Raw genomic sequence first — 71,478 nt, forward strand, 5'->3', positions numbered from 1 at the left:
ATCTCTACTCCTGATATGAGTACCAGAAAATATTATAGGACTAATGACTGTAGATTATATCAGTATGTGTGTGTTAGATAAAGACTATAAGCATTATGTCCATGATATAACGTAAACTGCAAAACTTAGATGAGCTGTAGATCTTAGATAGACTTAAGATACTGATATAAGATACTGAACTAGGACTTAAAAGCCCAGCCTTCTGGGGCCCAGCAGCACTAACAGGCCCTGGATAGAAAGTTCCAGCGACCTGGACTTAAGACACATCACAGGTGAGTGTCTAGGACCCTTGGGTGTAGATTCAGGACATAGAATTAGGATGTGTGTCTGAAGTATAATGAGCACCAATAAAATAGATTTGGTTGAATCTAACTGTGCCTCAGACTGAGTCTGTAGAGACCGATTGTGACAATTCCCAAGCTTTCGAACTCCTGCATTCGATCTTCAACAACATTTGAATAAGTTCAAGACACGCCCACAGTTAGCCATGACAAAGTGGCCTGGAAAGTGGCCTGGAGGCCATTTCTTCAGACGTTGTCCCAACTGCAACTTTTAAAAAAAAAATATTTATTTTTAGTTGTAGTGGAACACAATAACTTTATTTCACTTATGTATTTTTATGTGGTGCTGAGGATCGAACCCAGTGCCTCCCGCATGCCAGGCGAGCACTCTACTACTTGACCCACATACCCAGCCCCATTTATTTTATTTTATTTTTATTTTTTTAAGTCCACACTTCTTCCTTCTCCTTTCCAAACCACTAGGAATCCCCTTTTCAAACAAATCTCTTCCTAGACACGGTGAATGGTCCAGAGGTGAACACTTGACCCAGTCTAGGTCAAGTGAAGTTCTTTCCTAATTTGTTTATTTTTAAATCTGTGTATTCTTCTGTTATATAGCTATGCTGCTAAATTCTTTCACTAATACGTTTTTTGGAGTGTTTCCAGTTTGGGGGTTCTTATGAATAAAGCTGCTGTGAACTTTGTGTTTGTTTTCAGTGCTGGGGATGAAGCCTGAGCCCCTGTTCTGGATATTCTAGTACTAGTCTCCTGGGAACCATTTGTTTTCCATCTCTCTTGGGCAAATGCCCAGAAATGTGATTCCTGAGCCATAGAGTATATGTATGTTTAACTTTATAAGAAACTGCTCAACAGTTCTCCAAAGCACTCATTCCACTTTACATTCCAACCCAGGAAGGTATGAGAGTTCTTGCCACACCTTCTCACCAACATAGAGCTACTATTTGATCTTCTTTTTTTTTTTTTTAGAAATATTACGTTTTTGTTATTTTATTTTGCATTTGACTGATATCTAATGATGTTTAAAATTATTTTTTCTTGGGTTTGTTGACTATTTGTTTAATCTTCTTCTCTGAAATGCTGATCAAATATTTGACATTGGGAGCTGGGCACAAGAGTAAAACCTGCAAAACAAGCTATTCAAGAAGCTGAAGCAAGAAGATGGCTTGAGCCCAGGAGAATAAGGTTAGGGTGGGCAACATTAATATAGGAAAAACACATTAATATAGGAAGCCCAGTAACAGATAGTGTTTTCTGCAGGGGGTATGGCATCTTACCTTTATTTTAGTACATTAAAATTAAGACAAGGGGCTGGGAGTATAGCTCAGTTGGTAGAGTTCTTGCCTCTTTTGCACAAGGCCCTGGGTTCAATCTCCAGCAACACACACACACACACAAATAATAATAATAATAATAATAATAATAATAATAATAATAAATTAAGACAAGAAACATGCTCAGAAGTATAAACTTGGTGTTGAAATTTTCTGGGACTGAATGGAATTTTCTAGTGTAGTCTGGTAGAAAGAGTCCCCTTCCACCCTCCCTCTGGCCATTGGCACTGAAGTGCACTTGCCACGTATTCTCTGGCAGCCCCTTCATTCCACAGGCTCCTAAGCTACTCCCCAGCAACAATTCTTGGGCTATGGTCACAATTTCCTGGTACTGTCCCTCTCCAGTCCCACCAGGCAGGCTGCAGAGTCCCAGCAATAGCCCTTGCTTGTCTTGCTCTATTTCCCTCAAGACTGAAGTGAGACTTTGCCTCCTACTTCCTGTCCTATAAATCAACACTTAATTATCTTTCCTGGGCCCTTGGATAAGTAAACTAACAAATGCATAAATCAACAAGAAGCTAAACCATCCAGACCTGAGTGCAACCCAGCATGATAATAACCAGCATGTTTATGAAGCACTGTAGTTTATAATATGTTTTCACACATATAATTTATTTTTATCTTTGATACAAAGTCATGGGGTATTATTATTATCTCCATTTTACAGGTGAGGAAAATTAAAGCTCAGAAAGGTTACATGAGTTGACCATGGTCGTCATCCTCAGAAAGGAGGGCCATGGCTAGGATGCACAAATGGCAACATGGCAGCTGCCACCCAGTCTCTACCACCATAGGTCAGTGCCTGGGGATGGAGAGGGAGGAAGACCAAGAGAGCTGGAGGTGCTGGACTCTTTAACCATCAAAGGTGTTGACCTAGACAGATTCAGGCCACAGGGTAGCTCTTTCTGTGAGTGATTTGAGGAGATCCTCATGGAATCCCCACCAAAATCCACTTCCTTGCACACACATGGTCCCTTAGTTTCCACCATCACTCATCTCCAAATGAGGGCAGAGCCTCTCAGACTTCTCCATTGCAGCTTTCCAGTGGTAGAGGCACAGAAGGGCCACTCTGGGAAGTTGGGAGCAGAGTCCCCAAGAGAGAGCTGGAAGACAGCTTTTATTTGCATGTGATGCTGTATCTCAAATATCCAGGCAGACTTCACATTCTTCTTCATGATAAGGGTATGAATTTTTAAAGCATCTGAGTTTTATCATAAAAATAATGCCCTTTTGTAGAGATGTGTGCCATTTTTATCCTCTGACTTCTGTGTCCTCTGGCAGATTGACTCATTTCTCACTTGGAGAAAAATGAGACTTCAGGCATTGTACCCCCTGGTTAACATTGTAGATTGAACCTGAAAATGACATTAATTTAACTCTGTGTCATCCATCAATACAACTGTGTCATCGGATTAACCTCAGAGAGGGCAGGAGGTTAAGAAGCTGAGAGGAAGCAAAAGGAAAAAGAGAAAATTCTGTGGAATTGACAGAGGCTGTTGACTAGAGGCTTGGACCTGAACATCACAGTAATAGACATGAGGCCCAGTGATGATTACCCCAGCTGTGACCCCAAATTAGGAGCAACACCAACCAGAACCTGACCTGAGAGTCTCCTGGCAGTTATGACCAAAAAACCCTAATTATCCGGGCTGGGGTGATAGCTCAGCGGTAGAGTGCTTTCCTAGCACATGTGAGGCCCTTGGGTTTGATCCTCAGCACCACATAAAAATGAATAAATAGAATAAAGGTATTAAAAAAATTCCTTCCTTTAAAAAAACCCCTAATTGTCCATTCAATGTACTTCTCAGTCACTTCCATTGGTTTGGAAATTTTTGAGGCTACTCTTGATCGTGCATAATAAAGAACTTTCTTTGGCAATGTTCTTATCTACCTAGGTAGCATGACAGGGATATCCACTGAGACCAACAATCAGGCAACACTTCCTCCTATTCTGTCCTTGTCAAGATGAACATGGTTGAGGACAGAGGTCTTCAATTCAAATTCTGGGCCTACCTATGATAAAGGACATCTATTATTTGCCAGCTACAAGAGAGAGAAGAAAATTTACTTGGAAAGACACCCTAAGATGCAACGTGACTTATTTGGCACTTATGACTTCAGTGAGAACTGAAATGCAGTCCAAGATCCTATAAAAAATGGCAAAAACCATAACATAGACTGAACCTGTATTTAAGCCTCTCTACTCAGTCTCCCATTTGGACTTCTGTCTTCTGGATGCAAGATAATCTACTGATCTCCCTTCAATTTTCATGACCTGCCCCCCCACACACCTTTCTTTTTCTTTTTCTTCTCTAGCTTCAACATACAAGAGAAAACACATGCCCCTTGACCTTCTGATTTTGGCTTATTTCCCTTAACATAATGTTCTCAAGTTCTATCCATTTTCCTGCAAATGATATAATTTCATTTTTCTTTATGGCTGAGTTAAACTCCATTATGTATATATACTACATTTTCTTTATCCATTCATCCATTGATGAACACCTATGCTGCTTTCATAGCTGATTTCCATAGACCTCTAAGGTCAGGAACCACAAATGTATCAGGAATCATAAGAAGCTACCAGAGAATTGCTGTGCTGAAGAGTCTTGGAAGGGACAGAAGACTAGGGTTATTTTTGTATAGTTAGTTGGAATTTTGTTTGTATAGTAAGGATATTTTTTTTGCATGCAATTGTGTTTTCATTTTGGGAAGCCTGGGGATCTATGGAGATTATGGCAGGTGCCACAAGCCTCTTCTGGAAATGTCAATACGACTCACATACACAGTCATGCTCAGAATCCCTGGAAAGAGATGGGGACTCAGTGAATTTCTTTTAAATGTCAAGAATGTTCTAAGATCCTCATATATAAAATAGAACTCACACTTAACCATCCACTGGGTTGTAGACTTTCAATTGGAGAAAAGACAACCTCTTTAACAAACAGTGCTGAGAAAACTGGATATCCATTTGTAGAAAAATGAGACTAGATCCATATCTCTCATCCTGCACAAAAATCAACCCTAAAGCCAGGCATGGTGGTACATACCTGTAATCCCAGTGGCTCAGGAGGCTTGCAGGTTCAAAGCCAGCCTCAACAACTTAGCAAGTCTGTAAGCAACCTAGTGAGGGAGGCCCTGTCTCAAAATAAAAAATAAAGGGCTGGGGATGTGGCTCAGTGGTTAAGTGCCCTTGGGTTAAATCCTGGTACCAAAAATAAATAAATAAATAAACTGAAGTGGATCAAAGACATAGGAATAAGACAAGAAGCTATGCAAGACCTGGAAGGAAACATAGGGTTGACACTCCAGCATATAGGCACAAGCAATAACCTTCTTAATAGGACCCCTATTGAGAAATGCTGGAGAGGATGTGAGGGAAAAGGAACACTTTTACACTGTTAATGGGATTGTAAAATAGTCTAACTACCATGAAAATCAGTATGGAGGTTCCTTAAATGACTAGGTATGGAAACACCAAATGACCCAGCTATACCACTCCTTGGTATTTATACCGAAAAATCCAAGTGATCATGCTACAGTGATCCATTGCATAACCATGTTTATGGCAGCACAATTCAAAGAAGCCCAACTATGGAATCAGCTTAGGTGTCCATCAATGGGTGAATGGATAAAGAAAATGTGGTAAACATACACAATGGAGTTTAACTCAGCCATAAAAAAAAATGAAATCATGTTGTTTGTGGGAAAATGGACATAACTTGAGAACATTATGTTAAGGGAAATAAGCCAAAGTCAGAAGGTCAAGGGTCAGGGTCATGTGTTTTCTCCCGTACGTTGAAGCTAGAGAGGAAAAAGAAAAGAAAGGTGTGTGTGCCGGGGGCAGGTCATGAAAATTGAAGGGACATCAGTAGAGTGGAGGAAAAGGCCAGTGGTAGAAGGAGGGAGGGGGAAGTGCTTGGAAGTAATATTGACCAAATTATATTGTTATATTGTGTGCATGGAGGAATATGTAACAACAACCATTATGTGCAACTATAATACACCAATAAGAAAGAAAAAAGAAAATGCTATAGAATCAAAACATACTAATAAAGGAATTACAAATTTTAAAATGAAAAAAAAGGGACTTTCAGAGTGCAACAAACCTAACCATGTCCCTTACTAGTATTGCCCACTGTACAAGTTCAATGCATATTAACCACATTATTATTATTGGTGGAGAAAATATAAGTCAAGAAAAAGGCACAGTGGATTTAGTTAACTGATATTTATTTTAGAAGTTGCAACAGAACCTTCAAATACTTGAAAGACAGTGGTGTAATTATCTGTAGCAGGTGTTATTTTTCAGACCACAGGTGGTGTTTCTTGAGCAGGTTGATGTGACCTGTTGCAATAATTGCTTTGCAAGGTCATTGGTCTGTAGTGCTGGTTCCTCATGATGGAATCTTATAGATGTGGGTTCAAATTCTGGCTCTACCATATACTAATTGTGCCATCTTTGAAAAGATGCTTAACTTACTGAATCTCAACTCTGAAATAACAATACCTACCTCACAGGGATATTGAACGATTGAATAATGTAATGTGCACAGAATTCTGGTATTTGAGGGGTTTCAAATAAATATTCACTTGTTTTCTTATAGTTTGGAAAACAGTTGATTAAGTTGCAGAGGATCTGGCTATTAAGACCCTCATTTCTAGAAGTACCCAGTCTAAAAGCATGAAAAAAAGAAAAAGTAAGCTTAACATTCAATAGTACTTTAAATTTTGTTTTTGTTTTGAGATGGGATCTTGCTATGTTGCCCAGGCTGATATGGAACTTCTGATTCTTCCGTCTCAACTTCCTGAGTACTGGGACTAGTTGTGAGCCATCGTCCGGCTTTAAATGTTTTATTAATCCTTATTCTTCTGGAGCACCTGGGGACAACTTCAGCCTCCACCTGTTTTTACCTAACTTTCAATTCTGTGTCTATTCCTTCTTCCTCCTTTCTTGAAATATCTCATTGCACTTAGCCTAGAAGCCTCAGATAAGGATCCAGCTCACCCTGCACTGGAGCAGGCCACGATATCAATGTGACATGTGATGTGCCACTGTCACCAGTAATAATCTATGTGTTTCTAAGGGCTGCCTCCAGGAAACCAGATGCATGCAAAACCCCTTACCAAAGAGCAAGCCCTGAATCCAGGGTTGACAGTGGCAGTAGAGTAGGCCCCCTTCACGTCATTTTCCTGAGAGGATCAATCACTGGCTCAGAATACCTTTGTCCCCTTCCCTGAATGCTAAGCTCAAGGCTGCTTGAAGGAGCTGTTCCCTAAGCAGGAAGGTGTGCAGAAATAAATATCGTGAGATAGTGCCAAAGTCAGTCTCAAAATGGTGTCATCTACTAGAAGTTGATTCATGACCAGGGAGGTGGAAAATCGTTTGACTCAGGGCTGTTGTCTTCCCATCTTCTGGTGGGTGGATGGAAGGATTATATGCAGCTAGAAACTTTTCACTCTTTCAGAAGGATCCAGTCCAAACTACTTCCCCCCCTCTGGGAAATGGGCTTTGCCTGCCTTAAGAATGCCCCTTCCATTTCCTGTTCCTGGGGCTGCCTGATGAGCTTCATCTCTTCTTTGGGGCATAAGCATGAAGAAAGATATCCTATTCTTGGATTAGGGGTACAGCTCAGTGGTAGAATGTTTGCCTAGCCTGTGTGAGGCCTGGGTTTCATCCCCAGTACTGAAAACAAAAAGAAAGATACTCTATTCTTGAAAATATTTTCATCTCTGGCCAAATCTTTTTGTCCCACTTCCTTAGAAAGTTTAGGCAACAATCACCACACTGCTATTCAGTGGCTTGGTATTGCTTGCTCTTCCAGAGCAGGTGACCTTCTCATACCTGTTGGATAGAGGTGGACTTGGTGCCAGGACCTAAGTTCACCTATCACAATCATGTGACATGGTGGGATGATATCATGATATTGGAATGGGGAACTCAACCAACCACCAATAAAGCAATGAGAGTGGCTGGTATTTCCTGTTTATTTATCTTTTTTTAGGCTAAGTATTTGCTTCTTAGTCTCAAATTCAAAAGCCGTTTATCTAGCACAATTTTAGATATCCAGAAACAATCCACCAAATAGATGCCTCCACTACAGTCTAGGGCTTCATTAGATTAATTAATTAATAGTGGTTAATAAGTACTTTGAAGTTCTTTTATTAAAGGGGGCCACCTAAACCCAAAGTACTATTATGATCAGGCTTAATTAGGCCAATGGTTTAAAGAGAGGGTCTTAAACCACATATAAAGCTTCTCTACCAACCCTTGGTACAGAGAAGGTAAGAAGAGGCAGGTGAGTCTTCATGCTGTGTGTAAAAGCTTCCTTCCCAGTGGAGCCACACTGAGGTCTGCTCAGCTGAAGCCAGAGGCACAGTGAACTACTGACTAATGGATTCTCCAATTGTTAAACCTGTGTTATAGGACAAAGAGCATTGCTCCACAAAATCTTGACCTACTTGTTGCTGCTACCAAAGACCTTCTCAAAGAGAGGGAGGTTTTCTCTTGGAGGTTGCAAACCAGGTAAAGCTGGCTTTCTCTTATCTTGTAAAACTTGCCTTTTGAATGAAATCAAGAAAAGGGACTATTTGTGAAAAATCAGCACAACAACTTTCTTTTAAGTGTGTGAGGGGTGACGTAGAAGATGTGCATAGGCTTGAATCCATATGAAACTGGATTCAAATGAACTAGGAAAGAGTATAAACCAATGAACCATCTACTGAGGCTGTCAGAATGCTATCTTGGAAATGGAAAATGGATACTGAATTAGAAATGACTCCAGGCTCTTTTTTTTTTTAAATCAGAGCAACTTCTTTTAAGACATCTTTACATTTTAAAACTAATCAGTTTCTATTTCAAATCAGAACAGGTCCTGGAGGATAAGAGTCACCACCATGCTACCCTCTGTTGTGTTTTTGGGACTTACAGTCCTCATTGGTAAGTCATGGATTGACATTTATCTTGGTTTTCATGGTGTCCATGAAAACCTCAAATATAGTCATAAACCAGAAAGAGCAATGCTTACATGTAATAGTAGAGTGAGCTCACCTGGCCTCCTTGGCCATCAATCAGAAGCTTGTTTCCATAATTAGGAGTGTATTTTTCTTGTCAAGCAGGTGAAGAAAGTATCAGTAGGAATTTAAAATTTAAGTATTGATCAATCTACTTACTTCCTGCCTGATGGTGCACCTACTAGGCTTGAAATCTTATTAGCTGTAAACAGTGCCTTTGAAGGCAAGATATATGAAGGGAAAATTATCAATGCCAGGCAATGGAGAGAGAGAGAGAGAGAGAGAGAGAGAGAGAGAGAGAGAGAGAGAGAGAGAGAGAGAGAGAGGAGAGAGAGAGAGAGAGAGAGAGAGAGAGAGAGAGAGAGAGAGAGAGAGAGAGATATCCACCATCTGAGAGGAAACTGAGAGGAAGGTCCTTCACCCAACTAGGAAGTTCAGATCTGAAAGGCAAGTTCCAGAGAGGGCATGGCAGTTGAAGCAGGCTTGGTGGTTTAATGTTAAAGGAAGAGCCTTCTGGATGGGAGTTCAGTAAAGGGCAGAGGAAGAAATGCATAAAAACTGTTAGGCATACAGTAAGCGGTCAGTGTGATCAAAACAGGGGATGTTTCTTGGGGGAAAGCTAGAAGGTAGGCTGATGAGATGGTAAGCGTCCTTGAATGAGAAAAGATCAAAACTTTAGCCTCAGAAAAATAAAGATCCATTGTAAGCAATGAACAAGTTAACTTTATTTAAAGACTAATGATTAAGAAGAAAGCATTTCTAAAATGTTTAACTATAAATTTGGAAAGGCAGGACTACCCCAACACAATAATTTCCAGTTACTGATGATCAAAAATGGGCAGCATAGTTTTACATTTTTATTCATTTCTAATTGCCAGGTGGGAGCAAAGTTAAAAAGCCAATGGATTAATTATGAACTACCATATTATCTGGACACAACTGAAAAGTGATTCTAATTTTAAAAGGGCCTTTTTAAAATGTCAGTACAAATAGTATAGCATTCATGGTCATATTCCAATTCTCTTAATGCAGTGGTTCTCAAGCTTTATACATAAAAGGTAAATGGGAATCTGGTTAAATTATAGATTCTTTGGCCTCAAACTTAAAGATTCTGGCTCAGTTAATCTGGTACAAGGAGCCCATTTTGTTATAGTGTCAGAAAGCTGACTAATACATTCCCAATATCCTCACAGTCTCATAGAAAGAACTTGTCAAACTTTTGGTTTCTTGACAATCAAAGAGCTTAAAATGCCACCTTAGTTATGTTTTAATATGGCTCTCTCTTTGTTTGAGTGTGATTGAGGAACTTTTTTAAAAATACTTTTTGTCAGTGGACTTTATGTATTCATATGTGATGCTGAGATTCAAACCCAGTGTCTCACACATGCTAGGCATGTGCTCTACCACTGAGCTACAACCCCAGCCTGATTAAGCATCTTTCTATGTTTAAGGACTGTTTTCAATTTTTGTCTATGAAATTTCTATATCTGCTGCTGATAATGTGATATTTAAACAGAGATCTAAAGATAGGCAGCAAATCATGTTGATACCTGGAGGAACAGCATTCTAGGCCAAAGGAAACTCCAGTGCAAGGGCTCCAGGCAGAAACCTGCCTCGTGTGTTGAAGGATAAGCACAGAGAAGAATGTGAGTGAGGAAAGGGAAGGAGAAGTTAGAAAAGGAGTAGAGGGTCAGATTAGGTGGAGCATGGAGGACACAATGAAAACTTGGCCATTCCTCTGAGGGACAACTGAGAGATCCCATACATGTCCCCAGGATCACCTGGCTCCTGGGTGGAGAACTGTTAGCCAGAGTAGAGCAGAGAGGTAGGTCAGGATGCTGTTGGAAAAATCCTGATGGGCAATGATGCTGGTTTGGACCATGGTGGTAGCAGAGGGGGAAAGAGGAGTCAATTTCTGGATAGATGTTTTCCATCTACAGTCTCATTTCCCACCTGCACACCTAAATTTTACATATGGTCTCTGTTTTGGGAATATGTCATTCATTAGCTCAAATATGTCCCTCTGTATCTGGGGGAGCTGGTTCTGGGACTCCTACGGAGTACCAAAATCTGAGGATGCTCAAGACCCTAATATAAAACAGTATAGTATTTGCATAGAACCTATAAACATTCTCCCTTGAACTTTAAACCATTTCTAAATGACTTATATCTAATGAAATGCAAATACTATGAAGTAGTTATATGGTATCAGAGGGTTTTTACATTTTTTGTTTTACTTATTTATTTGTTTGGGCAGTACTGGGGATTGAACTCAAGGCCTAAGTGCTCTACCACTGAGTTACTTTTCCAGTCCTATTTCTGTGTTATTTGGGCAATAATGACGATAAAATTTTAAATGTACAGTACAGGTGCAATTTTTTCCCACAGCTGGATGAATCCCCAGATGCAGGGCCTGGGGATGAAGCAGCAGCTGTGTCTCCAAATGTGCGCTGTGAGCACCAGGCACTGCACCGGAGGCCTTGGAGGGGCCGATCTGTGGATCACATGGAAATCCACACTTCTTAGAGAGTGTAGTGGCTTTGCTGTTCCTACCACTTTTATTATCTGGATAGACTTCCTCAGTATCCTAAGATTATTTGAGAATTTTGTCATCTAACTTTCTGGCCTATTCCCACTTCCTTGTTTGCCTGATGATGGATGGCAGTGAGCTGTACCTGTATTTTTATTTGTTTTGGTTGAGTTTTGCTTTTGCATGCTTTTAAAAAGTTCATCTTTATAGTTACTCTGTTTTCCTTATAAAATAAATATTATAACAGTTCTACTCATTAGATGCTTAATTCTAAAAAAGTGTACAATTTCTTTATACTGTTATGTTAATCAGAATTGTACCTGTGGTATGTGGGTCAAATCCATCTCTCTATTAAAAACACTGTTGATAATCCTAACAACTTGGGAGGCTGAGGCAGGAGGATTGAAAGTTCAAGGCCAGCATGGGCAATTTAGTGAGACCCTGTCTCAAAATAAAAATTAAAAAATGATTGAGGATGTAGCTCAGTGATAAAGTGCCCCTGGGTTCTATCCCCAGTACTATAAGCGAAACAATCCAACAACAACAAAAATTGTTTGTATCATTAAGTGATACAACATATATTTTTTTTCCCTGAAGTGCTGGAGATAAAATCCAGGACCTCACACATGCTAGGCAAGTGCTTTACCACTGAGCTACACTCCTAGCCCCAATATAGTGTCTTATATCAAATATTTTAATGAAGTAGATTCTTATAGCAGAGAATTATAATCTTAAATTACAAAGCAACAATTTTTGGAACTATGAGAACGAACTTTTCAATATTTCAGAAAATATCTCTTTTAGTAAATAGACCTGAATGAAACCATTCATGCCATAATAACAGAGTAAAAAAAATAAGAATTAGTTTATTTGGTAAGTTACATTTTTATTTCTAATTCTTTTAAATAGATTCAGAACCTCATCTTCATACCAGTAAGACACAAAATATGTTAACTTGTTATAGTATCTTTCTTTCTTATTTTTGTAAACAAAGGCAAATTGTTCATTGAAATGTTTACATCCTCATAAATACTGTCAAAAGTGTTTAAAAATATTCCCCAAAGTTCCTGCTTGAAACTCTCATAGTTGCCTGGGGGTGTAGCTCAGTGGTAAAGAGCATGCTTAGCACATGGGAAGCCTGTATTTGATCTTCAGCACAGGAAAATAAAATTGGTGGCTATTTTAATCTGGTCAAGCTGCAACAAATATATTTGAGACCCATACAATTTAATTTTCATAATACTTTGTGTGGTGTTTTAGAACTAAAGTACTGTAGTTAAAAACAGAGTCAAAAGGTTGGAGCAGAGTGGGAAGAGGGCACTTCTGTTTTGACTGATGGGTTGAAAATGATAAACAGGACTTGAGGACTAAGTCTATGGCCTTTGGTTTAGCAGGAATTTGTGTTTTAATAGCAGCTCAAGCAACACCTTCTCACAGGTTTTTCATGCATTATCATTTTCCCCCCAGGCACTTCCAGGGGTTCCTACCCGTTCACTCATTCCATGGACAGTCACTTGCATCCTCGCCTGTACCATGGCTGCTATGGGGACATTATGACCATGGAGGCTTCCGGGGCCCCATGTGACATAGACAATTTGATTAACTGTGGTAAGCGAATGACAAAGCAAGCGTTTGGCCTTCTCCCTTTCATCATTTCCAGATTCCTTCTGGAAGTTAACTTAATTTCTAAAAGGTGTCATCATCATTATAACAATCATATCAAAATATTTAAAGTTAAATAAGAATAGACTCTCGCCCAACCTAACAAACCTTTTCTACCCCACCATCCGACCTTTTCCAATCTTGTCCAGATGTGTGTATTTCTACATGTTGAGACTACTCCTTAAATTACACATTAGTTTTTCTGGCCTCATTTTCTTGTTAGGCTTACTTCACTTAAGCACATGAAGAATAAAAGTTTTTTAGTTTTGTTTGTTTGGTTTTTTTTGGGGGGGGGGGGGTTGCTTTTTTTAAAGGTCTTGCTGTATTGTCCAGGCTGGCCTTGAACTCCTGGGCTCAGGAGATTCTCCTGCCTGAACCTTGCAAGTAGCTGGGACTAGGGCCCATGACTGCACCCAGCTTAGAATGAGCATTTTGAAGCAATTCTCTTGCTCTTTGTACTTCCTTCCCTTTGTAATCCAGTTTCAAATCTCCCTTGTGATGTTATCCCAGTATTAGAGGTTCAGAGATGGAAGGAACTACAAGGTGGCATGGAATCCCTCATCTTTAATTTATAGATCTCAGTGCTGAGGTCAGTAAGGAGGAGGGACTTCCCCTAGCACACACTAGGTGGTGGGATAGCTGAACAAGATTCAGTCTAGACTGGCCAACTGCTAGACCAGGCATCTTCTCAAGGCACCCAAATGGCTGAAAGGAGAAAGAGAAACAGCAGAAGTGGCCCCTGTCAGGGGCTGTGGACATGTCAGGGTTTCTGCCGTCCGGTGTCAAAAGGACATCATAGAAATGGTTGTTCCCAGCTGTGGGCAGCACAGGGGCTGTGGCTAAATTAGTATGCATTGGGAACAGTCTGCTTCTGAAGCAAACACTTTCTTTTCTATTCGTTTAGGGATCCGTGGCTCTGAAATGTTTGCTGAGATGGACTTGAAGGCCATAAAGCCTTATCAGACGCTGATCAAGGAAGTGGGGCAGAGGTACTGCATTGACCCTGCTATCATCGCAGCCATCATCTCCCGAGAAAGCCATGGTGGCACTGTTCTTCAAAAAGGCTGGGACCACCGGGGACTTAAATTTGGCCTGATGCAGGTATTTAGCTAGAGACTTTCCACCAGCCACTTGGTCCTTCCTTGCAGAAGCTCAACCCAACTGAAATCCCTTTGCATGCTTCTGGGACCCCAGGCTCTACAGTGTTTCTCCACAAGTGCTTCAGCGTGGCTTGCTCTGACTTTCTGTAACACATCTTTGGTATTTCATCCAAGGGTTATTACCAGTTATTCAATATTTTCTTGAATAAGAAAATTAATTCAGTAGTATTTTATATGTGTCATAACTACAATTCCGTGGTAAATAATATACAATCAACTTCAATAGTGAAAGGGCACTCATTATTACAGGTGTCTTCTTGGAATTCTTAAATTTTTAAATTTCATCCATGAAAATAAAAACACTATATAATTACTTGAACCAACATTTTCCTCCAGGTAAATTGGAGGAAGGGGATTCAAATTATCAGCCTATTTGAGTTTAGGCTGTATTTTATTTATTTTTCCCTCATGATATTGGGGTTTGAAACCAGGGTCTCATGCATGCTAGTCAAGCTCTCTACAACTGAGCTATATCCTCAGTCCTTTGGCTCTTAATGAATGATTGAATTAACTACTGAATTAATTTTGCAGCCCTGGGAATTAATTTGTAGCCCCAGGGCTGCAAAATTAATTCAGTAGTTAATTAACCTCAAGGTGCTCTACCACTAAGCTACATTTCCAGTCCTTTTTATGTTTTTATTTTAAGACAGAATCTTGCTTAGGACCTCACTAAGTTGCTGAGCCTGGCCTCAAACTTGCAATTCTCCTGCCTCAGCCTCCCAAGTCACTGGAATCACAGGTGTATATCATGGGCCTGGCCTTTCAGGCTCTGTTTTAAATTGTTTGTAGAAACACAGATTTCTAGACTTCCCAGTTAGAAACAAATTTTTATTTGAATTAGATGGATTTTTTTTTAACTACAAATGTCTAGACTTTGGGTGACAATCTTTTTTTGTTGTTGTTGTTTTAACATCTTTTTGTCCCCTTTCTCCTCTCTTTGTTTATCAGAGTGCCTAGCTAACACTGTGCGTGTCTGCTTCTCCCAAATCTTTATTTTTCTGACTCTTTTCCTTATGAAAGACAGTACAGTAGAATTGACTTTGGGGGGAAAGATGTCACAGGAAAGATGTCAAGGCCAGCATCTATGAATTTTAACACACGGAAGAGAAATTAGGATCAGCAGAATATTGTATTTCCTTGACCAAATGCTGATATTCTTATCTGAATTTTCTAGCTCAATAAACAAATCCACCACCCTGTTGGTTCCTGGGACAGCAAAGAGCACCTTTTGCAAGGAGCTGGTATTCTAACAGATAGAATTAAAGCCATCCAGAGAAAATTCCCCAAGTGGAGTGCTGCTCAACACCTGCAAGGTAGGCAATATTTTTCATGCTTTGTTGAAATGAGCAGTGGATGAGACTATGAGATACCAAATGGGCCCTGAACCTCCCTAAGAGCATTCCCACTGAGTCAGCAGGGGGCTGGGAGGAGCTGTGGAAGAGATGCAGCACATTCTCTGAACCATGAGTGGTCCACCTTCACCAATTTCCTTTATCCTTCTTCAGGATATCCAGGTTCTTACTGCATCTCTTGTTTTATATTGAGCCACTGAGTGATGTCTTGAGAGTTAATGCAAAAGTTAACACAAAAGAATGCCTTTACCTTCTTTTCCTTGGCTTTCTCCTGATGCAAGAAGTTATTAATCATTTTCTAAATTGCTTGAATAAACTGACTCTGAGCATTCTGAGGCTTCAGGTACCCTGATAAGTCCACCCAGTCATCTCAGGCATGGCTCAACAAAGGCCCACCTTGAGTACAGCATCTCGCAGATGGACTTCACTACTCACCTATTTCTTCTGCATTTTCTGTGACTTTGGAGATACCATAATACAGTCAGACATCTCAGCTAGAAAGACAGATTGTTTTCTTAGCTCACTGGCTTCTTCTTTCTTCGCACCTGGTCCACCAATTCCTGTTTTCCTCCTGCAGATGCAGAGTTATATGTAAATCTTCTTTCTTTCTACACTTTGTCTGAATTCAGAACAATTTTCTATTTTCTCTTTCAAGGGCATTGAAAGAAGAAATCAGGATCAGGATTTTTTTCTCTTGACACCAGAGCACAGCACAATTATGTTAAGACATAAGTAACTGTTGAAGATAAAATTCTAGGGTAAAATAGCACATGCAAGTTCATGAACCTGTACAAGAAATGAATACAGGTAACTTTCACTCAGTGTGGCACATCAAGTGTACTCAAAAATATGTACTGAATGACTTGGGAGGCTGAGGCAGGAGGATCACAAGTTCAAGGACAGCCTCAGCAACTTATCAAGGTCCTAAGCAACTTATTGAGGCCCTGTCTCTAAATAAAAAATATAAAGGGCTGGGGATGTGGCTCAGTGATTAAGTGCCTGTGGGTTCAATCCCCAGTACCAAAACAAACAAACAAACAAACATGTGCTGAATGAATGAATGAGTAGGTGAACATATGAGTGAATTATTGAATAAATGAGAGATTGTTACAATCTCAGACAGAAGATTTGTAGGCATCTATTTCTGCCAGCTCAGGACTACATAAAACTCAAATATGACTCTCATAGGAAGAAAAACAACAATCATAAAGAGAGAGAGAGAGAGAGAGAGAGAGAAAAGATGGAATCTTCTTAGTGATTCTCAGGGTAGCATATCCTTTCAGGAAGAGAGGAGGGGAAGCAAGCATTGGGAATAGAGGCTTTGGAAGATTTGCCTGGAGGGCTGGGATGTCCTGGGAATGCTTGCATCTTATTTCTGTTACAGTTAATATGGAGTCTAAACCTCTCTCTTTCATTTCAGGTGGTCTCTCTGCCTTTAAGTCAGGAATCGAAACCATTGTCACCCCTGCAGACATAGACACTGACCTCGTCAATGATCTTCTTGTCCGAGCTAAATTCTATAGAAGACATGGCTTCTAGGCAAAGCCCTATAAATGAACCATGTTGCTTGGGTATCAAATGCTCCCTCTTTAAGTTTGATATGAATGTGTTGTACTTCACCCTGACACAACATGGTTGAAATTATGAAAGAAAATTTATTTCTGAATTTCTTAATGAAAGTAAGGATTAAAAGAAGAAGAATGAGAGGGGGAGATGTAGTTCAGTGATAGAGCCCTTGCCTAATATACATAAGGCTCTGGATTCAACCCCAGTGCCACATGCACACACACAAATAATAAGTAAAGACAAAAGAAAATTACCCAGTTCACAATATAGCTCCCATGAAATGTACATAGACATACATACAATTGCTTTGCAGCCAACGTGAATATTATGGCATTGACATCTACACATTCTAACAAGACTTCATTTTAGCCCATGACTTCAATACCCACCTGTACTCCATCTACCAGAATTACTAACAGGAAGTTAAGTGAGCCTGACCTGAGCCTTTGTCCTTTTCTTGACATCTTCCCAAATTGCAAGGGCTTTGCTCATGAGAAGCTCCTAGTTCATAAGCCAGGTAACCCATGTGACAATGGAGAAGCCGGGGAGAGAATTCTAGCTCCATAAGTGGTGGAGAGCTGATAGAGGTGATGCTAACCTTCAAGCGAAGTGTGTACACCCTTCAGGCCCACACCAACTCCTGTGTTTCCTTCTCTTGTTTGCTGAAGGTCCATGGACTGGCTTCTTCTATATTCAGTCATTGTCACAAACTCTTTCTAAGGGGTCTGTTGCCTACAAAAGAAGGCTGAAGATAAAAGCATTTGACACTGGCATTAATTTGGTCCCGTGGATGCAAACATAAAGCAATTTTTTATTGCTTAAAAAATTCTGAAAATTTTTAAGCAATAAAAGGAAATTACTAGAAGGCTATCTGATGATTCCCAGAACTAAAACAGAGAGAGGGGTGGTGGGAGGAACCAGGCAACTCTGGTCCTGGAGAGCAATTGGTTAAGCATACTTTATAGCATCCCACCAGGTGAAATCATCAGCACCCTCACTGCACAGATGTACTCCAAAGACCCCCCCCCCCGCACCATCCTTTCAGCTCTCTGCTCTGTATTCAAGGCCCCATGTGTGTGGTGTGGGGATGGGATGTGGATTCTTTCAGTTGAGCACCTGTCCTTTGGCTGCTTTGCTCTTTGGTCTTGCCCAGACTACCTATGATGGAAAGGAGACAATTCTCTAGAAGGAAATTGAATCACCTTGGTGATGTTTACTTGTGTGTCAGGAGAGGACACCATAATATATAGGAGTGTAAAGCTCACAGAGTCCATCCAGGTGGCCCCTGCTGGACTGGTAGCTCCATCTGGAGAAGTTCAATGGATAGTACTGCTTGTCCAATCTCTTTCTGAGAAGGAGTCCTACCTGAGAGCCACACAGAGAAAGCCAACTAAACCGTTCTCTGCCCAATGACCTCTTAACCTGCAGCATAATTGTCTTTGGTTAAGGATGGTTAGTTGAAGCCCAGACTACATCAGTTGTTAAATATTTTGATTCTAATTCCTGTATATGAACAATCCACAATGTTCTTCAGAAGTCTCTTTTGCTCAATAATGATTTCTTCTGGGCTTTACCCAGAAACATTCATTTCATCTAATCCCCAGCCCCTTCAATGTCACTACTACAAGTATAAAATACATTTAGACAAGATAATTTCCCAGTGATTTGAAAAACAAGAATTAGTACACTGTCGGGTATGATGGTGTATGCCTTTAATCCCAGTGGCTCACTAGGCTGAGGCAGGACGATTGTAAGTTCAAAGCCAGCCTCAGCAACTTAGCAAGATCCTAAGCAACTTATAGAAGACCTGTATCTAAATATAAAAAGGGCTGGGGATGTGGCTCAGTGATTAAGTGCTTCTGAGTTCAAACCCCAGTATCCACCCCCCAAAAAAAGAAATAATATACTGACTTATACCATGAACTTATTCCCCGCTTTTCTCTTTAGGACTGAGTTGCACAGACTCCATACTTGAGATGTCTTAGGTCTTAGTCAGGTTCCCCCAGAAGCAAACTGAACAAAGATTTCAGTGCAGTAGTTTATTTTGGAGGTGCAGGGATCACTGGTATGAAGAGGCTCAGTGATCCAGTGAAGGGAAGACCAGCAATAAAACAAGCATCGGAACCTGCAACCCACGGGCGGGTCAGGTCCAGCAACCTGCCGAGTGAGAGAACAGCTACGCGCGCCTGCAGGGAACCGGACAGGACACACAAGTAGGACAGGGCAGGAGGCTTGCTGAAGGGCAGGCCCGTCCCCTCCCCCAGTGCCTGCAAGCTAGGCGAACCTGCAACTCACGGGCGGGTCAGGTCCAGCAACCTGCCGAGTGAGAGATCAGCTACGCGCGCCTGCAGGGAACGCGGACAGGAACCACAAGTAGGACAGGGCAGGCGGCTTGCTGAAGGGCAGGCCCGTCCCCTCCCCCAGTGTCTGCAAGGTAGGTGGGACCCTGACCAGCGTCGGATAGCCCCAGGGGCCTGCTGAGGGGTGGAACCGGCCCCTCCCCCAGTGCCTGAAAGCTAGGCGAACCTGCAACCCACGGGTGGGTCAGGTCCAGCAACCTGCCGAGTGAGAGAACAGCTACATACGCCTGCAGGGAACGCGGTCAGGACCCACAAGTAGGACAGGGCCGGCGGCTTGCGGAAGGGCAGGCCCGTCCCCTCCCCCAGTGTCTGCAAGGTAGGTGGGACCCTGACCAGCGGCGGATAGCCCCAGGGGCCTGCTGAGGGGTGGAACCAGCCCCTCCACCAGTACCTGCAAGCTAAGCGAACCTTCGACCCATCGGGAGGTCAGGCCCAGCAACCTGCGGAGTGACAGAGGTGCCCCTCGTGCCTGCTGGGTAGGCGGACCTTTGACAGACCAGAAGAGCAGACCTAGGGCCTGCCAGCGTAACAGACGGATCACACAAATTGGAGGAGGATCGCAGCCACTACCTGCCCTGCAAGGTGATCTTTCAACCATACAAGAGCAATATAAATAAATAGAGGGAAAATTTCAAAAACACAACAGTTTCACCAAGCAGAAAGAAACGCCAGCAGTATGAAAAGACAAGGAAAGAAAGGACCACAGGCAATGTAGGTCAACTCAACTTTAGAAGAGGTAATAGGTGCAACAGATGGAATGTCAGATAGAGAGGTCAGGATATACATGCTTCAGATGATCTGGAGTCTCAAGGAAGACATGAGACAGCAAAATCAGATAATGAAAGACCACATTGACAAACAAATCCAGGAAGTAAAAGATCAATTTCACAGGGAGATAGAGGTAATAAAAAACAAACAAATAGAAATCCTAGAAATGCAGGAAACAATAAACCAACTTAAAAACTCAATTGAGAATACTACCAGCAGAGTAGATCACCTAGAAGAGAGAACATCAGACAATGAAGACAAAGTATTTCAACTGGAAAAGAACATAGACAGCTCAGCAAGTCTGCTAAGAAACCATGAGCAGAACATCCAAGAACTATGGGTTAATATCAAAAGACCAAACTTAAGAGTCATTGGGATACAGGAAGGCACAGAGCTCCAAACCAAAGGAATAAACAATCTGTTCAGTGAAATAATAAGAGAAAACTTCCCAGACTTGAAGAATGAGACAGAATCCCAAATCTTAGAAGCCTACAGGACACCGAATGTGCAAAATCATAAGAGATCCACACCTAGATACATTATAATGAAGATGTCAAACATACAGAATAAGGAGAGAATTTTAAAAGCTACAAGAGAAAGGAAGCAGATTACATTTAGGGGTAAACCAATCAGGATAACAGCTGATCTCTCAACACAGACTCTAAAAGCTAGAAGATCCTGGAATAACATATTTCAAACGCTAAAAGAAAATGGGTTCCAACCAAGAATCGTGTATCCGGCGAAATTAAGCTTCAGGATGGAAGATGAAATTAAAACATTCCATGATAAACAAAAGTTAAAAGAATTTGCAGCTAGAACACCATCTCTTCAAAAAATCCTTGGCAAAACACTACAGGAAGAGGAAATGGAAAACAATAATGAAAACCAACAGTGGGAGGTAGGACAGTAAAGGGGGGAAAACAAATCAGGTTTAATAGCATTAATAAACAAATATGGCTGGAAGAACAAACCATATCTCAATAATAACCCTAAATGTTAATGGCTTAAACTCACCAATTAAGAGACACAGGCTAGTAGAATGGATCACAAAACAAGACCCAACAATATGCTGCCTACAGGAGATGCATCTGATAGGAAAAGATATTCATAGACTGAAGGTGAAAGGTTGGGAAAAATCATACCACTCATATGGACTGCGGAAACAAGCAGGAGTGTCCATACTCATATCCAATAAAATAGATTTCAAGCCAAAGTTAATCAAAAGGGATAAAGAAGGACACTTCATACTGCTCAAGGGAACCATACACCAACAAGACATAACAATCATAAATATATATGCCCCAAATAATGGTGCAGCTGTGTTCATCAAGCAAATTCTTCTCAAGTTCAAGAGTCTAATAGACCACCATACAATAATCATGGGAGACTTCAACTCACCTCTCTCACCACTCGACAGATCTACCAAACAAAAGTTAAATAAGGAAACTATAGAACTCAACAACACAATCAACAACCTAGACTTAATTGACATATATAGACTATACCACCCAACATCAAGTAGTTACACTTTTTTCTCAGCAGCACATGGAACCTTCTCAAAAATAGACCATATATTATGTCACAGGGCAACTCTTAGACAATATAAAGGGGTAGAGATAATACCATGCATCTTATCTGATCATAATGGAATGAAACTGAAAATCAATGATAAAAGAAGGAAGGAAAAATCAAGCATCACTTGGAGAATGAACAATAGGTTGCTGAATGATCAATGGGTTTTAGAAGACATCAAGGAGGAAATTAAAAACTTCCTAGAGTCAAATGAAAACACAGACACAACATATCGGAATCTATGGGACACATTGAAAGCAGTTCTAAGAGGAAAATTTATTGCTTGGAGTTCATTCCTCAAAAAAAGAAAAAACCAACAAATAAATGATCTCATACTTCATCTCAAAATCCTAGAAAAAGAAGAGCAAAACAATAGCAAAAGAAGTAGAAGGCAAGAAATAATTAAAATCAGAGCTGAAATTAATGAAATTGAAACAAAAGAAACAATTGAAAAAATTGACAAAACTAAAAGTTGGTTCTTTGAAAAAATAAATAAAATTGACAGACCCTTAGCCATGCTAACGAAGAGAAGAAGAGAGAGAACCCAAATTACTAGCATACGGGATGAAAAAGGCAATATCACAACAGACACTTCAGAAATACAGAAGATAATTAGAAATTATTTTGAATCCTTATACTCCAATAAAATAGAAGATAGTGAAGGCATAGATAAATTCCTTAAGTCTTATGATCTGCCCAGATTGAGTCAGGAGGATATAGACAACCTAAACAGACCAATAACAATAGAGGAAATAGAAGAAACCATCAAAAGATTACCAACTAAGAAAAGCCCAGGACCGGATGGGTATACAGCAGAGTTTTACAAAACCTTTAAAGAGGAACTAACACCAATACTTTTCAAGCTATTTCAGGAAATAGAAAAAGAGGGAAAACTTCCAAATTCATTCTACGAAGCCAACATCACCCTGATTCCGAAACCAGACAAAGACACTTCAAAGAAAGAAAACTACAGACCAATATCTCTAATGAACCTTGACGCAAAAATCCTCAATAAAATTCTGGCGAATCGGATTCAAATACATATCAAAAAAATTATACACCATGATCAAGTAGGATTCATCCATGGGATGCAAGGCTGGTTCAATATACGGAAATCAATTAATGTTATTCACCACATCAATAGACTTAAAAATAAGAACCATCTGATCATCTCGATAGATGCAGAAAAAGCATTCGACAAAGTACAGCATCACTTTATGTTCAAAACTCTAGAAAAATTAGGGATAACTGGATCATACCTCAACATTGTAAAAGCAATCTATGATAAGCCACAGGCCAGCATCATTCTGAATGGAGAAAAATTGAAGGCATTCCCTCTAAGATCTGGTACAAGACAGGGATGCCCTCTCTCACCACTTCTGTTCAATATAGTCCTTGAAACACTGGCCAGAGCAATTAGACAGACGAAAGAAATTAAAGGCATAAAGATAGGAAAAGAAGAACTTAAATTATCACTATTTGCAGATGATATGATTCTATACCTAGCAGACCCAAAAGGGTCTACAAAGAAGCTATTAGAGCTAATGAATGAATTCAGCAAAGTGGCAGGATAGAAGATCAACACGCATAAATCAAAGGCATTCCTGTATATCAGCGACAAACCCTCTGAAACGGAAATGAGGACAACTACTCCATTCACAATATCCCCCCAAAAAATAAAATACTTGGGAATCAACCTAACAAAAGAGGTGAAAGATTTATACAATGAAAATTACAGAACCTTAAAGAAAGATATAGAAGAAGACCTTAGAAGATGGAAAAATATACCCTGCTCATGGATAGGCAGAACTAACATCATCAAAATGGCAATATTACCAAAAGTTCTCTATAAGTTCAATGCAATGCCAATCAAAATCCCAACAGCATTTCTTGTAGAAATAGATAAAAGAATCATGAAATTCATATGGAATAATAAAAGACCCAGAATAGCAAAAACAATACTAAGCAGGAAGTGTGAATCAGGCGGTATAGCGATACCAGACTTCAAACTATACTACAGAGCAATAGTAACAAAAACAGCATGGTACTGGTACCAAAACAGGCGGGTGGACCAATGGTACAGAATAGAGGACACAGTAACCAATCCACAAAACTACAACTATCTTATATTTGATAAAGGGGCTAAAAGCATGCAATGGAGGAAGGATAGCATCTTCAACAAATGGTGCTGGGAAAACTGGAAATCCATCTGCATCAAAATGAATCTGAATCCCTATCTCTCGCCATGCACAAAAGTTAACTCAAAATGGATCAAGGAGCTTGATATTAAATCAGAGACACGGCATCTGATAGAAGAAAAAGTTGGCTATGATCTACATACTGTGGGATCAGGCTCCAAATTCCTCAATAGGACACCCACCCATAGTGCAAGAGTTAACAACTAGAATCAACAAATGGGACTTACTCAAACTAAAAAGTTTTTTCTCAGCAAAAGAAACAATAAGAGAGATAAACAGGGAGCCTACATCCTGGGAACAAATCTTTACTCCACACACTTCAGATAGAGCCCTAATAACCAGAATATATAAAGAACTCAAAAAATTAGACAATAAGATAACAAATAACCCAATCAATAAATGGGCAAAGGACCTGAACAGACACTTCTCAGATGAGGACATACAATCAATCAATAAGTACATGAAAAAATGCTCACCATCGCTAGCAGTCAGAGAGATGCAAATCAAAACCACCCTAAGATACCATCTCACTCCAGTAAGATTGGCAGCCATTAGGAAGTCAAACAACAATAAGTGCTGGAGAGGATGCGGGGAAAAGGGCACTCTTGTTCATTGCTGGTGGGACTGCAAATTGGTGCAGCCAATTTGGAAAGCAGTATGGAGATTTCTTGGAAAGCTGGGAATGGAACCACCATTTGACCCAGCTATTCCCCTTCTCGGTCTATTCCCCAAAGACCTAATAAGAGCATGCTACAGGGACACTGCTACATCGATGTTCATAGCAGCACAATTCACGATAGCAAGATTGTGGAATCAGCCTAGATGCCCTTCAATAGATGAATGGATAAAAAAAAAATGTGGCATTTATACACAATGGAGTATTACTCTGCATTAAAAAATGACAAAAACATAGAATTTGGAGGGAAATGGATGGCATTAGAGCAGATTATGCTAAGTGAAGCTAGTCAATCTTTAAAAAACAAATACCAAATGACTCCTTTGATATAAGGGGAGGAAACAAGGACAGGGTAGGGACGAAGAGCTTGTGACGAAGATTTACATTAACAGGGTTGAGAGGTGGGAGGGAAAGGAAGTGAGAAGGGAAATCGCATGGTAATGGAAGGCGATCCTCAGGGTTATACAAAATGACATATAAGAGGAAAGGAGGGGTAAGACAAGATAATACAAATGGAAGAAATGATTTACAGTAGAAGGGGTAGAGAGAGAAAAGGGGAGGGGAGGGGAGGGAAGGGGAGGGGGGATAGTAGAGAATAGGACAGACAGCAAAATACATCAGACACTAGAAAGGCAATATGTCAATCAATGGAAGGGTAACTGATGTGATACAGCAATCTGTATACGGGGTAAAATTGGGAGTTCATAACCCACTTGAATCAAACTGTGAAATATGATGTATTAAGAACTATGTAATGTTTTGAATGACCAACAATAAAAAAAAAAGGAAAAAAAAAAAAAAACAAGCATCATTGAGTTACCTACATGGTGGGCTCCAGGGCCCGATCCTGCAGGAAAGCCACTATTGGGGAATAGGACAAAACACACACCTCAAAAATACTCTATCCAAGGGACAGGAGCCGGAGTATAGAGACATTGGTTTCTGAGAGTCATTTGTTGAGGGTCTACCTCGTAGGATGGGATGAGGGAGGATTCTTAGCTACTATGATCTGCTAGGAAATTTTTCTTGTATTTCCAAGGAGAAGAGGATGTAGTCACAGAGAAGCAAACCAACTGAGAATTCTGAGAGGCCCAGGGGTATGAGAGGGACCTAACGGCCTCTGCTTCCCAAGGGCTAGGCACTCCCCAAGGCTAAGAAGTTTCCATTCCTCCAACATGGCTTGTTTTCATCTGTGACTTAAAAGCTTGGTACAAACAATACGGAAATGATTCACAAGCTTCATTTGCCTTATAATTTCCATGCCAGTATTCCACACAGTGTATAGAATGATTAGTTAGATGGGATAGAACTGTCCTAGTCTTTACCATATACCCATCTCTAGCACATCAGCTGATTCTCAGGAATTTGCTGAGGAAAATGTCAAAGATGTCAGACTCAAATGTGGTTTTATTAAATTGTCATTCTTGATTTTCTTTATATTTTTTGCCTTTGTCCCCTTCAGGGATAAGGGATCGTTTCATGTCTATGTCCTATGATATAAAATATTACTTCATCTAAAAACTGAAGTCATACTGAAAGATAAAGAAATGTTGTTTTATAAGTAGTTTTAGATGCAAAAAAAATTTTAAATATTTCCCTATCTGGACTTACTCATGATTAACTTCTCATTCTTTCTTTCTCTTGGCCTTCCATGTCTCACATGCCCTGGGACCTGTGACACCATAAGAAATATGTGCAGGCACAGTGACACATACCTGTAACCCCAGATACTCGGGAGACTGAGGCAGAAGGATTGCAAGTTTGAGGTCAGCCTAGGCAATTTAGGGAGACCCTGTCTCAAAATAAAATTTAATAAGGGCTGGGGTTGTAGCTCAGTGGTAGAGTACTTGCCTAATATGGGCCAACACACACACACACACACACACACACACACACACACACACACAAATCCCCAGTACCACAGAAAGAGAGGGTGATGCAGAAAGAGAGGGGAAGAAAAAGAAGGAAGTTAGTTTGATATTTGGTCTCTGCTGCATTGTATGTGGGAAGCGAGGGGAAAATGTCTCAGTAATGTTCTCATTGTTGATGTCTAAGGTCCCGTGCAGTATGGATACATTCCATTTTATAACATTAGGTAGGAGAAATATCCTCTAGTCAGATACAATGTCCATCCCCATGGTACCATCAGGTAAAAGAGACACAACCATTCCACATAAAGACTGTTCAAATATACCAATTCTCCCCACATACTTTTACTTAATCCCATCACCTCCTGTGTTCCAAACTGCAGCCCCCATTACAACTCTATTGGCAGGCTTAGGTTTTACAATACTGGATGGGGAAGGGTGTGCCAAGTAAACACAGTGTCTATCCTAAAATATGCAGGTAAAACACAATTCCTCTGCCCAAAGCCTTCCATAATCCCATCAACTCTCATGGATGGGTTTTGGTTCCACAGTGCTTGGGGCTCCCATATTAAAGAGTCCTGGGACTTCTCCTCTGCACCCCCTGACCATTTTTCCACTTCAGCACACAAGGCTTTGGATTCCCATGAGGGGCTGGGCCAAGGGACTTTAGTCCTTTTGTCAACCTACACCTTGATTAACCTGCCTAACTACTGCCCCAGAGAGCTAGTCAGGTTTCTCACTGTCAACTTTGCCTTTTAAGGTTTCTCCAAGCTGGGGTGAGTAGAGCTGCTACAGTTTGGATCTGGAATGTTCCCTGAAGGCTCATGTGCTCAAGACTTAGTCCCTGTTTGGCAGTTTTGGGAGGTGGTGGAGCCTTTAAGAGATGGAGCCTCATAGGAAGTCTTTGTCATTGGGGGCATGCCCAAGAGGGATATTGGGACCCAGCCTCTTCATCTTCCTCTCTGTCTGTTCTGGGTGCTATGAGGTGAGCAGCTTTGCTCCATCATTATGGGCTGCCCCTCTACAGGCCCAAAAGCAATAGGCCAACTGACCACAGAAGGAAGCCTCCAGAACTATGATCCAAAATAAATCTTTTATCTCTGTGTTGATTTATCTCAGGTATTTGTTACAGTAAGGGAAATCTGATGAATGAAAAGCAGACTTTGTTGAGGGATCAGCTGGTGTCCTTTAGTCTCATACAACCTTTAGTATTTCTTTATTAAAACCTTTCTTTTAACCCCATCAATGTCTGTTTTTACTCATTCCATTTTTTCATGATCATCTAAAAATTTCCACACTGCAGATGCAAATCTGGAGATGTGCCTTTTTTATTTTCCTTTGTTTCACACCTGTCAATATTTGCTTTATCTTCCTTATTTCTTAACAATTTCCACCCTGTTAAAACCTGCCCTTTGACTCTCCTCTCATTTTCCCCCAATTCTCGTTTCAATTCACCTAATCTGTCTGCATTATAAGACCCCCAAAGGGAAGCTGAGATAGCAAATTCAATAAAGCTTTCCAAACTGTACTTTGGGTTTGCAGCAGCAAGGCTACATGCCCATCCATGTTTCAAGGGGTAGTGTCAGCCACAGAATCTTCCCTGACCTGAGTAACAGGCATATTCAGGTGATGAACATCCTGGTGATTGGAAAACCAGTTCCACATGAACAGCTCCATCCAGGGTGATCCACTTGTCAATTAGAGAAGGAGAGGGACAGTTCCCTTCTCAAGGTAAACAGACCCTACAGTGACTTTTATCTAGTCCACGAGGCTAGCTGTTCCCCCTGGAATACCCTTCCGTGTGTCTGGATCATGCATAGCCCTTGTGATTGCTGTTATGCCAGATTCGTGGGACCCCAGTAGACCTGCAGCAGCCGAATCCGATGCAATCACACAAGAGTCTTTATTGCAAGCTCGAGCCTGGGCTCACAACCAATTGTGAGCCTGGGCTCACAACTCATTGGTCCCAGGGAGTGAGTCCCGGTCCTTTGTTCAGTGAGATTTTAAAGGTTTTGGAGGGATACTCTATGTGTCACAACATCACACAGCAAATCATTCCATACCGTGGGAAAAATCAAGCAACAACTCTTAATATTGATTAGCACATTTAATGGCAGGAACAAGTTGGGTAGGGATGATTGGTTAGTACAATAGGGGGATTCGTTTGAACTGATTGGTTTAGGCCACAAGGGGTGTACGTGCTAAACTACATGGTTTCCCAACATGTTATCAACCACTATAAACTACTTGGGGGTCATCTGGCATTCCAGGTATTTTGCCTGTCTCATGCTGATTGGAGGTTGCTAGGGGGGTTGCTATGGGTCCTCACCTAGCCTAACTGAGTCAGGGACACCTGGCGCCACAGACCTCTCCTGTTATTTACAGACAAACAACTCAGCAGGGTGGGTGTGTGCTTAGGAGTGCACTGTGGGTTTTTCCAAGGACAAGGGTCACGCCCCCTTCCTTGGACAGGCTTTGCTCTGAGGTAGAGGCTGGTTTCTCAAAAATGGAGTCACATTAGTTTCTCAATTGCTCCATGGTGAGCTATGGGTCCTGCGTCAACTGGAACATGCTCTTCTACTCTGCAGCATTTGAATCAAGGATACTGCCCCTAAATCAGTCACCCTCACACTCTGCTTCAATGAAGGCTCTCAAAAAGCTGATGGTACTGATCTACAACATGAAGCAACTCCTTCCCACTACACCCCTGGTTTCAGTAGTTGCTTGGTTTTGTCCTTTGTCCTTCAGCCACACAGATTACTGTCTCAGTAACCAGAGATCTTAGGGGTAGTTTCTGTTGTCCTCGCACACTGACTGCCCTGGGGAGATAGCTTTGGGGTCCCAGCTCATATTCCACTGACATCTAAGTTTGGTCTAGCATCAAGGTCACCCCTGTCTTTTCATTTTAGCTGTCAGAGATAAAAATAACCAGATGACAATTTTACCTTTTTTCTTATTAGTCTACATTTCCTTATGCATCTAGTGAGCCATCTCTAAATACCACTGGTACCTTTAAGAGCTGATCTTAATATAGCTAATTCTCCACACCAAAGGTGACCAAGTGGCCACTCAGGAATCAAAGGTTCCTCATCCAAGGCCCTTTCATGTTTCCATAAGCCAGGGCTGTTCTGGTAAATCCCAATTCACCAATGCCAAATGCTCAATAGGACAAAATTCTATATTCCTACTATTCAAGAACATATCTGAAAAATGGGGCTGTTGGGGAGACTAAAGGATATAACGTACTCTCTTTCAGTCAACAATATAAATACAGGATGAAATATGAAAAGTAGTAGCCCAAAACCTTGGAGAGGCAACAAATGCAGGTAGGCTCTGGATACATTTAAATTCTTGGAAAAAGGAAAGACATTTAGTGATTTACCCATTTTTCCAGTGCTTAATATGACGACCGATGGGCCTCAGCTCATGTCATATGGAGCCACTAAAACTCAGAAAGAAATACAACGTCTTCCTGGCTTGAAGACTATCAGGGGGTAGATTTTAAGGAAACCATTGCAGCTAGCAAGTGATGAGAAGTCAAAGATAAGAATGAATCAGAGGGCCCCCCCATCTCCCACAAAGACTGGGTTTAACTCACCCCCAATTTTTTATCCAAGTCCTGAATCACACATGCACAGGTGGACTTCAAATGGCCCAGCTAAGAACTGGAAATTCACTTGCTGCCCATCAGAGAGGACCCAGAGTTTGAAGTTTCAGTTTAGCCAGATTAATCATCTGCTAAAACAAATCAATAATTTTCAGAGAAACTTAATAGAATCCAGAGTCTTTACAAAGTATTTTTCACAGTGTCTAAGTTACAACCCCAAATTACTTACATAAAACTTATAATAAATAGGAAGGGACTGGGTGTATAGTGTAGTGGTAGAGTGCTTGCCTAGCAAACATGAAGCCCTGAGTTAAATCCCCAGCTCTGTGAAGAAGGAGGAGGATGAGGAACAGGAGAGGAGGAGGAAAAGGAAACAGGAGGAGGAAGGAGAGCAGGAGCAGGAAAATGTAGTCCATACTCAAGAGAGAAATCAATAATGGGAAGAGGTCCCAGATGTCAGAATTGACAGACACGGATTTAAAATCAGCTATTATATATGTTCAAAAATGTAAAGGAAGGCATGGCAAAGTGGTGCACACCTGTAATCCTGGTGACTTGGGAGGTTGAGGCAGGAGGATTGTAAGTTCAAGGCCAGCTTGGGAAACTTAGTGAGATATAGTCTCAAAAGTTAAAAAAATAAAAATAAAAATGGCTAGGGATGTGACTCAGTGATTAAGCACCCCGGGGTTCAATTTCTGTTACATGCCCCACCACACACACACACACACACACACACACACACACACACACACACAGAAGAATAAAGCTGAGCTGTGGGTGTGTCTCAGTGGTAGAGCAATTGCCTAAGGTGTGTGAGGCCCTGGGCTCCATCCCCAACAGTGCAATAAAGTCAACAACAGCAATTACAGTGCTATGAACCTTTTTGTTACAAGTCTTTTTTTGTACACACATTCTTTTTATTTCTCTTCAGTAAATACCCAGGAATGAAATTGCTGGATCATAGAATAGATGTCTAACTTCACAAGAAACTCCTAATTTTTTTTTTCCTAAGTATTCTTAACAGTTTACACTCCCATAAGTGCCGGGTTTCTGTTCTCGAGACTAAAAGGCTCAGGAGTCACTCCAGTTAAACTGGGCTAACTGGGCTGCACGAAATAACCACACAAGAGACACAAATATCTTTTTCTTTGGGGTCACTGTGACAGCTTCTCTGACCTTAAGGGTCCACAGAAAGAGAGAGAGAGAGAGAGCACGCGCTGACCCCTTTTATTGAGGAGAAGCTATTCAAATGAGGCATCTTCATCTGAGTATCTTCATGATGTCCACTATCAGCAGGTTGACTGACACCTGGGTAGGCCACAGCCAAGGGCACAGTAAGAGAAGGGGATACACACAAGGCACTTCCATGGAAGATTCTATCGTAAACAGGGCAAGGGGTTATATTACAAAGGAACAGGTGAGCATAGCTTCACCCATGGGCTGTAGCAAGACACACCCATGCACGAGACACCGACCCTCACACCCAAGAAGGGTGCCACATTTTTGCACTGAGCGCCTTAGCACCCAGCAGGGGAGTGTAACTTAGTCATGTGCAAGGTTGGCTTCCCACACACAAACAATGAGTGAAGAGTTTAATTTGCTTCATGTTCCTCCTATACTCCTGTGGTTAGTCTCAATTTTACTTTTTCTAATGGGAATGCAATGATAACCCGTGATTTTTTAATTTGTACTTTCCTAGTGGTTAATAAGAATTTTGTCATATGCTTATTGGTCATTTATTGCACAAAGCAACCCTCTTTTGCTTTGTGCCTTTAAAATCTTACTAAAATGGGTACAGTGGTGCATGTCTGTAATCCCAGCAGCTTGGGAGGCTGAGGAAGGAGGATCATGAATTCAAGGCCAACCTCAGCAATTTAGTGAGGCCTTAAGCAACTCAGTGAGACTCTGTCTCTAAATAAAATACCAAATGGGCTGGGGATGTGGCTCAGTGGTTAAGCAACCCTGGGTTCAATTCCCAGTACAAAAAAAACAAAGACAAAAACTTTTCAATTCCCAGTACAAAACAAAAACAAAAACAAAAATTTTTACTAATTTTTATTTGTTTTTTAAATTTATTTTAGAACTATATTGTGTATTCTAAATATAAACTTTCATCTGTATATATATATATATATATATATATATATATATACACACATACATATATATATTCTGATATATATATCACACACACACACACACACACACACATCATAACTATGTTTTCCCAGCTTGGGGTTTGTATTTATAAGAAATTCTTATGATGAATGGAAATTGATTGAACCCAGGGCACTTTATCACTGAGCTACATCCCTAGCCTTTTTTATTTTTTGAGCAGAGTCTTGCTAAGTTGCAGAGACTGATCTTGAACATGTGATCCTCCTGCTTCAGCCTTCCAAGCCGCCGGGATTACAGGTGTACACCATCATGCCTGGTAAGAAGTGATCTTTTTTTCTTTTTTATGTGGTGCTAAGGATCAAGCCCAGAGCCTCACATGTGCTAGGCAAATGCTCTGCCACTGAGCCACAGCCCCAGCCCTTTCATCGATTTTTGTCATTATTATTTTTTCCATATCAGACAAGTAATGTGCCCAGAAGGTTTAGAAGGAGGCACACCTCACACACAGCATGAACACCCAATATCATGTTTATTAACTGAAAATGTGGTGGCACCCCCTCCTCTACCAATGCATCTTAATTAAGCTTCTTCAGAGACCCTCACCACAATTTTTCTTGTTAATAAAATATCAGTCAAAAAGATCTCTGCAGAAGGGCTCAATGGGCTCAAAAACTGACAAAAACAACCAAGCTGAAACTAAGCTATGGAACAAAAGCCAATACTTAACTAATCCTTGAATATGAGAAAGAAGGGATACTTCCTACCTATGTTAAGCAAATTATCTCATTTCTAGAAAAACAAGGCAAATAACATCACAGGGGTTTCAGAAACAATCTTGTTCATGTCAAAAGCTGCTGTTTCTTCTTCCTCCTCCTTTACCAGGGATGGAAAATGACCTCACACATGTGGCCTGTGCAATTTTACATTGTCCTTGGGAAACTGTGCCACTTAGAATACGCATATTATTTAGCATTGTAGTGAGAAAAGGTGAAGGGAACAGGTTTTTGGCCTGAAAGACACACAATTTTGAAGATTAACATACTTCTAAATAACCTGAAGATCTAAGTAGAAAATATTTTAAACTAACTGATAATAAAATATATCCAAATTTTAGATTGAAAAGGGAATTGCAATTGTGGTGTCAGGAGGCCTCCATGATCCCTGCCCCCATACTTGTGGAATTCCCTTCTTCCTCCAGCCAGGACAGGACCTGTGATTTCCTCCCAGCTAATGGAATGCAACAAAGGTGATGGGTCCTTGGGACTGTATGTAAATTATGACCTCATAGTGCCCTTCTTGTGAGTCTCTCTGCTGCTGGTTTTGAAGGAACAACTTGACATCAATCCTACAGCTACAAGGATTGAACTGTACAACCCTGGAGCTTGGAACAGATCCTCTAAAGTCAAGCTCTGAAGATACCCAACCTTGGCAAAAAGATTTTTCTGCAGCCTGTGAGATCCTGAACAGTGACCCAGCCAAACTGTCCTCACTTTAGACCCAGAGACATTTCAAGTTAACAAGTGTGTGCTGTTTCAAGCAGCAGTTTTTGATAATTTATTATGCAGCAGTAGAAAACAAAATGTACTAATGGGTAAAACCACTCTGGAAAGCAGCATGGAGGTTCCTTAGAAAACCTGGAATGGAACCACCATTTGACCCAGTTATCCCACTCAGTATTTACCCAATGGACTTAAAATCAGCATACTACAGTGATGCAGCCACATCAATGTTTATAGCAGCTCAATTCACAATAGCTAAATAATAGAACCAACCTAGGTACCCTTCAACAGATGAATGGATAAAGAAAATGTGGTATCTATACACAATGGAATGTTACTCAGCCATAAAGAAGAATGACTTCATGACTTTTGCTGGTAAATGAATGTATCTGGAGACTATCATGCTAAGTGAAATAAGCCAATGTTTTCTCTGATATGCAGATGTTAACACACAATAAGAGGGGAGGGCAGAATAGAATTTCAGTGGAGTAGAGAAAGGGGAATGAAGGGAAGGGAGGAGAGATGTGAATAAGACAGTAGTATGAATCAGACATAACTTTCCTATGTTGTATATGGATACACGACCAGTGAAACTCCTCATCATGTACAACTACTAGAATGGAAAGTTATCTCTCTCTCTCTCTCTCTCTCTCTCTCTCTTTCTATATATATATATATATATATATATATAAAATCTGTTAAAATACACTCTACTGTCATGTATATCTAAAAAGAACAAATAAAAAAAGAAAAGGAAAAAGAATGCACTAGCCCTAAAGATTTTTCCTCTAAAGATTTTTTCCTTCAAAACAACTGCATTACTAAATATTCAACTTAGCATTTAGATTCCTTCTTCTACATTAGAGGACAATAGTATGCCCACACTGGCATTATTTGAGCCAGATGTTCAAGAGACAAAGGAGAATAAGGGGTGACTAGAACAGAGGCTCCTTATCTTCAATGAGCTGCTGAGCTGCCCAAGGCTTCCCCCGTATTGACCCTCCCCTACAATTTACTTCTCTCCACCCCTCCAGGTGTCAGAAATAGAAGGAAATAAAGTAATTCTCCCTAAAAGATTTCTTCCTCTTTTTCCTTCTTTTAACTAGCAACCCCAACTGTAGACAGAGGTTTCTTAAAAATTCAAAGAACATCCATTTTGAAACTGAAAACAGAAGTCTATTTTTTATTAATTCTAAATGTTTTTACTTCATACTCTGTTCCGTTAGGAAAATAGCTACATATAGCTGAATATGTTTTGTCCATGCAAGTGCAATAATAAAGTTTAGCCAAATTTAATTTTTCAAAAATGGTTTTAAAGTGCTGGGGATCAGGGCCTCACACATACTTTGCAAGTGCTCTACCACGGAGCTACACTTTTAGCCCTTTTTTGGATTTTATTTTGAGACAGGGTCTAAGTTTCACTCAGACTGAACTTGGAACTTTTGATCCTTCTGCCTTAGCCTCACATCAGGTTTATAATTAAAAAATAAATTTTTTTTTTGGCATTAAATTAGGGACAACATGAATCTATGTCCACACTTGAATTTATGGACTCTGAGGCACTGGATTACTGGATCCAGAAACACCCCATGTTTCATGCCTTTGTATTTCCCCAATACATAGCACAGAAGTCAAAGAGCTTGTCATGGTTTAGATATGGTTGGTTCCCCAAATGTTCATGGGCTGAAAGCTTAGCCTCCAATGTACTGGTACTAAGAAGTGAAAGGATCTTTAAGAGGTGGTGGGATCTTCAGTGGAGGGGCCTGGGTCATGGGGTCACTTCTCAGAAGGGATTAATATCCGTCTTACACAAAAGCATTAACGTCATTTTGGCTTCCTCAGCAAGCTCCTCCACCACTTACCACTCTCCCATGTGCTCAGATCATACGATATCATCTGCCTTGTTATGACACCGTAGGAGGCCCTCACAGGTGTGGCTGCCCAAGCTTGGACTTTTCAGTATTTGAAACCAAAATAAAACTCTCTTCCTTATAAACTAAGGTCAGAGATTTTGTTATAGCAATATAAAGTGGACTAAATAGAGTCACTCAAAGAATTTGAGGAATCCAGTTAAATTAGAAAATAATTTCTACACAAAAATAAGTTAATTGCTATGATGTCAGAGGATCTAAATTTAGATATTCAACAATGCTGATCTTATCTACTTTAGAGTGAAATTCTTATGGGAAAAGGGAGAACATTAAATAAGCAAACTTATAAATCTATATGGTAGGGAAGAATCAGCAGTCAGTGAGAAGACTGGGATTTCAAATACATTTTAAAGATTTTAATGAAAACATTTTCTCACCAACTTTAAATAAAAATAATTTGCACTTTTTAATCTGATGCTGCAATGGTGTCAGGACTTAACTGCTTCCTACTCCACAGGCTTTAGATGCCACTGCACTACTAACTCCCCAGTGCTCTTGAGGCATGTGGAAGACATATTCTCTTCTGTTGGAAGTCCTTGTGGCAGCTTCAGGGGCTGGATTCTGTGACAAAAGAAAAGGCATTTAGAATCACACTAGATAACATATTTTTTAAAACTGCTGAGATAATGAACAACAAACCTTATCAAATGTTTAACCACTTTCAGTTTTGCATTCACAGAAGGGATATTCTTATGAACTTGAGGGGTATGTGCCTACAAACAAAGGAATAATGTTATGAATCAACTGAAAAAGCAAATAGCTCTGTTTTTAGAAAATGTTAAACTGAAGGTTAATTACAAACAAGTTACATTAAGTAATACATTAAAACAAGAGACAATTTTAAAAAGTGTGAAATGTAAAGCAAATTTAAACAACACTGAGGATGACTAAAATAGTTGCATACTTTTTCTAATCCAAGCATCTTTATTGTATCTTTTTCCCAGTATGGACGTCTTTTTGTACTTTTTATTCTGGTAACGATGTGTAGTTTATGAGGGTGCTGTGGATCCCCACCATATTTTTCATGATCTGCTGGTGAAGGCTGAAATACCTACAAAGGAAGAATTATAAATGGTAAACTTTGAACTTACACAGTTTCTATGTACCTCCCATTTTTCTTAAAAAATGCTTGCACTAGCATGTGTACACACACACACACACACACACACACACACACACACCCCCCATACTGATCTCATCCTTAATCTTTATATAATCCTCAATCTGAAACTGCACATTTCTACCAGTTTAGTCTGATTACTAAAAGGGAGTTTAAGACTTTTATCCTTTTAACAAAAATGTCACATAAGCAAGAATTTTGTCTTGTTGTTTAACCCCTGGGAACAAAGCCTGAGGAAACCAAATGACACTAAACGATTCAAATGCCAAGAGAACATATTAGCCCTACTGGCTGAACACCATTCATCCAAAAATCTGAAATCTGAAATACTCTGAATCTGTCAAACTCAAAGCAAACTGGGGTACTCAATTAGAAAAGTTTATGTAAATATTCCAAAATCAAAAATCTCTGAAATCTGAAATTGAAAAGGGCCAGTTAAGACAGTAACTTTTTATCTCTGTATTTTACCACTATAAAACAATGCAGGGGATGGGAGAACCCAAACCAACCAACTAACCAACCAACCAACCATCCAAACCAATAAAAAACCCCAGGTTTCACAAAGCTAAATACAGTCTTTACCATAAAATCTAGCAACCATGCTCCTGAGCATTTACCCAAAATGTTGACACTTATGTCCACACAAAGACCTGCACATGAGTATTTGTACTACTTCCTGTAGTATTGTCAAAACTGGAAGCAATCAAGATGTCCTTTAGAAAGTGAATATACAAATAAACTATATAAATCCACACCATGAAATATTCAGCAATAAGAAGATATAAGCTATTAAGCCATGAAAAGGCATGGAGGAACCTTAAATTACATTGCTAAGTGAAAAAAGTGAGTTAGAAAAGGCTACACACCGCATGATTCCAACTACAGACATGCTGGAAAAGATAAAACAAACATAGTAAAATGGTCAGTTGCTGCCAGGGTTTGGGAGTTGGGAAGAAGGGATGAGCAGGTGGAGCACAGGCGATACTTAGGGCAGTGAAAAATTCTGTACTATACAGTGATAATGTATATATGACATTGTATCTTTGACCATAAAGTAAACAACATAAGGAGTGTAAACTATGAGCTTTAGTTAACAAAGTATCAATGTAGTTTCATCAGTTGCAACAACTGTATACCAATGGAAGATGTTAGTATCAAGGGAAAAGGTGCGTTGTGGGGAGGGAATATATAAGAAAGTCTCTATATTTTCTGATCAATTTTCCTATAAGTCTAAACTCCTTTATGCAACAACATCTATTAATTAAAAAGCAAAACAAACAAAAATACAAAACAAAAGCCAAAATCAATGAAGGGCTTTTTTTTTTTTTTTAAAGAATGATAAGTACATATAAATCTAATAGAAAAAAATGAAAGATTTAAAGTAGCAAAGGCTGATATAGAAAGTGAAGATGAAGAGTCTCATTGTGAGAGCCTGGGCAAGAAGGACCATTTTCTCAGGACAACGATGATACAAAAAATAAACAAATAAGAAAAAAAAAAATAATAAAACCAAAACCTAAGAAGCAGGAACAACACTCAGAAAAACAAAACAACCCATCCTGCAAAGGCCAGTGGCACAAGTAACAGAACACAGTTTTATTTTTAATAATCATAATTTACATGAATACTATTATATTTTAAACTCTGTACATATGACTTAACATAAAAGCTTTCAAAACAGGTACCTTTTAGTACATGGAACTTAAAAAAAAAAAAAAAAGAAGGAAAGAAACAGTAGCATTGTTCTTACTTTATCTGGAATTCTTGATTTGGTAAATTTGTGACGAATCCAATCTGTACCAAGGAGAGACTCCACACCTTTTGTCACAGTCTAAAATACGAAATAAAACATTTGACTTTTTAGAAGTCTGTCTAGTGCAGAAAGCCACACCCACCAATCCTTAGGTGACTAGTCTGTTCTGACCTAACATACAATTGTTAAAGATTTATCTCAACTCCCTAGCAGAATGAATACCTCCCATCAAACCACTAACCAAGTTGGTAACTTTTTCCTGGGAAGAATCATATACTATTATCCAGTTTTGGAGCTTTAGAGTCTCCACTGCCAAGACTTGATTCTGCCCTTATAGGGTGAAAGCAGTCATAGACAAATATGGGCATGACATGTTTTCACAAATTTACCCAACAAAGTGACAGGCTGAATTTGGTCTAGAAGTCACTGTTTACCAACTCTTGCTCTAGACAATATGCAAAACAATGTAAAAGCTGGGTGTGGTTGTACATATCTGCAGTCCCAGCTATTCAGGAGGCTGATGCAAGAGGAATAGCAAATTCAAGGCTAGTGTGAGGAACTTAGGGAGACCCTGTCTCAAAATTTAAGTAAATAATTAATTAAAAGGGCTGGGATGTAGCTCAGTGATAAAGCACTTGCCTAGCGTATGCCAGGCCCTGGGTTCAATTCCCAGTACGGCACATATGCCCCATCCCACCCCACCCCCCAAAAAAGAAAAAAGGTAAAAGAAATCCAAAAAAAGAGTTTCCCATTTTCTTTCTGGTTTTCATAATGCCTTCACTCCTAGCTCCTATCTCTTGTTCTACTCTGTATTCCTCCAATCCTCTCTTTCTCAGACTACTGAAGAAAAAGGATTAATTGGCAACCTTTCACATAGACAGTGCTTTGAGGATTGGCAAGTCACTCCTGTCATTCCTTTTCAGCCTTCCCTTTATTGCAAGGATGGCATAAATAACTAGAAAATAGGCCAAAGGGGACAAGTTAAGTAGAAAAAACAATGGGCTTCTAATCCTGATTCTGCTACCTACAACTGTGAGAAATGAGATACTTATTCTCTTGGAGGATGATTTCCTTGGTACTAAGAAGGAAATAATACTGACTTCACAGAATTAATCTGCAGTTAAGATAATGTATATAAAGAAACTGACATTGTTATCATCTTTAACTAGTTGTATATAGATCCATATGGAGACCCCAGTGTATATCTAGGGCTATCTTGTTGGGGCCTCAGGTAAAGATTAAGCTACACCATTGAACTTTCTAAAAGAAAGAATGAAAGATGTACATAAAACTACTACCATTAATGGTATCTGGAAGATTGTTTCTCTTCTTGTTTTTTCTATATTTTTCTAATTTTCTATGATTGAAATAATATATTCTTCCTTGTTTGCCTTTTCTTTATTTATATACTTATCTACCACTGAGCTGCATCCTCAACCCTTTTTATTTTTAAAATTTTGATTGTGATTGTGATTCTCCTGCCTCAGACTCCCAAGTAGCTGTAACTACATGTGTGTACCACTATACTGGCAAAAATGTACTCTTTTCATAACTGAAGGGAAAAAAAAATCTCTATAACTTTAGGAAATTTAAGGCAGATCAAGGGGAATCAATGGTAGTCGATTTTCATTGGAATTTTCTCAGGAAAAATTGTTTTATGGTTCCAAATTTGATTTTGAGACAGGGTCTCAATAGGCTGTTCTCAAACCTATAGGCTCATCCCCAGGCCCAAGCTTATCCTCCAGCCCCAGCCTCCCAAGTGACTGGGACTCAAGTGTACCACACTTAGCTATGATTCCGAAGAGAGAAAACTGAGATGAACCATAAACAAACAAAATTAACCCCAACATTAAAAATTAATATAAAAAAACTCTGCAAAAAAAGTTTTTTGTAGACTTTAACATCACTGTATATTTTTGTAATTAGAAAAGAAAAAATATTAAGGAGTAGGGGCAAAAAAATTCTTGAAAAGAAACACTTACCTGTAGCCTGCCTGGGGGCCTCTGAACTACTGAGCGTAAAATCCCTGCCATAAGCGTAGTGATTGTTCTCTTTAGCAGCTGTGAAAAGTAGAAAGCAGACCTATCAGTCAAATAAGTCCTGGAAATGGACAGGACCCCCTTTTTTAGTGTTAACCAACAAGTCAGCACATTAATTGTAAACCTGATAGAGGTTTACCAGTAAAATTTTATTTTAACATAAGAACAAGAATTAATTTATAGTATTTCATTCAGATTCAGCAAAACCACAGGTGGTAATTATACATTAACCACATCCCTTTTTTGTCCAGTGAGTTAGAGCCTTGGCTGATTTCACAAAATGGAGAAATGGGAGTTTACTGTCATTTGAAACATCTTCAGTAATGAGGGCAGATAAAGAATGCTTTGTCATAGAAAAACAGAAAGTTCAATCTGTTTTCCAATGTCATCCAGCCATCAAGAATATGTGTTCTGGGCTGGGGATGTGGCTCAAGCGGTAGCGCGCTCGCCTGGCATGTGTGTGGCCCGGATTCGATCCTCAGCACCACATACAAACAAAAGATGTTGTGTCCGCCGAAAACTAAAAAATAAATATTAAAATTCTCTCTCTCTCTCTCTCAAAAAAAAAAAAAAAAAACAATATGTGTTCTGGAGCCCAATTCTCCTAATTCCTAGTACTATACGCTTTCACTAAATCAGAATAATTTTGTTAAAAAGAAGTAAAGTCTCACTTTTGCTTATTTGTATTTTTGAATGATTCTAAACACACATGCATTGCTTTTGTTATGTAAAAAGATCATGTTATCTAGTTAGACATGGAACAGTTAGTCTACTATATTGATGGACACTGAAAGCAGAAAGATTAGGTTCATGAAGTATCTATCTTAAAGAGAGTATTTAAATTGTGTTTCAATTTCTTGCCCAGAAAAGAGAATAATACCCATCTTTCACATAAATTATTCTATAAAGCACTTGAAACAGTACCTGCCGCATGAGAAACCCTCAATAAATTGTAGCTTTTATTATTATAAGATTATTAAATTATTATGAAGCTAATATGAATACTGTATACACTAAGATAGGGTATGTGTTGTCAGTGTCCATCAGTTTCTAGCACACTCAAACTCTTCCTATGATGTAGAGGAAGTTGAGAATCACCCAAGATGTCCCTGAAAAGAGCCAGACCTCAGGAAAACTGCTCAGCAACTGAAATCTAATGCTAAATTATTTTGTCATACTTATTCCTCCCAGGCTAAGGGTTATATACTAATCTTACTCACTTAACTTTGTACTTTATTAAATCTTTCCTTTCTCATTTTCAACAAAATCCTGAACTGACCTTCTGACTTCCATTCCAACTCCCCTCATGTCTTTTCCCATAACAGCTGTATGTTATCTTGTTAAATAACGTCACTCTGCTCAAAACCACTGAAGAGGGAGGTCACACTTAAGAAGGAAGGCTATACTGGATTTCATTTGGAAATCAACATTTAGCTTTACATAAGCAGTGAAGCACATGAAAATAATTATATATGTAAGTATATACATGGGTTAGCTTTGTTAATTGAGAGAACCTAAAATCAATAACACCCAGTAGCAATGAACAAACTCACCCAGACCTTGGTTTCTAGTAGCATTATCTAACAAAAGGAAGCAGGTCTCCTCAAGAGATGGCTGATAATGTTTGGAACATCTTAGAGTGACCAAAAAAAAAAAAAAAAAAAAAAAAAAGACTACCAAAAAGAAAAATGAGTAACAAATAATTGGCTTATAGCCTGAACCAAAATATAAATAAGCCCATACAATACAAATAAGTGGATAAATTAATAAAACAACAAATGTCCTGTATAGAAGAATTCTATGTAATTTATGAGGACACTACAAGGAGGTAGAGCAGAACTATTCACTCCTAACTGTGGGCTATGGTTAGTAACTTGCTCCCAATGAGTACAGTACAGAAAAGGGGAAAATAACTTCATAGAAGAAAAACCCGACAAATACTACCCCCGCCAGCTGATCAACGTTAATTAACATCAACAGTGAAAACAGTAAAGTTGTTAGCATGTACACTTGATATGATGTAATGAGAATGGCACTTTACCTCCATGTTTGTTTGTTTGTTTCCCCCCAAACCCATAGGCCCACTCTAAGAGAAAAACAACAAACTCCAATTGAGGGACATTGTGCAAAATACTTGACAGGTATCTCCTCAAATACCTAACAGCCTCAAAACTGTCAAGGTCATCCAAAACAAAGAAAGTATAAGAAACTTGTCAAGGAAAATCTGAGGAGATAAGATCATTAAAGTAATGTAGTATTTTAGATGGGATCCTGGAAATAAAAAGGACACTGGACAAAACAAAGGAAATTTGCATAAAATAAGTATGGATTTTAGTTAATAGTGTATCAATATTGGTTCACTGGTTGTTAATAAATGTACCATACTAATATATGATTAGAAATGGACGTGGCACATATAGGAACTCTGCACTATCTTCACAACTATTTTGGAAATTCAAAATTATTCAAATATAAAGCTCATGTATTAAAAATTTAAAAATTTCCAGTGCCTCTCCATTTAATCACAGTGAAAAACAAAGCCCTTAACTCCCTCCCCTACCCTCACTCCCTCCATCTCTAATTACTCTTGTTTAACCATTTAGACAAGCCGCCCCTTGCTTGCCCTGCATCTAGCCAAGCAGGCATCCTCCCCTGAACTGGAAGGATCCCAACATGGCTAATCCCTTCACCTTTTTCAATTTGGGGTTCAAATCTCATTTTCTCAATGAGATCTGCCCTGGTCACATTATTTGACATTTTACCCACACAACTGTTAGTACTCCCAACCTCTCTATTCTACTTGATATTTTCCCCATAGCATGTCAGAGTCTTAATATAATTGTAAGTTTTGTTGTTTAGTATTTGTCTCCATGTTACTTCCAAAAGAGAATCATTTTTAGTTTTGTTATTTCTGGTTTGTTTTACTCACAGATATATTCCAATCTTCTTCCTAAAACAGCATCTGCCTCATTGCAGGCATTTGATATGTTTTTGCTGAATGAAATTACAGACATCAGATGTGACAGTCAAAAGTTATGTCTTTTCCCCCACTGAGTGCTCATACATGCTAAGAACTCTACCAGTGAGCTGCACCCCCCAAAGTTACATATTAATGAAGTAAAGATTATTCTTATAAAGCACTCTTGGACTATAAAGTAATTATACAGTCTTCCACTGTATAATAACTATTCTCTTGCACAGCCGCAGAAACAGAAAAATACCATGCTTCCTATGAGATACGAGAACCCTTTCTATTCTTAAAAACTTTGGAAACTTATCAAAAACTAGTATACCCCTATGGGGTAGGCTACCATGGTAACTGTTCTTTTTATGTCCTGTAATATCTGATAGTTTTTGTTTGTTTGTTTTTAAAGCATTCACCATGCATGTAGCGGTTCTCTTAAAAGACGATTTCTTCTTCTAAAGAGACAAGACATGGAATGACACTGGCCAAACTATGCTATGTCGTGCGCATGTTCGAATGTATAAAAACACATCCCACTATTATGTATAATTATAATGCACAGAAAAAATATATAAAGAGACATGCATTTAAGTATATGAGGGAAAAACATTAATTAAAAATATAGAACACGGAATTTCCCTTTCAATAAACCAAGATCTCTTAAGACAAGAAATGTATTTCTCTTCTCTCAACTAGCGCCTAACTAGTAGTAGGCAGCCCTCACAACTGCCTCTTGTCTAAAAAAGACAGAAGCAACTTTTGGTAGGTGACGATAAAAACATGGTTGCAAAAAAAAAAAAAAAAAGTTTTTGGCAAATAACTGCCAGCTCCCAAAGGTTTGCATTCTAAGATGCAACAATCTTAAAAAATAGGGCAATTTTGTCTTCATTTTTAGAAAATTAAGCTGGACTGATCTTCAGTTGGAGCCCATGCCCATAAGTTACGAATATAGCAGAAGCACAGAAAATGCTAAAACAAACTTGAATTCCCTTTCCCAAGCAGTCCAGCTTCGGTGGTTCAGCTCCAGGAGTCAGCGAGCACTCATGGGCCGGGCCGGGCCGGGTCCCCTGGAACCAGCAATGGCTCAATGGCTTTTCACAAGCCAAAGAGACGGGGTTGGGGAACAGGCCCATATAGTCGCCAAATCAAAATGGAACAGGGAGAAATCAATCGCAAGCCACAGAGAGTTCCCAGATACACGCTCTTGGTGAAAAATCAAATATTTCACACCACTTATTCCAGACTCACCAGCGCCCGCTAACAGAGCACCCTGAGGTGCCCCACCGCGGAAACCGAGCGCAGGAAGGACTACCCAGCGCGCCACTCAAACCTTTCCGTCGCAAGGCGTGCGACCCTTTGGTTCCGGGGAAGGGCGTGTTATTTACAGATCTCAATCCCTCCCGCTGAAGAATGAGCATAGGGAGAGAGCGCAGGCGCACGACGTCACGTGACCGCTTCCGGGCAGCGCGGCTGACCCGGGTAGGCTGAGCCGAGTTCTTGTAATTATGGCCAAGCCCGGGGTGGCGCTGGGTGCGGAGAGCACGGCTGCGGCCACTGTGCTAAAACGGGCAGTGGAACTAGATTCGGAGTCTCGGTACCAGCAAGCTCTTGTGTGCTACCAAGAGGGGATTGACCTGCTCCTGCAGGTTCTGAAAGGTGAGCTGTGAGCCTCGGAGGGCATAAGGACCGTAAGTTTCGATTTCCGCTTTGTCTGCAGTGAAATGAAACCTGAAAGTGATTCTTCTACACCACCAGGAAACAGATAAGAAGGTGGGATGTCTACAGGACAAATGGGCTGGTTTCTTCTCTCTCTCTCTCTCTTTTGTATTATAATTATTTTTTTAGTTGTTGATGGGCCTTTATTTTATTTATTTGTACGTGGTGCTGAGAATGGAACCCAGTGCCTCACGCATGCCAGGCAAGCGCGCTACCACTGAGCCACAACCCTAGTCCCTGGTTTCTTCTTTATGTCTGTGATAGATTGATGTCATCATGAAAATGGGGGAGGTACTATTCTAGATTTTAAAACACTTAATGAGACATAACAAAATTACTGTATAATCCTTGATAGATGGTAGGTGGGTTTGAACGAACTTTAAGAGACATTTTCGATCAGTTAAAGTTTCGGTGGATTCGGTGACACTGAAATTACTGATTTTGTTAAGCATTTTTTCCCCCTGAAAACTGTCAATATTTAGAGATGCAGACTGAAGTGTTTCAGAAAGAAATGTTGTGACATCAGTATTAATTTTACTTAAGCAAGAAAATTTTTTTAAAAGTTTAGGGGGGCTGGGGTTGTGGCTCAGCGGTAGCGCGCTTGCCTGGCATGCGTCAGGCACTGGGTTGATTCTCGGCACCACATACAAATAAATAAAATAAAGGTCCATCAACAACTTAAAAGTATTAAAAAAAAAAAAAGTTGGGGTTGGGGGTGTAGCTCAGTGGTAGAGCACTTGCCCAACATGGCTGGAGGCCCTAGGTTCAATTCCCAGCATAAATAAATAAATAAATAGGCAAAGCTGCTAACAGTTTTTAAAATCCAAATAATGGATAATTAATATGTTCATTATAGTACTGTGCTTTTTTGTTTAAACATTTTGTTTGAACATTTTCATTAAAACAACAAAAATAATATTTTTTCCTAAATAGATGTACTGAAATTCAGTATAACAAATACACAGGGTTATAGGTAGATACATGAGAATTTTTGTGTTATATAGTTATTCATTATTGAAAAGTAACTCAAAATTCCTTTACTCTCAGCACAACCCTGACTCATAGAAGACACCCAATAATTAGGTAGTAAATTGACTAGCCCCTACACCCCAATCCAGGAGCCCCAGTGTGGTCTAAGATGATTTCCTGGGTGCTTTCTGGTTGAAGCTTGTTATAATTTAAGTTTATAGAAGCTTTAAGAGAGCAGAGGGTTTCCTTCAAAGTTTGGTGCCTTTTTTTTTTTTTTCCCAAAACTCTAAACACCTTTGTAGAGCTTATTTAATGGCGACGATGATAATGATGGTGAGGTCTGGTTTCATAATTAATATTGTTCTATGAATCATGAGTTGATGGCATTCTAATTTCATTGCATGGAAGAGTAGTTAGCTTTCAAGTTCTGCCACTAGGAGATGGTAGTACCACAAGTGGAGCCCAAGGCTTTCATGACTTCTATACTGAATCACAAAATGAGAAATGGTATAGTGTCAGGTGGAACCCTGCTGAAGTCCTGGCTGTTGTAGGAATCTGAAACAGGAGAATCATAGGAGTTCTGCTCCAATGTGCTTCATTGATCGCAGAGCCATTACAGAAACAGGACATGACAGAGACAGTTTAAGACCTCAATGCAAATAACTTTAATGTAGAGAATGTGTCTGGAGAGAGAGACAAGTGCAATGAGGATTTAAACAGGTAAATGTCGTATGGGGATAGAAAGGTAGAGGAGGTGTTTGGTAGAGGATTTGGAGGAAAAAGAATTCCAGAGGTCAGAAATTCAGCTAAGAATAGGCATGTTTTTGGGCTGTTTTACCAATAAATAGTTGAGTTTGGTTCAGTGTTTGTATGAGGAAGGGTGAGAAAAAAATAAAAGTTTAAAGTAGCTAGAGGTTTGGATCACACTGGACTCATTCTGTAGGCTAGGAGAATGACAGTATTACAATTGTATTTCAGTGTTAGTATTTCTTAGGAATATGCTTTCTCTCATGTATTTTCATGACACACTCCCTCTCCTATTACAGGCCTTTACACAAATAACACCTTTGTGAGGCTTTCCCTGATCTCCAGTATAAAGTTACAACCCCATCCTAGCCCTCCCTGTCTGCCTTCTTTTTTTTTTAATTTAATAGCACTTATCATAATCTATTGAACGTATTTTAACAATTTATTTTTATTGTTGTCTTTCTTCCCACTTAAAGGGGAGAATTTTGTCTCTTTTATTACCCGCTGTATTCCCAGTGCTTAGAACAATGTCTGGAAGGTAGTTAAGTTCTCACTAATTATTTCTTGAATAAATGACTGAATATGCTAAGGGTGTAGGATAGATATTAGCCTATAGACCCTGGATTCCAACAGACAAATGAGAGTTCCTCCTGGTATTCCAAGGAGAAGTGATAGGGCCTGAATGAACCAAAGATGGAATCAGTATTAGGATAAGGAGGGGACAGTATAGATGTTGAATTACTAGCATTGGCACATGATTGGATGTGGGGGTGAAGTTTCATTGGCAATCAAAGATAACTGTAGAGTTTCAAGCCTTGGAAAATCAAAGCATGATGATTGAAGGGTTGCCTACACTGTCTACCATTGCCAGCTGATCAAAGATGATGACTAAGAAAGGACTACTACTTTTGTACAACTAGAAAAGACTACTATATTGCTGAGCTTAGCTTTTGAAATCACTTAGAAATATTTCATTCCTAAAGACCAAATGGCAAGTAATTAAATTGAGTGGGCAAATGCAGACTTATTTTTCCAAGAAAGAAAACATTAGTCGAAAAATTGGTAAAATTCAAATAAAGTTTGCTAAAAAAATGAGAAATTAAAAATGAAACTATTATGGAAAATATAAGCAATGTCGAAGGAAGGAAAAGAAGAAATCAGAAATGATTCGGTGGGGTAGATAAGATTTTTTTGGCAACATGGTCAACATAACATTTTTTTTTTTTTTTGCGGGGTGGCTGAGAAAATAATTGAGCTAATTATAAATGAAGTTGTCTGAAAGAAGTTGGTTTTATGGAAGATACTTCTTGTTATCTTTTAATTATGCTAAAATTTAAAACTTGTGGGTAATTAGGACAAAACAGTGCTTGGACTCAGGTTTAATATGTAGGAAGGTATCTTTCTCAGCCCACCAGATTTGGTTTCCCGTGGGTGATAGCATCAGAGACCCATTCCTAAACAAAGCTGCTTCAGGTGTTTACTAAAAGTGAATATCCTGCATCAAGCTGAATTTGAGCTTAACATCTATATATTTTAGGACTAAGACAAACAGTGCTAAAATAGGAAATTTTGGGGAAACTGGACATAATGTTTGAACTAAATAGAAAAACTGTTTTGAGACTTGAGTTTTTTTGTTTTTTTTAATTTATAGGGACCAAAGATGATGCTAAAAAACGTACTCTCAGAGAAAAAATTTCAGGCTACATGGATAGAGCAGAAAACATAAAAAAATATGTGGATCAAGAAAAAGAAGGTAAAAAGACTACTTTCAGAAAATGTGTCCAGGACTGGGGTGTGGCTTGGTAGTAGAGTGCTTCCTTAACCTAGCATATGTGAGGCCCTCAGTTCAATCCCCAGAACTAAAAAAAAAAAAAACCAGTAGAAAGAAAATGTGTCTGTAAGTTACAGTAATATATTCTATTTACTCAGTATTTCTGGCTTTTGTCCTTTGGACCTCTGTGTGGTATGGACTGTTTGAGCCTGGGAGATTATAGATTTACTCTGCATTTCCTCTTCCCTGTATTGAAGTTATCTTAACCTTTTTTTAAGAAAGCATGCTTGTCTTTTCATTGACACATTTAGCACCCAACACCAACTTAGACCCTGCTGACCTGTTTTATCATTTCAATCTCATTAGAACTTTAGGTTTCACAGCACGAATCTCCTGAAGTCTACCTGGACATGTGCCACGGGAAGATTTTGGTGCTTTCCCCCTTTGCTCTTCTGATGAAAGCTATACATACTGCAGAACTTTGCCATTTTTAAAAAGGAATGTGCAGATCCCCAGGAAGCTTGTGTATGGAACCCAGTTTAAGAACTACTACAGAGAAATACTGAATATGGATCCTGGATTTTATTTGAAAGTCTAAAATCATTACAGTAGCCAAAGAAACTCCTGGGACTTCTTTCCGATTTTATTGTGAATCAAAATATTTCAAGAGTTATGTATTCCTAATGATTAGAGGTGAGATTTTAATTCCCTACTCATAAGATCCAGTTTACAGACATCTGTATAAATGGGCATTGCCACTCTTATCTGAAGTGCACTCTAGGGCCAGTGGTTCTGCAGCCCTCAAAAATAGTGTCCTCAGTCCTTAGTTGATTTTCCTCCACATTCTCACAATCCACTGCCCAGCTCTTCCTAATGTTCTGTACTGACATATCCTGCAGACTCCCACTGAACTGTTTGAGTGGAAATAAAACTGTACTTTCTTCACCACCAGTTCAAATATAGAATGAAATTTACCTCCAAAACAATGAAATATAATACCACATCAGCACTGAGTTAAGATAACTTATATGACTAGTATGCCTTGAAAATTTATGCATATTTGCTGACATTATCTCTGTGGAAATATTTGGAACAGAATCCAAATCACAACTGTGTGTGTGTGTGTGTGTGTGTGTGTGTGCGCGCGCGCGCGCGCGCTAATTGCCTGGGGGTTGGTTGTTTATAGTGCTAGGAGTTGAACCCAGGACCTTGAACACGCTAGGCAAGTGTTCTACCACTGAGCCACACCCTAGCCCAGCTTTTATTTATTTATTTTTTTTGACTTTAAAAAGCTTCTTTTTTTTCCCTTTATTTAGCTGACTCTGTGCTTTTGCTTTCAACACTTTCACAACAAATTTCTGCTCCTCATTAAGAAAACATGCTTGTCTTTTCATTGACACATTTTAGCACCCAACACCAACTTAGACCCTGCTGACCTGTTTTATCATTTCAATCTCATTAGAACTTTAGGTTTCACAGCACCTGGACATGTGCCACAGGAAGATTTTGGTGCTTTCCCAATCTTCTTCGTACAAAAGTAAACAATTCTGTTCCCAGGGTTTGGGTATAGCCTGGTTTTGTAGGCTTTGTTAGGAAAGCCTACAATAGTACATCAAATAATGGGCCATTCTGAGTGCCTCTAAACACTACTCTGCAGAGGGGCCAAACCACTTTAGAGAAGGTGTATAGTGCAATAGCACATAAGTTAAAAATTACCAGTAGGGTTATATTTTTTAAAAACTTTAAAGTTCTCCGATAACTTATTCAAAAATTAGTAACACCAATAGAATTATCCTATTGATCATGTGACATTGCCAGTCTTTCACTTGAATTATTAAGTTGTACTCTAAGTTTCCACTTAAAACATTCTGTAGTGTGATTGGCAGATACACGGCTCTGGGCTCAATTGCCAGCACAAAAGATTAAAAAGAGAGAGAAAACAACAACATCTTTTAGTGCTAAGAAAGCCTTCTGAATGTCCTGTTAATGCTGTTTGTATTTAATAATTTATTAAATTGCAAGACCCCCCCCAAAAAAAAAAAAAAGATAAGTCTGAAGAGGACCAGCTGCTACTAGTTGTGATTTTATCCATGGTAACAAAAAGTTATCTAATGGGATGCTTTTGTACATACAGTACTCCCTCGAATAAACTTTTTTCTCTATAGGATCCAGCTCAGAAACCTGTTCCAAGAAACCTCTGGAATTTCCCCTTCCTACCTTAATGAAGATAGAATCACTCATGGAGTGGTTTGTCTTATTTACCTCTGTATATGTAGCATCTTGTAATATGTACAGAATAGACATTCAATAAATATTTTTTGAGAGAATAAGTTTAAAAATTAATTTGTAATTGATCATGAGTAATCACTATGTGAAATATAAAATGTATAAAAATTTATATTACTGAAGCTTGTGTCTTATAGATGGAAAATATCACAAGCAAATTAAAATAGAAGAGAATGCGACAGGATTCAGTTATGAGACACTTTTTAAAGAATACCTTAATGAGACAGTTACAGAAGTTTGGATAGAAGATCCTTATATTAGACAGATTCATCAGGTAAGTGAAATACACTAAACTATAATGAAATGTTATTTTAAATGTATAACCAGCCATCCATGTTTGTGGGTTGCACATCTAGATTCAAAGGAAGTTGAAAATATCTTTTAAAAAATTGACATATGCCAGGCATGGTGGCACACATCTGTAATCTCAGTGGCTTGGAAGCTGAGGCAAGAGGATCACAAGTTCAAAGCCAGCCTCAGCAAAAGCAAGGCACTAAGCAACTCAGTGAGACCCTGTCTCTACATAAAATACAAAATAGGGCTGGGGATGTGGCTCAGTGATTGAGTGCCCCTGAGTTCAAACCCTGGTGCTCCACCCCCCAATAATTTGACGTCTGTATAGAATATTCCCAAGTTTTTTTCTTGTCATTATTCCCTAAGCAAAATAGTGAAACAACTATTTACATAGGATCTACATTGTATTAGGTAATGCTATTATAAGTATCTACAGATTCAAAGTATTTAGGAGGGTACGCAGATATTCTGTGCAAATACTGCAACATTTTATATAAAGGACTTGAACAACCATGGGTTTTAGTATGGTGGGGGTCACTGAAACCAGTGCCCCAGAATACCAAGGTATAACTATACTAGCTATTAATAACCCATCTTGCTGTCTTTCAGCTATATAACTTACTTCGATTTTGTGAGATGCTTATTAAGAAACCATGTAATGTAAAAACTATTCACCTTCTCACCTCTCTAGATAAGGTAAGTATCTGGAAGAACTTTCTTAACTTACTAATTTTATTCAGTTACAAGGTATAGTCTGATTAAGGAAAACCTTGATGCACTGTATTGGTTAGATTTATTTCCTTGAAATTGAACTTATTATCTAAATAATAAGCATAGCATATCTTGAGAAAAATGCTGTTGATTTTAGGATGTTGACCTTATTTGGCCATTTTGCTGACCTCTGTTAGTTCAGGTAGTTTGTTAGTTCCGTGTTTTGGAGGTGATCATGCAGTCTGCACTTTGGGCAGTTTTGTCTCTTTACCTGGGATTAGCAGCATGATAGAAGGCATCTCTATTTTTATTTTTATTTTTTTTATTTTTTTTTTTTTATTTAATATTTATTTATTTTTTTTAGTTCTCGGCAGACACAACATCTTTGTTGGTATGTGGTGCTGAGGATCGAACCCGGGCCGCACGCATGCCAGGCGAGCGCGCTACCGCTTGAGCCACATCTCCAGCCCCTCTATTTTTATTTTGACCTAAGTAGTAGTTTTTCTAAATAATCATGATTTCCAGGATTACTTGAATAAGTAGGCAGCCCCACTTGAATGACCTAAAGATAATTACTAAAATACATATAAGGAGACAAGTTGGAATTGTGAATGTTCATGTTAGAAAAAGAACAGTTATTTTTATAAAAACTATTGTTTTCGAAACAACTTCACAATCTTGAGTTAACTTGTTATAACAGATATAGAAACTAATAGAACCTTTTTTTCATTCATGTATTTATTCCTCACTCAAAATAAGTCATAATTTAAAGCCATAATTTTTCCACATTTTTAATTGGTACATTATAGCTGTACGTACTGGTAGAATTTGTTGTTACATGTTTGTACATGCATACAGTGTATCAATATAATTTGGTCAGTGGCATTCCCCAGTGTTTCCACTCTTCTCTCCTCCCTACCCCAGGTCCCTTTCCTCTGTTCTACTGATCTCCCTCCAATTTTCATGAGATTCCCACTCTCCCTTTTCTTTTTTCCTTTCTAGTGTTCATATATAAGATAAAACATACAACTCTTGACCTTCTGGGTTTGTAAAGTTATAACATTTTAAAAGATAAAGGAGAATTTGTGGTGTTAACAAGACAGATACTAGTCTAAGGTGCAACACTGAACAGTTGTTCTCTTTGTCCCATAGTGGAATAAATGCATGACAGTTACACATAAAATTTCACTAAAGATCTGGAATCAGGCAAATAATTCTTCGAAACAAACTGCCCAATGAGCAGAGGCATGCTGCAAATATTTTTCTGTTAATATTTTACTATAAGATGAAAAAATTTCCAAAGTGACTACTAATTCAGATCCTTCATTTCCTGTGCCTGGCCTTGAATTCTGTCTTCCTTGGTCACATCCAAATCCAGAAGGTTTCTGCATTCCATGCTGAAAAATTCATTCCTCAGCACAGACGGACATTAATGAGCCCATGTGCAACCTTCATGTAGTACCTCCAGGGAAGTCAGGAGCTCAAAACACAGAGCACAGCATCATTTCTATAAAAAATAATTTTGGCTGGAGATATAGCTCAGTTGGTAGAGTGCTTGTATCACATGCACAAGGCCCTGGGTTCAATCCCAGCACCACCAAACAAACAAACAAAAAAACCACTCGTGTGTGTGTGTGTATGTGTGTGTGTACGTACATTTATATAAACAATAATTTTAACTGTCAAATGAGCTCTGACTTTTGAAGACCACATATATAAACAAACCAAAATACTGTCTTCATATCTTTTTTTTTTTGTAAAAAGTTGAGTAAACCATCAAAGTAGGAAAAAAAGTACAGAAACCATGAAAAATGAAAATTTAAAGGGTTTATGCCAAAAAAGACAAACCAATCTTCTCCAGCCCAACTCATCTGTTTTTGGGCGGTGAAATTTTATACAGGGTTATCAGGCAGTAGATGGTCCCTCCCATAGTTTCCGCCATGCAGCTCCAGTGAAGCATTCAGTCAAGCAGTCCTCATTTCCGGTGGATGTGCACACCATTGGATTCCTGGAAAATCTGTATCTCTGGAACTTTGTTCTTCCCAGCACAATCATATTCAATGGGACTGGTGGTCAGTTTAGATGGCATGACAAATATGATAGGTGGCTCTTCTCTGGAAACCAGAGGCCTTAATCCATGGAATATCTCACCTGAGTGGACTTTAGAAACTTCATACACACAGTAAAGATACATCTTAATCTGGGGGCTGGGGTTGTGGCTCAGTGGCAGAGCGCTTGCCTAGCATGTGTGAATCACTGGGTTTGATTTTCAGCACCCCATATAAATAAATAAACAATAAAGGTCCATCGACAACTAAAAAAAAATTAAGAAAAAAGAAAGATACATCTTAATCTTGAAGATCCCGCAGACTTGTAGGCCTCTTAAGCCCAAACTCCAGCCAACTTCTGCATGAAGTCACTCAACTCATAATACATGATAACCTGTGTCCACAGCTAATGCTGTGTGACCACCTATAGAACCTTTTCATATTAATCTATCTATACAATATTCATTGTATAGCTTAGGGATAATTTAAAATATTAATAAATAAGGTAGCAAATTATATTTTTGCTCTTAGCAGGGGTATGTGAAAGAGTCACAAAGAAATGGCCTAGAAGAAATAAAAATGTCACTCAGTAGACATGGAGTGCTTTTGGAAATAGAATACTCTTCTTCAATACATGACCGAGAAATTAGGTTAGTGAACAGTATTTTTATTTTTATACAATTGAAATATATGTTTTAAATTTTTCTTAATAAATGTCATAATTGCATGTGAATATTATATTTAAATATTCAGAATTCAAATAAAGCTCAGTTCTAGTAATTTCACTTTTGAAAAGAGGAAAACCTTAGCTTACTTTGTTCTGTGAGTATAATATTTCCTAACTTTGAATTTACATGTTCTGTGTCATGTGAGAAGAGGCAGTACTGCTTTTCTGCATGGTACATTAAGTATTATGATATTGAAATAATTCCTTTTCTAATGAAATTAATATTTAGTGTGGTTTTCCTTAAAGTTGGTAAGTAAATATTTTGATAGACACAGTAGTATGCTGAGTCAATAAGAAAACAGTATATGCAGTTATTTTTATAATATTTTCCCTCTGTTTAGAACAGTGGTTTTCATAATGATAGCAATAGCACCCTTATTTTTAATGAAAATTAACTTAAATATGCAGAACAGATGAAAATACAGTTGCTGAGGTTGCAACAGGGGTAAGGGTCCAGGACTCTTCCTGCTCACTTGCACCATCTGCAGGTGGGGAAACCCCCAGAACACCCCGATCCCTTGACCGACAGCTTCCCTGAATATATTTGGTAACCACTTGTTAGCAGAACAGGGAAATTTTATCAACAAGCTGAAATTCAAGAATAAGTTTTAATTTAATTGTTAGATTTTTTAATAGCTAATCAAATCAGCTAATTATTTCTGTGGTCCTTTTGTTTCATTGTAGACAGAGCCCATGATTAACCCCAGGTTAGATTGAACTTGTGTCATTAGAGGAAGTGGTTTTCTTGGTTAGGGGGAAATTTTGCTCATACTTAACACAATACAGCTTTAATAATTGTCTGACTTTAATGCCTTGAATATAATACTCTATATTAATTTCAATAGGTTCAACAATGGATGGATGATTAAGATCGGAAGGGGACTTGATTATTTTAAGAAACTGCAGGTAGGAAGCTAGGCATGGTGGCAAATGCCTATAATCCCAGCAGCTTGGAAGACTGAGGTAGGAGGATTGCCAAATTCAAAGCCAACTTTAGCAACATAGCGAGATCCTATGTCTAAATAAAATATTAAAAGCGCCAGGGATATGGCTCAGTGGTTAAGTGCCCTAGGCTCAATTCCTGATAGCAAAAAAAAGGAAAAAGAAAGAAACTGCAGGTAGGACATAATTTTATGAGTTCGTGTTTAGTGCTGTTTTTGTATAACTTTTATCTATATGTATTTTTCTTCCTAGGGTCGTTTTCCCCTTGGATACCATGATTTTGACCTGAGGCCATGTCATGAAACAACAGTGGACATTTTTCATAACAAGCATACAAAAAAAATATGATGGATAGTGGCCTAGTCAATATATATTTCTACTTTCAGTGATATCTTAGTCCATTTTCTGTTGCTATACCTGAATACCACAGGCTGGATAATTTATAAAGAATAGAGGTTTATTTAGCTCTTGGTGGAGGCTAAGACATCTTAAGAACATGGTGCTGGCAACTGGTGAGGACCTTCTTTATGCACATGGAGGACGGCATCACATGGCAAGACAAAGCAAGCATGCCAGAGAGCTTAACAAAGCCACTCCCATGAGGCACAGCCCTCATGACCCAGTCATCTTCCAAAGGTCCCACCTCAACACTGCTGTACTGGGGACCATGTTTCCAACACATGAACTCTTGGGGAACACTAAATTTAAACTATAGCAAGTGAACATAAGATTTTTTATAAATTATTTTTTTACTATGAATAGACCTTTCCTATAATAAATGAATTGACAATACACTTACATTTCTACTCATTTATGAATTCTGTGTGTCAACTGTAGGAACAATCAGATATTTTGGCAAATGCATTACTCAATAGGTCTACAGTGTTTCTTTTTATATAGTCATATAGCTGGTTAAGATTTTGCCAGCTTTTTCTCTATTTGGCTGTTGGAAAATAAGTCAACAGATAATGAGCATCTCTTATGATGTGAGCTGGATGTTATTATTGCTCCTGGGAGTTTAAGAGTTCAAGAGGGAAAATCATAGTTTACAGTGATCTTAAGAGAGATGGGTTTGGGGTGGGGGATGGGTAGTAACCAGATAAAACAGAGTGGCTGGGGATATAGCTCAGTGGTAGAGTGCATGCTTAGCATTTGCAAGGTCCTGGGGTTTGATCTCCAGTATTTACCCCCGGCTCCCTCACCAAAAGAACAAAAACAAAAGTATAATATTAACTATTAAAATTTTAAAAATTGTCTTTGGCAGACATTCACCAACACTCTGTGGTCTCATTACCTAGCCCCATGAAGGCAGATCAACTCATTTAGTCATCCTGATGCACACTGCCCCTCATTCACCTTGGCTGACACCTTTATAAAGCCTTACAGCTCAGAATCAACTGTTCTGGATAAGCTCATCCATCCAGATGCCAGGTGATTGGTTGGGGACAAAGACTAGGTTCCATGATCACAGGCTGGAAGAGGAAATATATGCTGGAGGCAATGGGCAGTGCACAAATTAAAGAATAAACTAAGCCAGAGGAAAACAAGTACCCCAGGATTCAGTACTGGAGAGTGCACACATAAACATCTGGAGAATATGCCAATGGAACAAAGAATATGAACAAGAATATTCTTAGCATGGAGGAACAAAGCCAGATAGAGACCTTTGGCTGTCCTGGGCAGGCTCAGACATTAGGTTTATTTTGTTTTCATGAGCCAGTAGGTACATGATTGAATTGGTATAAAAGGCTAGGAAGGAATTACAGAAAGGTTCCTGATACTTTTCTTTGATGCTTTCAGGTTTAGAAGCTGATAATGCTAAACCTGAAAAATTCAGCGTCTGAGAATACTTGGATTTTAGGCCTAACAAAAGTTCCTTTCAGCATCTTAGCTTATCCTCATGGTGTGGAAGTGGCACAGCTTTTCATTTGGGTGAGGACATTTCTACCTTCCTATTAAAATAATATTGATTTCTAGGGGCTGGGGTTGTGGCTCAGTGGTAGAGCACTCGCCTAGCACACATGAGGCACTGGGTTCGATCCTCAGCACCACATCAAATTGAAATAAAGATATTGTGTGTCCACCTACAACTAAAAAATAAATATTAAAAAATAATAATACTGATTTCTAGACATATGTACATGTCACTGTAGAGAATCTGCAGTCTACAACCCTCTAAATTATTTTTCATTCAGTTCCTATAAAAATCCCATCTAAAGCAGGGGATATAGCTCAGTGGGCCCTGAATTCAATCCCAGCATGGGAGGGGGAAGGGACCCTGGCTGAGAGAGTATTTAAGGAATAAAGTTCCATTATTCTAGATATATGGGGCCCCCAGATCAAATTAGAACACTAGAAGGCTACCAGGTGCAAGCTTAAATATGTCAAGGAATGTATAAGAACTAAAGGAACAACTACAAGTTTTACAGAAAGATGTAAGAAAACTCAGAAATCTGGAAAGAAAAATTACATTTTTTTTTTAGTTGTAGGTGGATAGTATGTTTTTATTTTATTTGTTTATTTTTATGTGGTACTAAGGATCAAACCCAGTGCCTCTCATATGCTAGGCAAGCACTGCCACTGAGCTACAGTCCCAGCTCCTAAATTACATTCTTGAATGGAAGGTCTCCTGTCAGATCTCCTTAAATTGGTTCATAAATTAGATGATGAAGACGACTACCACTAGGAGACTTGCTTGACACAATTATAAGACACAGCTACAATAATTCTTTAAACATGAATGGGCATAGGAATGGCTAAACAGTGGAATACAATAAAGAAATTAGAAACAGAAAGTCAGTCTGTGGGTTCGAATAATATGTAATAAACATGTCAGTTTAGTGGTTGGAAAAAATATTAGATCTCTGTCCTGCTCTATTTAAATAATCCTAAATGAATGAATGAAAACTAAATGGAAAACCCAAGTGTATTTTTAAACCCCTACTAAATATATAAACATAACACAAAACCCAGGAACTGTCAAAGGAAGAGCAAAAGAATAGATCATATATTAAAACAGAAGAACCCAGGGCTAGGGTTGTGGCTCAATGGTAGAGCACTTGCGTAGCATATTTGAGGCCCTGGGTTCAATTCTCAGCACCACATATAAATAAATAAAATAAAGATCTATTGACAACTAAAAAAAGAAAAAAAACCAGAAGGAACCATAAATGAAGTTTAGAAACATGAAAGATCAAATTGACAACACATAAAAAGTTTTTTTTTTTTTTTAAAGAGAGAGTGAGAGAGGAGAGAGAGAGAGAGAATTTTTAATATTTATTTTTTAGTTCTCGGCGGACACAACATCTTTGTTGGTATGTGGTGCTGAGGATCGAACCCGGGTCGCACGCATGCCAGGTGAGCGCGCTACCGCTTGAGCCACATCCCCAGCCCATAAAAAGTTTTAAGATTCCTGATATGTAAGAAAGATGGTGTGATTTTCAGCAGTGGCCCTGAACTGCCCTTTAGCCTCATTGAGTAGCTGGCTCTTTGAGCACCATTCACTGGTCTTTCCTGCCAGTGTGCACATCCCCAGCCAGGTGCTGCCCTACTTTTTGTTCTTCATGAACCAACTTCTTAAAAGGTTTCGCTCTAAAAAAGTATGCACCAACTGTTCATACTTTCCACCACTTCACTTGCTGCTGTCCCAGTCACGCCACTGAAATTGCTTTTGGTAAGCTCAATAGTGACCTCCATACCACCATATCTAATCAGCACTTCTTAACACCTTCGTATTACTTGACCTTTGGGGGCATGTGACCAAGCTGGCCCTTCTCTTCTTGAAACTCAGCTTCTGGGAAACATGCATGTCTCTTCCATCCTTCTTTTGAACAGTACAGTTGGGGTCAAGGGTGCTCGCTCAGTGGTAGAGTATGTGCTTAGCATGTTCAAGGCCCTGGGTTTAATTCTAGACACAAAACAAAACAAAAAAACACTACAGTTCCCCTGAAGTAGGTAGTAACTGCTTTTCTTCAACCCATACTTTCCTGGAGTGACTGTAACAGTAAGTTTTCTTAGTAAAAAGCAATAAAAACTGCTGCTACTTGATGTAAGCAGGATGTATGTGGGGAGCATTAAAAGGCTGGTAAGTGGTTTAAACCATCACCATGAGAGTTATTGACTGAAATGTGGAGGCTTTGCAGGGAAGATTTGTAACCCAGAACTAATCATGTCACCCTGTGATAAGGGATGGATGTGGTAGCCTACATCACTTCTGTTACTAGCTCTGCCACTGCCAGCCTCACTGCCTTTACTACCCCAGAAAGTCAGGCTCCTGGACTGTCTAAGGGTTTTCACTCATTTAGGGTTCTCTGCATCACTACTTTCAAAGTTTGGAGCAGGTGCCTCTGACTGGCACAGCCTAGCTCTTGTACCCATGCCCTCACAAATCATATTTGTGAAATTAAAATCTCCCTCACTAGGCCATCCCTGCTTTGAGATAACCTGTTGTAGGCAGAACCCTGCATGCACACCTGTTCTTCCTCTCTAAAAAATAGAAAAATGTAGCCATATGTAGAGACCAAGTTGTTAAAGAGGCAACTGAGTTAAAATGAAGTGTTTGAGTGGGTCTTAATCCATGTGACTGAGGTCCTAAGAGGAGAAAATTTGGTCACAGATAGGCATGCATTCAGAGGGAAGCTGTGGGAATATGGGGTGCTTGTCCACAAGCCAAGGTCTCATAAGACACCTTATCTTGAACTTGGAGCCAATCAGTGGGTGTTATGGTAGCCCTAGCAAGTTAATAGTCTCATTATTTCCTTTTTAAATGAACCAAAATTAAGCCATGTCCTGAAAATAGGAAGCATCCATCCCTAATTTTTTTGTCTTTTAAAAATTTGTTCTAATTAGTTATATATGACAGCAGAATGCATTTCAACTCATTGCTATCCCTAATTTTTAAATTTTTTTTTTATAGTTGTAGATGGACAGCATGCCTTAGGTTTTTTTTTTTTTTTTTTAATGTGGTGTTTAGGATCGAACCCAGTGCCTCACACATGCTAGGCAAGCACTCTGCCATCCTTAATTTTTAACAAGGGCCGAACACTGTCCTCTTCTTTCCATGGCACTTGCCTGTACCTCAGCAGTAGCTTCCAACTACTGGCCACTCCTAATCTTGCTTCATTCCAGTCCATTCTCCACAGAACAGTAATCTTTATTAAAACTTCTTATTGCACTTAAGACGAAGCTCTCCTGTAGCCTATCAGTCTCTACATGATCTGGTCTCTACCCATCTCCACCTTCACCTTGCCTGATTTTCCACCTTGTTTGCCTATTCCCTCAACACTGTCAAGAAGCCCAGTCTTTCCTGCTTTAGAGTCTTCCTGTATGCTGTTCTGTTTGGCAAATTGTACTTGCCATTGAAATCTCATTGCAGATCTTATGACTATGAAATTCCTTCTGTGGGGATGAGCAACTGTGTTCCCTCTCCTTGAATTTGTGCTTGAGATCCCAGAAGTTATACTATATTACTTCCAAAGCTGTGGCATAAAACAGGTTCTGCCCTGCTTCTTTGGTTGCTGGTTCTTAGAACCCATCCACCTGCTTGTGAGGAAGTCCAGGCAGTCCACATGGAGAGGAACCAAAGCCCTCAGTCCAGTCCCCAAAGAGCTCCCAGCATACACCCAACTCATTTGCCAGCCATGTGAATAAGCTATCTTGGAAGATATTTCTGGCTCCAGTTAAATTCTCCTAGTTAATGCTGTTGGATCAAATACGCTATCCCTACCAAATCCTGTTCAAATTATATATTTATGAGTAAAATGATTCTTGTTTTAAGCTACCAAGTTTTAGAATGGTTTGTTACACAGCAATAACTGACATAACCTTGAATACTCTCCTCCCCATCCACCCACTTTGCATGGCTTTCTTCTTATCCTGTTTAAATGTCATCTTCCTGGTAGTTCTACCTAGGTAACCCCTATTATTGCCTGTTAATCACTATCTCAGCTTTTCCTTAATACCATTTTTATCTTGTAATTAATTATTTGTAACTAATTATCTTCTCCTAAGCCAAAGATTTTAAAACTGAGGTCTTGATATATTAATGAGTGATAAGAACAATAAAAAGTAAAAAGGGCTGGGGTTGTGGCTGAGTGCTTAAGTGCCCCTAGGTTCCATCCACAGTACCCCCCCAAAAAAGACCAATTTTTGTGTGTCTGTGTGTGGGGGGAGGGACGGGCACCAGAGATTGAACTTAGGGGCACTTGACCACTGAGTCACATCCTAGCCCTATTTTGTATTTTATTTAGAGACAAGGTCTCACTGAGTTGCTTAGGGCCTTGCTTTTGATGAGGCTGTCTTTGAACTCGCAATCCTTCTGCCTCAGCCTCCTGAGCCATTGGGATTACAGGTATGTGCCACTGCACACAGCACCAATTTTTAAAAGACAAAATAAAATGGAAAATATCAGAGAAATAGTAAGGAACAAGCATTGTATTGTTAAGCTTATTAGGTATGCATAAATGTGTGTTAAGGCACAATGTAAAATATATTTTTTTACTTTGGTCTGATTTTTAAAATGTCTGAAAGGCATTATACTAAACTGTCAGTTCTTGAGGTCAGTGATCATGTCTTCTTAACTCCCTATGAACATCCAATATCTAGTCTAGTGCTTGACACAATAGGCACTCAATACTAACACACAGTATATTTTAGAAATAAAAGCAGTATGAGAATTAATCAGATATAGAGACAGGAAATGGTCAACAAGAATGATACTCTGAAAAAATTTTGTAACGAAAACATTGAGAATCTTTTCACAAGCATCTTGAGCAGGAATGTTTTGGGAAAAGGGAGACATATTCATTCATTCTGGTTAAGGATCCAGTAAAAGTGGGAAGACAAATGCAAGATAAAGAAGATATAATGATGCAAGTCCCAAACACAAGCAGGAGAGGAAAAATCCAGGTTTAATTAGAGAGGTTATACTAAGGGCAAGGGCGGCACTTCCTCCTGAGATTGAAAGAAAAGATAAATATTGAAGTAGAGAACCTGGAGCTAAAAGACTCATTTCTGAAGACTTCAACTCTCAACAAATTAAGAATCAAGGTTTTTGAAGACTTGTAAGGGCTCTGTGTTTGGGATTGGGGGTCTCTGATAAACTTTATGATTGTGGCATGCTTGGTGGCTAGGAAGTTTCTGTGCAAAGGCACAGAATGCCTGGCTGCTGGGAAACTTCTATGTAAAGACACGGGATGCCTGGCTGCTTTAGAGATGTCCTTCACAAGAAAGCTCTGTTAAAGTCCTATCAGCTTCGACCTTCATCTCAGGCACACAGCTCCTGGGGAATATAGGGACTCTCTTGTAGAAAACCACAATGATTCACTGAACCTAAATCTGTCCACATAATAGTAACTTTATACAATGGATTTTCTTAAGAGCTGTACAAATCTCCTGACATTGCATATTGTAACTGTAACTGCAGAATAAGCAACCTTACTGACACACTATAAACAATAATGTAGATATGGTACTAATGATCTAATGTAAATTACTGATATAAATAAATGTGGCCACTTGGAGAAGCAGTCACTTTTCCTGCCTCTGTATCTTGTGTCTGTGTCACCCTTATTTTATTTTCCTTACAAAGACTAGTGGAATTCTGGAGCCTGTGAGAGTGGTAACCTTTAGGAATAAGATGCCTGAGAATGAGAGGAATGCCGGGCATAGTGGCACACACTTCTTATCCCAGCTACTTGTGAGGCTGAGGCAGGAGGGTCACAAGTTAGAAACCAGCCTGAGCAACTTAGCAAGACCATCTCAAAATTAAAAAAAAAAAATGGCTGGACATGTAGCTCAGAGAATGCTTGTCTAGCATGTGTGAGGCCAAGGATTCAATCACCAGTACGGCAAAATTTAAGAATGAGAGGAAGTCAACCAGAGACGAGATGAATCTGACACCAACAGAAAGATGTGGTAAGTTAAAAACTTTAAATATGAAATTGGGCAAATCTGCATGATTATATGATTTTACCCCCTGGATTGCTTGTCATCTAGGTATAGAAATAGAAAACCGATTGTCTGGACTTTTTTTTTTTTTTTAAGTGGCAATGGTAGGTAAAGGGAGAAAAGCAGATGAAAACACTGGTAAGAAAGTACAGTATACTTGAAATAATTCAGGCTTGATGAGGGAAAGAAATGAAGGTAGGAGAGATTAAAGTCAAAGGCTGGGAAAAATGCAATGGGTTTCATTTAGTGAGAGAAGATGGAAAGACAAGAAAATATTTTAAATATGAGAGAATTTTAGAGATTATGATATTAGAGGTGGCAACAGAGGTATGAAAACAAGCAATTATGAAGCTGGTCTGTCTACTGTGGTATACATTTCCAAGGCAATAAGAAGTGAAGGAGCTGAAATATAAATGTGTGCCAGGAACTAAATCAATGAAGAAAGAGTATTCTAGATGTCAAAAGAGAAGATGGACAAGAACAGATAATAAACAATTTCAAATGGGGAGAAGTTACTGAAAGAGACTAGGCTTTTTTCCCCAGACATGGTCCTCACTGTTGTCCAGGCTGACGCTGAACTCCTGAACTTCAGTGTCCCTCCTGCCTCAGCCTCCCAAGTGCTGGGATTACAAGCAGATGCCACTGCACTCAGCTTTTTTGTTTTTTAGACATACAATGCATTTAAAAGTTTTATTCTCTCATTGAAACTGACAATATAAATAGTTGCTTGGAGTCACATTATTCCTCTAATTTTTTCACAAAGAATATCCCATTTACTATGTAGTTCATGGTCTTCTGGGTATGTTCTAAGTAAAATGTTTGTCAGCATGGTAGTTTCAGTTGGGCAAAACTTGCTGCCAATAAAACTTGAATTTAACTTGTCACATATTGCCAGTGGTATCCAATGATCAGGTGCTTCAATATTGCAGATTTCAATTCTTCCATTCTTTATATCTATGAATAATTTAATTTCCAAGTGTGACTGCTCATATAACACATCCAAAGTAGTGTCTATACTAAACTTTGGTGTTTTGCCATATATCCATTCCCAAGTTTGTAGTTCTTTGGCTTTGCTATTTATTCCAGGAAACAGTGTTTCATCAGTTGGATTTATTAGATTAATGTGATTATCAATTTGATGATAAGCAGCATACTCTGCAGCAATAGCATTCATCAGTACTTCACAGGTCAGAGTAGGATCTTTCTCCAAAAGATTTTTCACTAAAGAAGGTATGCTAGTAGTGGCATTGCTCTTGATCCCTTGGTAAGGGCTCTTTAGTGAAGAAGACAAAGAGGTTCCATCAGTACTACATAATAAGGTACAATGGTGATAAGCAGTAGTCCGGCCAATCTTTGAGGCTGTTCCTGAGATTTTAAACTGACCATCAAGTAAAAGGTCAAATCTTTTGGTAGCCTGAACATCCAGCTGGGGTTGGACAGCATTCAGTGCTCTCACAATTAATTTCAGATTGTCCATTCTATCATACTTTTTTTTGGTTGTAAAGAAAGTCAAATTGATATTACCCATATCATGGTAGACTGTTCCTCCTCCACTTCTTCTCCTAGCCAGTTTTATACCTTCTTCTCTCATCAGATTCAGGTTACATTCTTGCCAAGGATTTTGATGCCTACCAATCACAACACAGGGAGAATTTCTCCAAAAGAAAAGAATTGGCTTGCCTTCTAGGTTTACATGGTCATGGATCCAGTCTTCTACAGCCAGATTTTGATATACATCATTGGAAATTGACTGTAAAATGAGCCCACCTTTTGTGGTGTTTTTAAAGCCTGCTGCTGGAATCTTGTGATTACGAAGCAACTGGAAGCAGTTCTTCACTGAAAATGGGATCAGCATGCTTTTAAAAATGGAAGACAAAAAACAAATTAATTCAATGAAAAAAGGAAAATTAAATTCTACCTTCTAGCTATCAGTTATTGGTTATTTGATTCAAACTTAACTAGGTGTCCAGTCCGATTGCTTTTCTTGCCTATTAAGGTTTTTAGTCTTTGCAACTCTATAACAAAGTACTTTAAAAAAAATGAAGATAAAATTCAATAATTTCAGTTGAAATGAAGGTACAGATTTTTCAAACAAAAAAGGATGCAGCAAATACATTACACATACCAAAGCCAAACAAATTATTTTGAATTCATAATACATGTTCATTGAAAAAAAATGAGGAAACAACAGGTAAGCAAAAGAACAGAAAACATAATCCCACTGCTGAAAAGAACCACAATTAACATTTTGGTATAAACAACCCATTTTATGTCTTCTGGGAATTATGTATATACATATAAATGATTTTTTATTTTTATTTTTAAGATGAGGTCTTACTATGTTGCCCAGGCTGGCCTCAAACTCCTGAGTTCAAATGACCTTCCTGTCTCAACATCCCAATTAGCTGGGACTACAGGTGTATACATCATTGTGCCTGGCTCTCGTTCTACATTAAATCTATTTTAAAATCAGGTTTAATGACTGTGTAATATTTTGTTATTAAATGTATCAGTTCACAAGTTCAAGGCCAGTCACCATGTATAACTTAGCAAAACCCTTCTCAAATTAAAAGCACTGGGCTGGTCATGTAGCTCAGTGACTAGCATATGTAAAGCCCTAGGTTCAACTGCCAGTACCATTAAAAAAAAAAAAAAAAAAAAAAAACAGTTTACTCAGTTTCTTAGTCTATATTGCTTTTTTTTCTAGTTTTCCTGTATTATCAACAATGTAGTCATGAACGTCTCTATGGAAAGTTCTAATTATGTCTTTACAATGCTATAAAAATAATTCCTATTTCAACTTGGAATATATGATTTACTGCCAGCATAACTTTTACTTAGGTCAATATTAAATTAGTATGAATTAAAGAAAGGCTAGACTAGAGACTAGAAAAGAAAAACCAGTTTATACCTTCCCCTAAGAAACATCTGCAGAGTTTAATAGAGGAAGGGATACTTGAACAGTGTTGAAATTTGATGGTTGATGGGAGTAGCATATGCAAAGGCATATACAAAGGCTGAAACTATCAGAATCTTCTACTACTAAGGCATGTTTTGGGTACTCCTTCCTAAAAGACAGTTACACTAACAGTATTCTAGCTTCACTGATGCTCACAGCTCTACTGTCCTAGGAAGTCTCTGCACTCAGATTGCATTTCTTTGGCTAATCTCCTTGTTCTTGGTTCTGTTTGAGTTTGATAAAGTCTTGTACTCATTCAATAAATATTTATGGAGTGCCTGCTAGGCACAGGTAGTAAGAAGACAGAGAAGGGAGGAGACAAGTTCATGTAATCCTAAAACACATGGATTCTCTGTGAAGGCAGCTATGATCTACTGATGTGTTTTAAGCAAAAAAGTGTTGAGTCATACAAAACTATTTCCACAGTGTTGTGCATGGATTAAAGAAAGGCTAGACTAGAGACAAAAAGAGTAGTTAACTGATAATGTACAGGTCTCACAGGAAGAGGAGGTATGGGGTGAAAATATTTGGTTCATTTAATTGTGTTGAACTTAAGTGTCTATGATTATTTGTCAGCCAATGGGACAGGGCTGAAAAGAAAGTAACCAAGGCCATGGGAGAAGATTAGATTGTCTCAGGAGGGTTCTGTAAGCAGACACAGAGTCTTCGACACAACCCTAAAGAGCAGCAACATTTAACAGATATGAAGAGAAGGGAGGGAGAGCTCCCAAAGAAAACTGGGAATAATAAGAAGAAAAATTTTAAATAGGGCATTATGGAAGTTTCAAGGAGGTAAGATGCTGAAAATAGATCTTCATTAAGAAAGTTATTAGTGATCTTGGCAAAAACCAGGTATGCTGAGTGACTGGGAGGTCCACAGTGATTCAATGAATATATTCTAGTTGTAAAATGGAGAAGCTAGGGCAATAGAAGAAATGTGAAGTTAGGAGATAACCTAACATGCAAGAGACCAAAGCATGTTTAGACGTTGCTGGTAGGACAACTGGAAGAAGAGGGTAACATTGGTGAAGGGAGCTCCTTGAGAAAGTGATGGTGCTGGGATCCAGAGTTCAGAAGGAGCAGAAAGGATCCCCTTCCAATGTGATCCAAGGGAGAAACAGTGACAAATGGGTCGGTGGTATGTTGGACACTAATGAGCCAGAAAGTGTTTGTGGAAGAGATTCTCAAAGACCTCGTGACATAGTCTTGTTAATATATGCAGAGTGTGGCAGGATAGCAAAGTAGTTAAGATCTTAAATTTTAATTCTGGCTCTGCTGCTTACTAACTGAATAACCCTAGGAAAGTAGTTAACTTCTGGCTGCTTCAACTATCTCAGACCTCACAGAATGGTTAAGAGAATTAGGTTATTACATATAAACCAATATGAACTGCATGGAAACGTTAACTGTTATTACAGTGTTCCTTCCCATCTGTTTTTCTGTTCCAGTCATAAAACATTATGTTCTCTCAAGTGTACAATGACTCATAACCAAGATGCAATAAAGTGGCATTTACTTTGAAAAATTAACCATAATCCACAAAATATTGGTCAAAAATAATATTTGCTAGGGTTCTATAACTGATCTGATTCATGTATTGATTCAATGTATGGAATAAATTGAATTATTTATTCAATAAATAAATTGAATAAATACATAAATTTATTTATTTATGTATTTTAATTTATGTATTTTAATAGTGCCAAACTCTCCATTCATCCAGGCACTGTGTATATATTATGAATGAAACACAACCCAGCAAAGGTATTAATTTGACAAATTCTGCATCAACTATATGACATGTACTCTTCTTACCACTTGGGATTTATCAGTAAGCCAAGTAATTAAGGGGGGTAAAAGAAAAACTAAAGCTGGGAGAGGGAAGACTGAAAATGTATATGCAAGAATCATTAGGCTTCAATTTCAAATAGGATTGTTAAACTACTCATCTTTAAAAAAGTTGACATGGGAACAAAGATTAAGGAGTTAGGTTGAACGCTTATGTAACAAACTATTCTTGGCCTTAGTGAGAATGTAACATTATAACTGGGCCCTAAAGGATAACAAGAATCACACAGAGAAAAGTGGAAAGAAAGGTATGTCCAAGAAAACCTAAATGTGAACTTACTGATTTACAGAGAGAACCATAAACTATTGACCAGAGAGAGATTCCTCTAGGCCTGCCCAACTACTTGCTATAGGACTACAGGTAAGGCTATTTATCTTAACTTTGGTAAATATGCATCAGAACCAAAAGACTGAGTTATATGATCTCAATATTAGATGGGATGGGTCCAGAGGAAACCACCTCAATTCCTGGGACCAGGAAAGAGTCTACTCTTAAGCCAGGATAGTGTTTACTCCTCGGGGAGCTTTGGATTCGCTGGGACAGGTGTGTCTCTCTTTGGCTCTGTGCTCCTGTGGCAGATAGGTACGGACTAAATGAGAGTTGCCAGGATATAGCTAAGACTTTGAAAGACAAGCAAAAAAGATTTTTTTTAAATCGCTTTGCATATCTACTCTAACCCTGTAATTACCAACCACCCTGTAATTACGAACCGTACACGTTTTCCTCAGAAGACGCTCTCATGTCCCTGTTCTGCGGGACACTTCGTTGTCACTGTGCACTGCCAAACATAGTTCCCCATCACCAAACAGAAAACAGATTTAAAAAAACAAAAATAGCATAATCCCGGCTAATCATAAAACCTTACCCAGACATCTACTTTGCCACCTGACACACCCGACCGGGGCTCGGGATCGGCCGCTCTTAACAGAGCCATCAGGTCGTGCCGAGCGCAGAGCACAAGCTGCAGAGCCTGCAGCACCAGCCCCTGAAGGCCAGAGGCGCGCGCGCGCACGCAGAACCCGTCTCGGGGATCTTTGTCCTTGCCCGCCGCCCGAAGAACCCCGAGCGCCCCGCCGGGCCCGTTTCCACCCGCCACCACGCGCCGTTCACGTTAGATCCGCTTCCGGCTTCTCTCACCTGCTGCTTCCGGTAGCACCTACCCGCCGGAGAGCACTGGTACCGGAGAAGAACGGGTCGACCCCGGGCGCTCAGCGGCTGCGCACGCGACGCGCATCACCCCAAGCCCCGCCCACGAGCAGAGGCGGGGCCCCGGCCCGGCCCGCCCACGAGGGCCGGAGGAGGCGTGGCTACTTCCCGAGCGGGCCCGGTTTGCCTAGGAGGTCGCCGGGCGGGGTTCCTAAGGCTCCCTCGGGACGTGCCAACTAACGCAAAACCACATTTGAGACAGGGTCGCAGGCCACGTTTGAATAAAAGTATCAAAATTTTGTTAGCTCAGATGGCAGTTCGCTGTGTGAGAGCACAGAGATAACGGCCGTCCCGGGGCGAAGGTAGGAGAGGCAGGTGCGCCAGGTGGAAGGGGCATTTCGTAGGCTTGTTCAGGGGGAGACCCCAGAAACCCAAAGCACTCAGGTCACAGCCCGCAAGAGTACCAGCAAGTGCTCTTTACTGACTGCGTGGACTCTCAGTTCAATTGGCAGGTAACTCAAAAGGGAAAATTCAAATCATTTTTGAAAGAAAAATTGCATTTAAAGGAATAAACGTTGGCATTCGCAACACAGAGATGGTAATAAGTTGGACTGAGTGGATCAAAAAGCAGACACATTTTGTTGTACTCATTGTTGGCAAAAAAGTCCTTCCCTTCAGCCAGACGGGAAATTCTCTCTAAAACCAAGATTTCAGCTAGTTATTGCAGAGTGATAAAGCGCCTCAAACATCATGACTTATTATCTCTAAGAATTATGTGAGCAAGCTGGTTTCACCTGGGTTTACCCTGTGGCTCCATTCAGCAAGGGGTGGCTGAGCTGAGGGGGTCCAAGATGATCCTTATTCACACTCTGGCACTTGGTGCAGGCTACCTGCTGGAGCAGCTCAGTTCAGCACCTGGAGGCAGCACTTGAGAAAGCCAGTGGAGAGTTAAGGGATGGAATGATGGCCCCCTGTGAAGAGCAGGCTGTGCCCTGCTCCAAATTACTCCATGTTATGTAGAACAGCAGTGCCTAGCCCTTAGTCACTCCATTTTATAAAGCAACAGTTTTTGTCCTGAGCTACTCCAATTTGAGTGTCAGTGCCAAGGCAGAATGACTTGGTAACTTGTCTTGACAAATAGATAATCATCATATTTTGGACATACAGAACTTTTTGAAAAGAAAAACCCTCAGCTACACAGCACAATCATAAGGCACACACTGATAAGTTAATTAGTCATGCTAATAAAAATGACCACCTGTGGGGCTAGGATAATGGCTCAGTGGTAGAGTGCTTGCCTAGCATGTGTGAGGCACAGGGTTCGATTATCAGCACTGCATATACATAATAAGTAAAATAAAGGTCCATTAACAACTGAAAAATATTTTTTTCAAAAAGAGTCTATTAAAAAAATGACCACCTGTGAACTTATTAAATTAGAAGCACATGTATGCATGGACAATCAAATGCATATCTGAAAAACCCGGCTCATGAGTTTATTGTAGTCACCAGATATAACCCCCTCACCTAAGGCCCATAAAAGGAGGAGTACCCTCCTGGACATGGCAGCACTCTGATCCTGTCACTAATCATGAGTCTTGCCCACAATGCCACATCAATGGACTTTGGACTCTGTCCCCAGGGTTCAGCTCAGTGTTTCTCCTGCCCATGACAAGACGAGGCCCACGTCAAATGACCCTGTTAAGTGCCTACCTTCTGGACTCTCAACTTATGAGAACTGGTTCCTTAAACACTGATCTCACCACCTGCAATGACTCTTTGCCTTTGCACCTGCTCTCTACCTTTTTTCTCACTGCAGCCTCTGGAAACCTGTGGCCACTTTAACCCTTCGTGAGCATTTCTGTGATGTATGTACATCACTGTGTGAAGTATGATGTGACTTGAATACTACAGATATTATTAAGATTGGGATGGAATAAAAGAACTTGTGACTGCTCCACTCATGACACCAAGT

At 39.3% G+C, this 71,478-nt stretch overlaps 4 protein-coding genes and 2 pseudogenes across 9 annotated transcripts; 2 read left to right on the top strand and 4 right to left on the bottom strand.

Moving 5' to 3' along the window:
* Window positions 1–8,530: 8,530 nt before the first annotated feature.
* On the top strand, window positions 8,531–16,890 carry Lyg2 (lysozyme g2). The gene is made up of 5 exons (XM_026412554.2): window positions 8,531–8,573; window positions 12,645–12,785; window positions 13,744–13,940; window positions 15,174–15,312; window positions 16,772–16,890. Exons 1-5 carry the CDS (start codon window positions 8,531–8,533, stop codon window positions 16,888–16,890), a joined length of 639 nt encoding a protein of 212 aa, XP_026268339.2.
* Window positions 16,891–32,537: 15,647 nt separating this feature from the next.
* Window positions 32,538–32,630, bottom strand: LOC144249897 (small nucleolar RNA U13; annotated as a pseudogene).
* Window positions 32,631–35,109: 2,479 nt separating this feature from the next.
* Mrpl30 (mitochondrial ribosomal protein L30) lies at window positions 35,110–44,745 on the bottom strand. Of its 3 annotated transcripts, XM_026412568.2 has the most exons (7): window positions 44,640–44,727; window positions 43,356–43,420; window positions 40,370–40,447; window positions 38,385–38,465; window positions 36,419–36,565; window positions 36,154–36,227; window positions 35,110–36,075 (listed from the first exon to the last, which is right to left on the bottom strand). In XM_026412568.2, the coding sequence occupies exons 3-7, from the start codon at window positions 40,418–40,420 to the stop codon at window positions 35,961–35,963; spliced, it is 468 nt and encodes a 155-aa protein (XP_026268353.2). In that variant the 5' UTR covers window positions 40,421–40,447; window positions 43,356–43,420; window positions 44,640–44,727; the 3' UTR covers window positions 35,110–35,960. The 3 variants fall into 3 exon arrangements, with proteins under 3 accessions (XP_026268353.2, XP_026268354.2, XP_026268352.2); XM_026412569.2 differs by lacking the exon at window positions 43,356–43,420 and having other exon boundaries at window positions 44,640–44,745; XM_026412567.2 differs by lacking the exons at window positions 43,356–43,420; window positions 44,640–44,727 and adding an exon at window positions 41,980–42,057.
* A 120-nt stretch (window positions 44,746–44,865) lies between these two features.
* Window positions 44,866–56,316, top strand: Mitd1 (microtubule interacting and trafficking domain containing 1). Of its 3 annotated transcripts, none has more exons than XM_026412570.2 (7): window positions 44,866–45,047; window positions 48,475–48,576; window positions 51,018–51,154; window positions 51,784–51,870; window positions 54,465–54,583; window positions 55,506–55,566; window positions 55,855–56,316. In XM_026412570.2, the coding sequence occupies exons 1-7, from the start codon at window positions 44,897–44,899 to the stop codon at window positions 55,948–55,950; spliced, it is 753 nt and encodes a 250-aa protein (XP_026268355.2). In that variant the 5' UTR covers window positions 44,866–44,896; the 3' UTR covers window positions 55,951–56,316. The 3 variants fall into 3 exon arrangements, with proteins under 3 accessions (XP_026268355.2, XP_026268356.2, XP_026268357.2); XM_026412571.2 differs by having other exon boundaries at window positions 54,468–54,583; XM_026412572.2 differs by lacking the exon at window positions 48,475–48,576.
* On the bottom strand, window positions 53,753–54,437 carry LOC113199558 (cytochrome c oxidase subunit 7A2-like, mitochondrial pseudogene; annotated as a pseudogene).
* Window positions 56,317–62,150: 5,834 nt separating the features above from the next.
* Window positions 62,151–69,594, bottom strand: Lipt1 (lipoyltransferase 1). Of its 2 annotated transcripts, none has more exons than XM_026412559.2 (2): window positions 69,495–69,594; window positions 62,151–65,405 (listed from the first exon to the last, which is right to left on the bottom strand). In XM_026412559.2, exon 2 carries the CDS (start codon window positions 65,402–65,404, stop codon window positions 64,283–64,285), a length of 1,122 nt encoding a protein of 373 aa, XP_026268344.1. In that variant the 5' UTR covers window position 65,405; window positions 69,495–69,594; the 3' UTR covers window positions 62,151–64,282. The 2 variants fall into 2 exon arrangements, with proteins under 2 accessions (XP_026268344.1, XP_026268343.1); XM_026412558.2 differs by lacking the exon at window positions 69,495–69,594 and adding an exon at window positions 69,223–69,462.
* Between the last annotated feature and the right edge of the window lie 1,884 nt (window positions 69,595–71,478).

This window comes from Urocitellus parryii, chromosome 12, assembly GCF_045843805.1.
Source record: "Urocitellus parryii isolate mUroPar1 chromosome 12, mUroPar1.hap1, whole genome shotgun sequence".
Classification (NCBI taxonomy): Eukaryota; Metazoa; Chordata; class Mammalia; order Rodentia; family Sciuridae; genus Urocitellus; species Urocitellus parryii.

Excerpts from the sequence above, each read along its gene's own strand:
- Lyg2 (XM_026412554.2), top strand. The coding sequence starts at position 8,531 with ATGCTACCCTCTGTTGTGTTTTTGGGACTTACAGTCCTCATTG. Across the intron at positions 12,786-13,743 it reads AGACAATTTGATTAACTGTG|GGATCCGTGGCTCTGAAATG; the intron begins GTAAGCGAATGA and ends CTATTCGTTTAG. Across the intron at positions 13,941-15,173 it reads TTAAATTTGGCCTGATGCAG|CTCAATAAACAAATCCACCA; the intron begins GTATTTAGCTAG and ends TGAATTTTCTAG.
- Mrpl30 (XM_026412567.2), bottom strand. The coding sequence starts at position 42,003 with ATGCTACTAGAAACCAAGGTCTGG. Across the intron at positions 40,448-41,979 it reads TACTAGAAACCAAGGTCTGG|CTGCTAAAGAGAACAATCAC; the intron begins GTGAGTTTGTTC and ends TACTTTTCACAG. Across the intron at positions 36,566-38,384 it reads AATCAAGAATTCCAGATAAA|GTATTTCAGCCTTCACCAGC; the intron begins GTAAGAACAATG and ends CTTCCTTTGTAG.
- Mitd1 (XM_026412570.2), top strand. The coding sequence starts at position 44,897 with ATGGCCAAGCCCGGGGTGGCGCTGGGTGCGGAGAGCACGGCTGCGGCC. Across the intron at positions 51,871-54,464 it reads TTCTCACCTCTCTAGATAAG|CAGGGGTATGTGAAAGAGTC; the intron begins GTAAGTATCTGG and ends TTTTGCTCTTAG. Across the intron at positions 54,584-55,505 it reads ATACATGACCGAGAAATTAG|GTTCAACAATGGATGGATGA; the intron begins GTTAGTGAACAG and ends TAATTTCAATAG.